This window comes from Acipenser ruthenus, chromosome 9 (genome assembly GCF_902713425.1).
Source record: "Acipenser ruthenus chromosome 9, fAciRut3.2 maternal haplotype, whole genome shotgun sequence".
NCBI classification, from domain to species: Eukaryota; Metazoa; Chordata; class Actinopteri; order Acipenseriformes; family Acipenseridae; genus Acipenser; species Acipenser ruthenus.
The window spans coordinates 50,154,605-50,226,693 of NC_081197.1; the positions used below are offsets into that span (position 1 = coordinate 50,154,605).

Below are 72,089 nucleotides of genomic sequence, written 5' to 3' on the forward strand. Positions count from 1 at the left end.
GGATCCTTCAAGAAGCTGCTTGATGAGAATCTTGGCTCAATAAGCTGCTAACAATCAAACGAGCAAGATGATCCAAATGGCCTCCTCTTGTTTGTAAACTTTCTTAAGTCTCACCTATGTTTGCAAACTACAGTAAAACACCCTTCAGTGCAATCCACCCTTCGTTGTTTTTTACTGATGTTGAAACAATTCCTTCAGTCTGGACTATTGCATTGCCTGGTTACCGGTCTACCTTTACTGTCTTCTATAGCTGCCTCACAACACTGCAGACAGAACTGTGACCCACATAGAACATTTCATCCTAGAACTAAGCTTGACTCCAGAGGTCCAGAAACCAATTAACTTTCAGCTTCAAAAAAGGTCTTTTTTACTGTTGAGGCAAAAAACAAAGTTTGTATTTTCCTAAAATGTTTTTTGCACTGCTAAAACATTAATAGAATTAGGCTCATAGTATCATTGTTGTTAATGTCTCTCTTTCATCAATGCTGCATCTTATATGTGGAAGATACATTAGTATCTCAGTTTTAACAGTAAACTGAATATCTATCTTTTCTCATTACCTTTTAGCGCATAAACTTGTTCTGCACAGTTGTTATTTTTGTCGTTACCACCAGGGGGAGATGTGTTCAGGAGAACAGTGTGATCCCATTGAAACCCAGCATTTGAAGAAAGGGCTCCTGAAAGGTAAAAAGAGCGGAGATTGCAGCTGGTGTTTCACTAACTGCTGTACTATGTTCCCCCATAAGAGGGTAGCAAAGTGACAGATTCTTCTTTTTTTTAAAGGATGAAAAACATACATGTAGAAATGTATAAAGTAGTTATCCATTGAATGACTCCTGAGACATTTCAACATTCAACATATTTAACAGCAATATACAAAAAATGGTGTGGGTTTAATTGTGTACTGCTGGTAAGAAGATTTGGACAACCTTGGTATATTTTTAGTAGCATGCTGAGAAAAGTTGATTTAGAAATATAGTAGGATGTCACGGATTAAGCCACAGTGTAACAAAGCGGACACAAGCCTTTGACAAGTAAGGTCAAACAGGTTTAAAGTCATGCTTTAACATTTAGTAAAGGGGCAGGGTCACTATGTAAGTGATAATCTGGTAGCCCTGGTAGTCAACTATAATGTGGTTGAAAAGTCACATTTTGACCAGTTAACGGACATGTCAGGGGGAATGTTGTGTGTGTCATGGAGCATTGAAGCATGTCAGTAGCAGAAGTAGATTGAAGAAGATGGTAAGGATGGCACATTGCTAATGTGGGTATCCCAAGGATAAAAACAGGGGTCACCTATGAAACAAGGTGCTGACTGCAGCACTCTGTTCCCCAAGTCTACTTCTTCTGTCTGCGCCAGGCTTCTTTGCTGTGAGGCAGATACTTGATACAGAAGAACAGCAATGGTAAATGCCATACGCTGCTCTTTTTTGCTTAGTGAGTTTGATGGCAGTTGCTCGCCTTTCTTTCCAGTCCCCTCTGGCTTGTCTCTGCTGCAGTCGTCGAAGCGCTCCCACATGCACCTGTCCTCCTCAGCGCTGGGGAACACCTCTGCAGGGCTGCACTACTCCGTCCCGCCCTGTCACTATGGAAACCACTTGTCATCTACGGCATGATGACAGGTGAGCGACGGGACGGACACTGAGCGCTGACATGTTAGGAGTACAGGGTTCTAATAATACGATTTCATTATTTGTAAATGAAGCTTAAAAAATAATTGTCAATCATTCATGTATCATTAATATGGATTGATTGATTGATTAGTTAACCGGCTTCACCCTAGATTGTGTTGTGTATTTATATTTTGTTTTCTCTTGGTTAGTTTCTCACTTCTCCGGTTAGGTGTAGCTGAAGAAGGTTACCGGTGTTAGGTGCATAATAAATATCTAAACATTTTTAAAATAGCGTGTTGTCGAAAAACTGCAAACAACAAAAATCATAACAAAAAAAAAAATGCTGAAATAATTCAAAGTTTTTATATCAAACCATGACTCAACCATCACATGTTTTTTTTTTTTTAATTTTTGTGAGCTTCTTGTATAATGTATATTACGTTATCTAAACAGACATTCACCTTCAACAAATAGCAGCAGTAGCAAAATACATTTCAAAATTCTGTTATAGTTCTAGTTTATGTTGGGTTTCAACATTTTGTTTTTAAAGTGAGCACATTCATATTGTATTGATCCTCTTAATGTAAGTATGATGGGTAATTGTGCCTTCTGATAACCCAGGTATTAAATCCACAGCGCAAGATGTGTTATCTGCCAGCATTTCTCAGACAAGAATCCTGCAGACCTGCAGCATGCCTCACCCCAGCGTAGTCAATGGAGCAAATACTCTGCAAGGTATGTGTTTAAATACATCTTTCATTCAGCAGGTGTCACATAATAGGACTAAACCTGGACATGACTCGGAAACCTATGGAAACCCAAACAAGCTACAAGCTTGACCAAAGGACCAGGAAGTAATCGTTCTCGTTTCTATGACTATGTGAAAGCAAGGCCTATAAAACAGAGATTTCTTAGCCTAGTGTGTTACCAGGTATCATGTTTTAAAAAAAAACTGGGTGATATCTAAAACACATGAACCAATGTACTGAATGGATGTACAGCTATGGCCAAAGGTTTTGCAGAACCCTATAGAATAACTAATTTTGCTTTATAAAGTCAAATTATGTTACGATAACATATTGAATTACATACCGCGTTGTAGTTTTCCATAAAACTGACAAAAATTGAATAATGTGACATTTCGAAATGTAACATGCAATACTGTACTACTATTATGGCTTCCGATAGTCTTTTGCAATATCATTTTGTAGTTTCTTTGATCACGTGATTTTAAATAAAATTATGTTAATTTAGTTGTTTTCTTTTAAAATGATGTCTCAATCCTAAAAATGTAGGTGATGCAAAATATTTGGCCATAACTGTACATGGTATGAAAAATGTGTGGAGTCACTTTAATTCTGTGCTCTTTTTTAGGCATTATAGGCTTCTAGATTTATACATCGAAAAGCCCAAAGGCATTCAAGGCATTGTGAAAACAACAATATACTGTAGCTAGTTGACTAGTAATAATGGATAGAAACTAATTTATTCTCAAACAAAAGCACCTTGTCCACTAGAGGGAGCTGTCATCACTAATGAGGAGTTCCAAGGAGATTTATAACTTTGTATTCAACACATGTTAATGGTGTTAAATGGTAGGGTCTATCAATGAAACAAAAATACAGAATGTGGCCTTTAAGTCAACATTCTAGGTTGTGCATTGATGCAATTAAACTAATTATAGGTCAATTACAGATCTAAGTGAAGACCGCACTTGACGCAATCACAGAACGCCATGCTTCTCTGATGAAGTGGAAGTTCTTTTTCTTATGGAATGACTCAAAAGTACTGTATTTGAGACAGTAATATTCTGTAGATGTCTGAAAGTTGCTTGAGTGACGCACAAATCCACTTTTCCCTGTCTGACTCTACAAGAAGTCTGAGCTAAAGAGCTATAATGTGTCCTACTGTTTAAATGCAAAGAAATAACCCTCAGTCTGCCTTTCACAGTTAGACACGAGGAGGAATCCTGTGGCACTAATGTTATCTAATGTCCACATACTCCTGGATAAAAAAGTATGGCATATTACTATTCAGTAGAAAACACATCTTGTTATGAGTAACTTCTCATTATGAAACGAATTATCATGTATTATCATGCTCTTCTAAACTTTTTTGCTTGTGAACCTTTTCAGTACAGTAAACAGGTTTATGGGACTACAAAACAGTCCCATAAGACCATGGCCTCAGCACTGCCTCAGTTTGTTTTATTGAAACAAACCGAAAACTAAGAAGAACAAACTAAAAGGACTCCATATCCAATCCAAAAACTCAGATTGCAACCGTTACGTAGCGCTTTGGAATTGACATTGAGACATTGTGATTGAACAAGGTTTTTACAATATAAAATAACCAGGTCACTGACAACAGTAACTCCATATACATGACTTTTTCTCTAAGTGTGTACTCTGGTTAATCAGATTCAAATTCAGATTGTAAAGTATCTTTCCAATTATCAGACCCTCTAGTTTACACCGGAGTAACGAGGCACAAAAGTCACATATTGCAATCAGGCCTTATATTTACTGGCACAAAAGTGCTAGCTAGTGGATTTCAACAAGTAGGGCATGTTTGAATTACATGCGAAATGGGTTTGCATACCTTTCCCCTGAATGTGTACAAGCACCATATATATATATATATATATATATATATATATATATATATATATATACACATACAGTACTGTGCAAAAGTTTTAGGCAGGTGTGAAAAAATGCTGTAAAGTAAGAATGCTTTCAAAAATAGACATGTTAATAGATTATATTTATCAATCAACTAAATGCAAAGTGAGTGAACAGAAGAAAAATCTAAATCAAATCAATATTTGGTGTGACCACCCTTTGCCTTCAAAACATCTATTTTTGAAAGCATTCTTACTTTACAGCATTTTTTCACACCTGCCTAAAACTTTTGCACAGTACTGTATATAGATAGATAGATAGATATTTACATGCCAGAATATTGTGCTGAGAGGGGTCAAGCAATTTTCTTTTATTAACTAATATAAATATACTGTAGAGTCCTTAGGAGATTGCCTGCACAGATCTGCATACATTTTAAAGCAGAAAATCGAAAATGACAGTATAATTCATAAAGACTTTGCTGTCTGCAGTCACTAGCTGACATAAAGCAGTGATCTGGTGTAGCCTCACTAAGATATTGTTATTATAGCAGCCTGACCGATTCCAGCAGGTCACCCTCTTTACAGTGTGTACAGTAGGAATACTAAAATACATTTCTAGTTGAAACATTTGTCAAAGCTTTTTGAATCCTTGGGCCTTGTTTTGTAAAGTTTCATCTCATATTTTTTTAATATCATAAAGTCTGTTTAGAAAAAAAAAAAGAAAAACTGGGTAAACTTTGTGTTAAACTCAAACCAATTCATAGTGAGCTTTCCCCACTGGTACATGCCATTACAGTGCTTACCATGGTTTCCTGTGCTTCACAGTGTTTTCACTGTTCTTTTCCTGTACTTTACTACCTTTTTTTTTTTGTTTTTACCATATTTTACTATATACACTTTTATAAGGGTTTGCTCAAATGCTTAATAACCCTGCAAATAAGTTATCAGTTAACGTGGTGAAAGAGTCCTTTTTTAAATATTTTTATTTCTTGAATCATGAAAGTAATGCATAACGCCCTGCTGCTGCAAGTTCTTTATTTGTGGCAGAGCATGTCGATTCAGTTTCAGTGGACTGAACCAAGTGCTGGGAAGAATATAGTAAACAGATCAAATCTCCCACAGTCAATAAAAATGACTTCAAAAAAGTTGAAGGAGCACACACGTGTAAGGTTGGGAAAAGTGAAACAACAGTTACAGTATTTGCCCACCAGATGGCATGGTGGGCAAAAAATTGATCATTCTGGTAAAAAGAAAAACTACAGTTGCACCTTTTGGCTGCCAGGTGGCAATGTGTACTCAATTTTAAAAAATCCCAAATTTAGAATTGTAAAGCATGTGGAGTAGCAGGAGGATGAGGGCTTATACAATATCCTTTATTTGTGCTGTTGGATCTTCATCATTAATCATTTCCACTCCATTATTTGAACGAGAGGAGGGCATTCAGCCCATCAGTGCTTGTCCGGTTTCTAGTAACTCATTGATCTTAAAACTTTGTTAAGTCAGGTCTTAAAGGATGCCAATCATTCAGCACCTGTTCCACTGCATTCAGCATTCCACACCCTGTGTAAAGATGTGTATCTTTGTGTATCCTCCTAGTAGTAGTAGTAATAGTAGTCGTAGTAGTAGTATTGGGGATGCTGTCTGTTTCGCTCCACTGCTGTCCTTGTATCTCACAGGTGGTCTGACCCCATGCCTCTACAAGTTTCCTGAGCACACCCTGAGCACCAGCTCCTGTGCACTGGGTCACAGCTCCACCCCGCTGCACCAGTCCCTGCTGGCAGAGGACTCCTGCCTCAGTGACTTTAAGCAGGAGCTCCAGAAGAAGAGTCGATCTACGGACGAGCCTGTTGATATGGATTCACCTGAAATCAGGGAGCTGGAAAAATGTGCCAACGATTTAAAGATGAGATGAATCAAACTGGGTATGTTGCATTAATTATAAATGCAGATCATTTATACAGAGTAAATGTGCTTGAAACTAAGGGGCTGATTTGATCATTCTGTTCTCTGCTAGGATAAACCACAGTTGGGTTTTTAGAGCATTTTACAGCACTAGGGAATAACCTTGGATTACACCTATGCTTGGTTATTCCAAAATTATCCCTAAAAAAAGAATTCAGGGGATTCCTTGGTACTGTAAAATGCTCAGAACATTCCAGCAGTGGCTTATCTCAATGGAGTATAGCATGATCAAAATCAGCTCCTAAATCAAAAAGCATTTTGGACAAAACATTTGTCTACTTGGGTTTCTTAAAGTTTGAACAAAGTTTATATATGGGAATATCATCCAGAACTTCACAACATGTATTCAAACCTAAACAGTTTATAAGAGTCCTCTGGAGAACCGGTTCAGTATACCAGTAATATTTAGTTTGGAAAATGCAAAACTCTAGGTAAGAAATCTGTTTCCTTTTAACATTTTATAAGAACCAGAGCATGAAATGTATTTTCATGAAGGTAATTCTGTTAAGAAGGAGAAGGTGTCTCAAATTACACCACAGTAAGTACCCCATCACTACCTTAAGATAAGAACCTTTTGGTTTCCTGGCAATTGATTAAAACTGAACACAGGAAATTAAACTAACTGAATAATGTGCCCCATAGCAAGGGTGCCACTATGTGCTGTGTTAAAATACCATTAAAGGTGAAAAAAAATAAAAAATCATGATGTTTATACTGTATGTGTATGTATGTATGTGTATATATATATATATATATATATGTGTGTGTGTTTTGCCCAGACTCAGTAAATGCCACCTCCTGCCAGAGAACCTTTAGTATTTAACCCTTTCCTCCCTCCTCAGGCTACACTCAAACCAACGTTGGAGAGGCCCTGGCGGCACTGCACGGTTCAGAGTTCAGCCAAACCACAATCTGCCACTTCGAGAACCTCCAGCTGAGTTTCAAAAACGCCTGCAAGCTGAAGTCAATCCTTGCAAAGTGGCTGGGGGAGGCAGAACAAGCCGGAGGTGGGAATCTCAGGGAAACTGGAGGGTACTGAATAGCCACAGTCTGGTTGTTAACTTACCCCACAGTTTAAGCTGCATTAAATACATGCATTGATATGAGATTAAATACAGTGTAATGCAGTTAGGCTTTAGCTGAAGTGCATCATAACAAAAAATTCAGTTAAGGTGAGCTGCACTTTTAATGTCTCTGGAACTGCCACTATAAAATGACAGTTTACCATTGCCTGCTAGATAATTTACCTTGTCAAGTAGAAATTAAAAGACATGGGGGTCTATTCAATTAACCTAAGCAGTGGTGGTACCACCACCATTTAAACATTACTTACTTTTAAAGACTGAAGAGACTCACACACACAGATGTCAGCTGTCACAAATTCCCTTTCTTTTACTGATATAAACATTGTCTGCCGTTTACATCAGTTAACTAGACTCCTTGATCTCTTACCTAGCAGATACAATTGTAAGAAGAGATTTTTTAAATCATTTTTTGGCATTTCGTTTTTTATTTGTACTACATCGCATTTGGCAGCTTGTAACGAAACCACTGTAACAGTGAGAATTATGCCACTGAATAATATCCGTTAAGTCTGAACCTGACTTTCTGGGACTGTGCAAGAGATTTACAGTGTCTGTTAAATAATTGTGTTACAGCTATCTGTTCCACTGCAATTCAGGTAAGCCGGTTATGTCTCCTGTGTAGATTAGTTGCAGTAAAGTTATTTCCTAAAATCTGTCTTTGTCCTACAAATGGACCTCATATAATTCAGTATTAAATCTCAGTTAGACTCTCCTGAGGAAACAGCTTCCATATTCTTAAACTATATACAGTATACTGTGTGTGTATATATATATATATATATATATATATATATATATATATATATATATATTGTTGAGCTGTACTGTATTTCTTAATGTCACACCTTATCTGTAGTCCCTAGGCAGTACATTTGATAGCACCAGCAATCTTCATATCCCTCCGGGCTTAAAGCTTAGATTCACTGTTCCCCAGCACTGTGAGCTGTTCTTTGAGATGCCCTCCAAATTTCCCGGCTCAGGGTTTCTAAGTGTTCACTCTACACACCGATCTACACACCGATGTACCCCTCTCATCTCATTCTACACACCGATGTACCCCTCTCATCTCACTCTGCACACCAATCAACCCCTGTCATCTCACTCTGCACACCAATCAACCCCTCTCATCTCACTCTGCACACCAATCAACCCCTCTCATCTCACTCTACACACCAATCTACCTGTCTCATCTCACTCTCCACACCGATCTACCCCTCTCATCTCACTCTACACACCGATCTACCCCTCTGATCTCACTCTACACACCGATCTACCCCTCTGATCTCACTACACACCGATCTATCCCTCTCATCTCACTCTACACACCAATCTACCCCTCTCATCTCACTCTACACACCGATCTACCCCTCTGATCTCACTCTACACACTGATCTATCCCTCTCATCTCACTCTACACACCAATCTACCCCTCTCATCTCACTCTACACACTGATTTACAGCAGCATGGATCCAGCACTGCATCACCAGCTATATCCTCCCACTGGACTGATGCATTCTGCAAATCTATTATTATTATACTGCTTTTTTATTCATTTATTGTAATTCTACCATAGTTGCTTTATTTATTGTATTTGTCACTTACTGCATAGTAACACTGTAAGTCACCTTGGATAAAGACTTCTGCTGTAGGAATACATAATAATAATAATAATAATAATAATAATAATAATAATAATAATAATAATAATAATAATTTGGAAATCCATCGAGAATTTTCCACAGATGTTATCACAAGATAGATTCTGTGTTTTTTCATCTGTGATTCTGGGCTGAGATGATTGAAAAGCCTTTTCTAGTAAGCTGCAAGGTTATTTTCTGAAGCAGTTTTGCCTGAGACTGGATTCTCATTGCCTGCAATTTTAGTACGCTGCAAATGGCTAGAAATATTTAGGCCTTTGTGGCACAGTGTGAGATTGACAGTTGGCAAGTCACCTTCCAATTCATTAATTCACAGGTCAATCGTGGAGCAATCGATTTACCCGAAGCCTGTCCAGCCTTTCATATGGATGAATTGACAAATTAATTTATGAACTGCTGCACAAATTGATGAATTAATTGATGAATTGCCTAATTCATTTCTGAATTAATGGACAAATGAATTTATGAATTCCCGAATTAATTTATGAATTTATGGATGAATTGACAAATTAATTTATGAATTGATGGATGAATTGATTAATTAATTGATGAATAGTTTTGGCAAAAATGGTGCTCCATAGGTGTGCAAAGTTTTTGGAGGGTCAGCAATTGCACCCGCTTAGTATTCCAGATCCCCGCCCAATTCTATGCCCTTTTCTTTATTTGAATACATTTCAATACCATTTAAATTGATTAATGATGGCAAAGTGCTAATTTGATAGCGGGTGCAGAACGCCAGGTAAAAATCATTCTTTACATACGCCATGTTTTTAATGACCACTAAAGTCCCACTTTCAGCCAGCTAAACATGGTGTTTGGCAGCAATATCTGTGTTTTGCAGCGGCAAATCACTGCACGTATCCTTACATTGGCCCCTTAGACTTCTGAACGCACATCTGATTTAAAACAGTTAATAAGTTGTACTTATGCTTTATTTAATTGAATGTGATGAATAATCACAAACCTGTGCTCTGTGGTACCCTTGTATTTGGTTTCTCTGCTGTGAGCTGGGTGAGGGTCCTCTGGATCATACAGATCTGATGGGAAAGGTTACTCTGTCGGGTCATTCCTTTACCTCCCAACTCGACAGGACGTCTCCTTTTCTAATCCCTTATCAAGCTCTAGTCCTGCGTCCTGGCACTTGATATTACTGAAAAACTGAGGTGCTCTGATAGAATATCGATTGATCTGTCAAAATCATTCAGATGTGTGTTATCAATAACAGGACGGGATATTACATAGTGAACTAATTTAGATAGGAGCACTCTCACTAGGGAGGTTAAAAATGCAGTTAGTTTCAATTACAACTCAACCATACTCTATTTACAAATTACATGTGCTACAGTACATACAATGAATGTAATACAATAGACTCTAATGGCTCAACTGATCAATTTCATATTTTAATCCTGGTTGGGGGCCTCTCTTAACCCTTTTTGTGTGTTTAACTTCCTAATCCTGAAGATGCTTATTTATAGCATGCCTATTTGGCTCACAAGATGGTTTAGCCCAAAAGACTAAACCATAAAATAACCAACAAACAAACACCACCGATTGCATTTTAAAATTAAATATGATCACTGAATACTGCAGTTTTAAGACATATTTGCTTTTCAAGTGTAACTCAACAGTTAACATTTCCTTCTGTCAACAGCCCTGTTTAATGAAAAGGTTGGAATGAATGAAATGAAAAGGAAGCACAGAACCACCATAAGGTAATTAACTACAATTTAGCAACCAGTATTACAGCACCTCATAATAACCTTACCGCAGAGCATGTACATTGTACCTGAAAAAACAAAGAAACTTTTTATGTGTAACAGCAGTTCCTATGTACAGTCTTAGTTTTTGAGATTTACATTAAGTTAGGGTGTCTCTTACCATAACAGAAATCCTTTTGCACAGTTTGAGCAGACAGACCTCTCACCTAAACTGCATAAGATGACATCTCTTGTAACAATATGACCCACCTTACACAGGACATGTTAACACAGTAGAAATCTTGCAGGATGCACAGTATCCAACGTCCTGTGCGTGTTGCTCTTCCAGTCTTATTGCCAAGGATGCTCTGGAGAGGCACTTCAGAGAGAAGAGCAAGCCCTCCTCTCAGGAGATCGTACGCATGGCCGAGGGGCTGCACCTGGAGAAGGAGGTGGTCAGGGTGTGGTTCTGCAACCACCGGCAGCGCGAGAAGCGGGTCAAGACCAGCTTGCACCAGAACACTTTCCTGTCCCTCAGCAAGGACCAAGCCTGCTGCCTATAAGGAGGCCAGCCCTTCATGATCTGAACACCAGCAACAAGAGGTGGTAGAAGCCATTTTTACATTGCTTCATATTGCCGTGACAAGCTGCAATCTAGGCTAATTGGGATATTAAAGATAGTAAAGGCATATGGGCATTAGTGGAGTGGGCTGAAGGAGGTTCAGTTCTAGTGCCCCACCCGTTCAAAGATTTAAAAAAATCAATGACAAATCATTAATAAAAGTAAGTTAACTATAATATATGTTATTTCTGGAAACATTGTAAGGTGATATATCTTTACAAATTAGTACCAGTAATATCACCCATTAACGCCCTTTGTAAGGTCTCCTTTTCTCACAATATGCAACGTCTTCTAGACCGGATTCGTATTGCTGCACGAATTGTTTATTGTCATTTGTGTATTTATTTATTTATTTATTTATTTATTTATTTATTTTGCAAGTAAATTCAACTCGTTATTTGCAGCTGATTTGGTAACTAATAGAAAAAAATACGTGTTAAAGGGAATCTGACTTATTTATTAACATGCTGCCTTAATGTGTGTATTTTGCCAAAGAGATACTGTAAATAAAAGTCTGTTTGAGCTCCAACCAGTTTCTTTGGAGTTGAGTTATTAACATGTTTCATTTGAAGTCTTACTGAACAGGCTGTAGGGTTTAAAACATAATGCATTACTCTTCCTAGTTTTCTGCTTTATTGTACATTTTCCTGCAATATCTTTTTCAGCATAGCCACGATTGTTTTTCTATTTTTATTAACATATCCCTGGTCATAAATCACTTTTGACCAATTATATTGTTTCACTTCTGTTCTGCTTTGGGTCTTCCTGTCAAAATGTCTTCTGAATTCATAACATCGGTGGCTGCAGTCCAACCTGTTCAATCAGAAACATTTCATTTGGTTCCCCGACCGACTTTTCCAAAGTTCAGTATTTTGATTGGTTCATGTGTCCTACCTGCTTGTTCCAGTGTAATGTCAGAAAATGCATCCCTTAGAAAAATGCATCCCTTAGAAAAATGCATCCCTTGGTCATATGAGCATGCGCAATAGGTCTGTCGGTCATTTAGTAATCCTCGCCTCACTCTTTTGTCCCTCCTACTTATTTTTTGCATCCTGTCAGATTATTTAAACTAGCGAGATTCAGTTGAAATAGTTGTACTGCCACAAATAATTATACAGGATTTTTCTTTTTTTAATTGCCCAGATAATTGTACATTATTTATATTCCTGCTGTGTTAAGAAAGCCAGGTTTTTTGATCTCGGGGAAATACAATTACATTTTGAACAGGTAAAAAAAAATAATTCTTCCCCAAATAAAACGAGAAATTATTAAAAAATAAATAAATAACGTCATTTTCTGATGTAATTTTTCTGATGTTATGACCGGCACAGGCTCAGAGGGATGGGAAAGGAGCAGGTTTATGAATATGTATGACAAGCCCTGTGTAATCACACCACTCTACAGACCCCTGTTCAGTTAGATTGAAGATGTGATGTACAGTGGGTGTACCTCCACCCATGGCAATATTTATGTTTGTACTCAAAATGTGTATAAGACACACATAACACTTTATAACCTAGGCGAAATCTGATGGCATTGTTGTGTTGCTTAGCGTGTAGAGTTCTCGCTTAAGGTTACTGGGTCTTATTCCACCCAAATCCACCAAAATATTTGATCTTTTTATTTGTTGCCATTATATGTGGTTTATATAATGCAAATTCATAAATCTGTTCCCACCCCTCTGAAGCTTTGCCGGAGTCAGCAGTTAGGATGGATGAAGTTTGGGAGAGGAGTCGGGAACCAGTGGAATGTTTCTGAAGGAGTCGGGAACCAATGGAATGTTTCTGATTAAACAGGTTGTATTTTATGTTGTGAATTCGGAAGATATTTTGATGGGAAGGCCCGATGCGTAACCAATGTAAAACAAAAATAACTGGTCAAAATTGATTTATGGCCAGGAATATGTTAATAAAAATATCAAAACAATCCTGATTGTGTTGAAAAAGATATTGCAGGAATATGTACACAGCAGAAAGATATGGAAAGTAATGCTTTGTGTTTCAATCCCTACAGCCCGTTCAGTTTTATGGATTTATTATTAAAAAAACTCAAAAAGTAACATGCATTTCCAGTTATTGTTACTTATTTATTCACAATTATATTTACAGTCGAATAGCCAAGAATGTATAATCTAATCACAGTATATATATTGTATTTTTAATGGTCATTCTATTTTTTGTTTTGATTGGATTTATTTTAAAGGAAAAGTTTTTTCAGAATTCCTGGTCAAATCTTGTTGTTTAACTAACTCTAGCATTTAACTCACATCAACAGTATGAAACACAACACAATACATAGATGTACGCACCAATCTGCGTAATGCATTAAAACATTACATTCAGGCATTGATAATGAGATTGTCAGTCGGCTGACACTAGTTGATGGGGGAACTTCACTGTTTCATCTTGTGAAGTGCTTTGACTAATGCCTTCTAAAGTGATATCAATGATCAGAAAAAAAACATTTACTGTTACTGTTGTATGTACAGTGTCATAAAAATGCGGACGTTTTAGTTTTATTGGACAGAAAAAAAAACATTGACAGAAAAAAAAGATTTGGTAACATAAATAGACTTGTTAATGCTTTATGGGTGCAATTCCTGAGGGAAGTAGAGCTACTGTATACTGTACATTTGTTTGTGTCAACAACACATTTGTACAGTAAACCCTGATCGTCAATTGAGGGAATATTTCACTGATGAATATTTCACTGATGAATATTTCACTGATGAATATTTCACTGATGAATATTTGCTCAATGTTACTGTGCATTTATTTAATACTATTTGATATGCCTTACATGTCTGCCTTAATCTTTTCGTTTTTTGTAAAGGAAAATCATTCCACAAATATTCTGACAATCGGGCTTATAACTGCTCTTACCTGTATTATGATATTCTGTAATGTGATATTTTAGAATGTGATAACTTTTAATGTGATATTTTATAATGCAATACTTTGTACTGTGATACTTTGTAACAATTGTAAGTCGCCCTGGATAAGGGCGCCTGCTAAGAAATAAATAAATAAATAAATAAAAATATTATTATTATTAATAATAATAATAATAATAATAATAATAATAATAATAATAAAACCATTATTAATTTGTTCTTGTATCTCTAATATTCATCCTCCTTACGTTGAAGTATGCAGATTTCAGCTGACAACATATCTTGTTTTATAAGGCAAGACTTAGGCATCCAGTTTCAATCAAATCAGCTATAGTTGTCAGAGGATCAAATTGAACTTGACAGCATGTTATTTGAAGCAGCACTGAAATCTATAGACAGTCTGACTCATTTATAACGGGGAGCTCAGTGGAAGACATAACAGAACATATCATGTGCATGTGTTTAGACAAAAAAAAGATCCATATACAGTATATCTTTATATTTTCCAGGGCACATTCCCAGTCAAGCTGTAAAACATCTTTTAGCATCACGGGGATGGTATTATCTGTCTTCAATGACAACACAATGACACAAGGTTGTGATTTCTCACTCTGCAGCTCACATAAATGTGCTGCATTTGTGTTTATTTCCTAGCTGTTTATTATACATATGGATACCCAAGAGTCAGACCCATGGCAGAGACTCAGTCATGGGGGCTTCTTTCTTCCAATTTATGACACCAGCCAGAACCTTTGGTTTGTGAAATACAGGATTGCATCTCACTCTACATAAAGATTTTATTATGATGATATATTCTCTCTGATTCTATTTGACAGTGTTCCCCTACCATACTATATTTATGCCTGGGATTGTCCGTGCACCTTGTCTTGTTTGTTCACTTCACATGTTTCATTTGAACTGATTGGTAGGATTTCATGTAGTGCAATAAGAAGAAACATTTATTTACAATACAATATTCCAATTTGAGATCTTATTACATTTATATAATGAAAAAACTCCATGTAAAGGCATTCCAGTTTATTTTAAATTAATGAAATTATTTAACATCTTCATTTTGTGTTTAATCCTGTAAGATAAAATAAATAAAAGTTTAAATTGTAAAATGTATGTCTGCACCTGTTTATTTAAATAATTTATATGTTTTAACTGTAGTATGCTAATAAATTACAAAAAAATAAATTAAAAAAACACTCCTTCACATGCGTCTCATCTGGAAAAAGTAATGCCTATAGCCTCCTTTGCCTACCATCACAAAACAGCAGAACTGTGAAACATTTACATTTTCCCCAATACATTTGGCTGAGATAATTAATCTTACTCAAGATATGCAATGGGTATTGTATGACAATTATTGTTTTGGAAAAAATTCCTTTAGTTGTTTTTATTTCTATACTGTAGCAGATTTTAAATATAAACAGCACACATCAGCAGTTTCTACAAAATAAATACCATTCCCATTAAAAGTGCACAAAAATATCTGCAGTTATTTAAACAAGTCTTTTAATTAAAATAACCTACCTAATAAAATAGTGTAGTATACTAAAATATAAGCATGCAATGCAATATGCATTCCCCTTAACAGCTAGTTTCATAGTGTTGTCCGTGCATCCTTTTTTAAATTATGAACAGTGTTTCATGCTGTGTTTTGGAGTTATCTTGCTTTTCCATGTTGGACAGACCCACATCTTGTAGGGTAGCCTGAGAAATACCTTCATGCATTTTAGATTTAAAAGCCAGAAATCCAATTTATAAACTCAGAGTACTACTAATGCAGACTTGTTTTGAAAAGTAATTGAGAGCAGATGTGCTGACCGCAGTAGAAGTAACTTGTCATTCAAATACTGCCATTGTGGAGAACACCACTTGGGTTAGCAAACTCCTAAACAAATAGCGACAATCTCATTTTGAATCTCATCTGAATTATGTTTGTTATAAACAATAATTATAATTCATTAATGTTTATTAAATGATGTATTATCTCTGGTGCATTTTCGTGACCAGTGGTTATTTTCTAAAGTTTAGAAAACACGTTCTTTTGGCTAGATCAAAGTTTCCTGGAGCCAAAAGAGTACTGCAAGTTATCCGGGATGATAGGAAGCAACACAGGTCAAATACATCTTACAGGTGTTGTTATACTTTAGATAGACAGGATACTGACTCTAATGTGATATAGATGACACTGCACATGTCATTATTGACTTGTTTTGATGCCAAGCTCGGGCGCACAGTTAAACTAAATAATGCAGCCATTTGTTTTGTCTTCTGTAACTTGTTTTTATCATGAATAAAACTTGAAGGCTAAATTGTTGGTAAAAGCATTGGTATGTATACTGTACCTTCTAACTTTAAGCAGTTTAAAAAAAAAATAATAATACAAAATTCACACATGAAAAAAAGTTTTATTATGGGCAAGAAATAACAAAATGTAACTTTACAGTACAAACTATTGAAAGGTTAGAATGCAACCTATATAAATCCCTAAACCTGAAATTTGCATTTAAATAAACATGTAAAGAAAACAAATCAGTCACTCATGTATGAAACAAAAAGAAACCTGATAATACAATTAATAAATATTGCCTATTATTTATACCCATTAGATACAGTGAAAAAAAACCAAAAACTATATATACAAGTAAGGGAATTAATTAGCAGTGTAATTGACTCTAAAGAGTGGCTAATCTTATTAGCAAATGGAAAGTATCTGTTCCTTTAAAAACCAATCAATGTACAGATGGTATGTAAATGTTGTATTTGTGTAAAGTAATGCTCCAGATTTGTGTTAACAGTAAAATCAATACATTACTTTTAATCAGAAGCAATGGTTTTTAGAAAATATCGACTAGATAAAAAAGTCTCACAATTATTCTACTTCTTATTCCTAAAATATGACTGTTCATATGTTCTAAACATTTATTTACCTTTTATTTTTTGAAGCAGTCAGAATAACTATTTTGAAATCCAGCCGTTAATGAATCCCGATGTCGATGTATGCAGGACTTAATGGAAAGAATTCAAACTGCAACTCAAAAGGCATCATGAGGTACAGCACTTCAAATTTTAGACATCTTCATAACCTGCATCTGCACACCCCTATTAAAAGTCAATTCCACAGGTACTGTCTTAGTAAGTACAGCACTTGAGCCATGGGGAGAAGCTGTACAAGGATCTCAATTAAAAAAAAAAACAATCTGTCTTTTGGAACTGCCAGCATGTGTAAGGCAAGTTTGAAGTAGATAGCCCTGTGTTCTTAAAATGGGTATAAATAATGCAAAATATTTACAGACATCTTCAAACCTTTGCCCTGCTGCATTTACACACAGCACTTCCTTTAAGGATAAAATAGCACAGGTGCCCCGCACCATTACTGCAAGCTTACCTATAGTATTCGGCCATTTTACATTTGTATTGTTATTGTTGCTTAAACTGGGAGTTGAGATTCAGTAAAAGAAACTCTTAGGGGATTAAACCAGCCTCCAATTATTGGAACGTTTGCTTGTTACATTGGGGGGAAAAAATCACTTTGTAAATTGGTTGTTTTTTATTTAAATATACTTTTGTTTGCTTATTACTTTTTAATATTAATTGAATAATAAGGCTTATATCCCAAAAGGCACATACTTATAACAGTTCTACAAAAATGATTGTGTTAGATTAATGAAAGAAAGATCACAGTTTAGTTTTCTGTAGTGTACCTGAGCCCAAAGCGCAAACAACAAATGATATTTCATACCTTTAAATGCTCAAAATACTGAATGCATATCAAACAGGAAATTCAAAGGTCAGATTTAGTTTTCTAATCCTTTGCTTGGTACATGAAATTGACTGAACTGAAAGTAAATAGCTTAGGACCTTTATCAAACTTATTGAATTGTATAATTAAAAAAAAAAAAAAAAGTCTGTCCTAAAGGAATAATGAGATTACAACAGCAACAATTTGTCATTACATTACTGGAACTTCCCTGTACCTGCAAGATCAATTCTCTTTCCAATCTGTCTGTATGAAAAGGCCTCCAGCATGGCTTGATCTGCATTATATTTACATCCTGTAATGCACTAAACACAGAAGACATCGGGGCAAAATAAAAGATCATCACCAAACTGTACAGCCTTCTGTGTCCATGTTAGTTCACTTCAATGTCCATGCCAAGAAGCTTTTTCTAATATTACACACCATCTGAAGTTTCACCCTAACATTTAGGAAGTATTAAGGGACATGTATACAATGTTGAAATCAATAATTTTAAGAACCAGGTAAGATAATGGAGAGTATATAAAGTATTATTATATTCAAATCGAGAAAAAAAGTTAAACATGATAGGCAATTCCTGTAAAATAACTTATTTTTCTGGCAACAGAACCTTTTTCCTGCTTTGTATCAAATTGCACAAGGAACAGATTAACAGTGTTACAAGCAATTGGCGTAGTTGTGTGTATAATGGTTCATTTACCAAAATGTAAAAAGGTTCCATTTTGTAAGGTTTTGCATTATTCAGTTTTTATCAGCACAGTTTATTACCGGTACTCTGCTAAACAATCAGCAATCTATCCACGGATTGAGCAGGTCTTGTATTTCTGAATGCATATGATTAGAGTACACAAGCCATTCTTTCAACAGGAAGTACAGTGTGGTATTAATCAACAAGTTAAGAATGAATTTACATTGCTTGCCTTGGTAATTACTAACATTTTACAAACCCCTTGCAGCCAAAAAATACAAGCCATAAAAGAAATATATAAACGCATCTGCATGTTCAAGTAGTGCCGCATTTAGAATGCTCGCAGATCCATTTGTAGAGAATAGACAAGCAGATTAATCTACTCCAAGAGCCTTCAGCTGTCTCTCAATCTCTTCATCTGAAATCGTGGTAGCTTTGGAGGTGGAAGCTGAAGGCAAGTTTTTGCTTGCTGAAGGGGCATTCACCATCTGTTGGGAAAACAATGGCAATTATTAGCAGCAAGCAAGTGCATGCACAATAATAAAATGCATCCCAGGCTGTAAATATGGACCAGATATTCTGTGCAATTGCGGTCCGTTCAAGTCATTATCAGCTTGATTGGCAAATTTAATGGCAAGAACTCAAACTAATTTATCCCTGACTTCATTTATGGGATTATCATCTGTTCCTTGCAGATGATTTGAAAAGTTTGCATGTTTCAAATAAAATTATTTGCAATATGGGATTAGCAGTAATTTTATTTGAAAAAGCCACAACAATACAGTACCTGCACAAAACATTTAGAAAATCCTACAATATAACAAACATCATTATTGTCAAGTTATATCAACAGAAAAATACCTTGGATAAACTAGAAAACAAAAATTATACTGGATTTGCCCCCAGTTACACAAACTATATTATTGTCAAAATTAGCAAGACAGATATTATAAAAAATGCTTTTATTAAAAGTTAAAGCTTTTTTTTAAAAAAAATGTATCTGTACGCCATTGTACAAGCATAAGTATTTAATTAATCCGACATACATTGAAATATATATTTTGTCCACTTACTTTTCCAGAGATTTCAATGCCGATTTCATCCAGCACCTGGTTCACAATGTCCTGGGATTCTTCTTCATCTCCAGATTCATTAAAAATTTCATCTAGTGTGTCGTTAACTATGGGAAGAAGAAAAGGAAGTCAAGATTGTGGCAATGTGCCGACGAGAGGAGTCTATATATAAACACATTCGGGTCTTTGTTGATCTACAGGGAGGCATACTGCTAAATCATGTTGCTATTCTAATCATGTTCCTATTCAGTTGACAGGCAATGCCTTCAGTCCATACTGTGGTTGAATCTCAAACACTGCTCATTTTCTATTCTAGTTTCAGTGTAAATTCCCTGATTCTGTAATATAATTCCAGTTGTGCAATCCATTAGCACTGCTCTGGGTAGTTATGTAAGGTGTGTTGTGTGCCAGGTAGCTTTCTGCTAATCAGGGGGTTCTTGAAAACAGGGACACATGTACAGTTTATTACATTTTAAAGACTACCACCAACCAGAAGGATTCAGCAAATAGGCAAAACTGCTCCCAGTTATAACTGTTTGACCTACTAAATACTATGATGGGAGTGGCAATAACAATGTATGCCTTGATGGTATATTACATTCAATCAGTCCTTTATTAACCCAGGTAAGTCATTTGAGAGCAAATTCTCATTTTCAATAGTGGCCTAGGCTAAGCGTCATGCAAAATATGAATTTTGTCTGGAGAGCAATCACGAAATAGACTCCTGTTAAGGTGCCAATCCTCCAACAGCTTGGAAACTGACAGCATAGTGTTATCATACCTAATGCAGATGCTGTACAGATTGAGTGTGTGACAGAGTGAGAGTGACAGAAATTGACATATAAAGAGAGGAGGCAGGTTGTTTTCAGCCTTCACCTCAGGACTGTAATTACATGTTGTCTCGCAGACAGCAGGTGATGGGGCTGGTTTCAGTTCCAAGCTAAATCCCATACAAGGTGTGAAAAGTCCAATCTGAGCCAACTTGCATGAAGAACAGGCTCATATTTCCATGGGAAAGTACAGACTCTACTGTACCTGCACCAAACATGCTAATTTGTATATTAAAATAATACTCTAGTGTAAATTAACCATCTAGCAGGTTTATTATGCCATTGACTGAGTGTTCCTCTCATATCTGTATATGGCTGTAATGAGCACCTGTCTGTTGGTCTGTCTCTATTGGATTAAGGGCCAAAGCTTTTTCCTCTACATTTTTATAGAGAGCAATCTTCTGCTGCAAGGAAAAAAAAGCACCCATTAGACCCAAGTCTAAAACAAGTTATTTCTTCTGGTTTGGTAGCTTCATTGAGTGAATATATGCGGGAAGTAGTTTTGAGAGTTTATGGTCAACTGTAAGATTAGAGGGTTCATCTTCCTTTGTACTGAACCCCAAGCGCCACAAGAATTCTGTTTTTCTTACATTATCCGAAAATACAGTGTCATCTGAATGTGATTTTAATAAGCATTTACAAGTTCTGAGGTATGATAGTGTATCCTTGGGAGATGTAAACGTAGGCGGGTAGTAGGATAATAATTCAATTTCAGATATAACTAGGAATATGTGTTTTTGTGGACAAAAATAAGGTATCCCCAGGAGTATAATGTAAGGGGAAGGGCACGTTTGGTGGCTGGTAAACATTAAGTTAAAAGGATATGTGAACAAAGACATTACCTTTGTGAACAAAGTAAGTATCTCAGATAGATAGTTAAGGAATTGGGGGAGTAAAACTAAAATCGTACAAACGTTCCCTTTTATTAGTTAAACTGCAATACTGTTTTCATTGTCTGAAGCACCCTACTGATTTAAAAAAAAAAAAAGAAGGAATAGTTGTCTTACGCATTTCTTCCGTCATTTCCATCTTCATATTTTCCTTCTGGAAGTTTTGCATGGTTTGTAGGGTCTTCTGTGGGTCCATCTTTTTGTTGACTGTCTGCATTGTCTGAATATTTAAATAGAAACATGAAAATCAGGGGAGAACATAGTAGAGTCAAAGGACAGTAGTAACAGTGATCTCCCAATGACTCAAACACTGAACGTGTGGCTGGATTTGCCAAAGAGTAGGCAAATCCAGCCTAGACGCTATTATAATTAAAGCTCTACTGTTATAGTCAATACAAATACTGGTACTGTACAGTGCAGGTCACTTCATACCAGTATGCAAGGATTACTGTTCCAAGCACTCAATTTCTTATCGTGTACTACATTGGTGTTTAATAGAGTCTATTAATAGAACCCCTGTGTATTATGTAAAATATACAAGTAGGACCCATAATCATAACCCAGAGTGTAATGACAGCCAATGACAAGGGATGGATACTTTGATTAACTTAACTGTATGCATATTATACATCAAATTACATCAGAATACATATTATTTTGCTATTTTCTCAAATAATTCAAATAACTTGTTGTGTTTTTTAAGTTTAAAGTGGTGTTACTGCTAAGGCAGGGATTGTATTATTGAAAATATAACACTGCAATGTCTTCCATGTGTGACTCAAGTGGAGGAGACAGTGCTGCTTTTTAACACTATTAATCCAAACAAAATCCCTTTTATATTTATTATTACTTAACCTTTCAGTAATGTTTTCCCAAACACACCCCACTTGATCAAACAATACTGTGGTAGCACAAGGGCTCAGCGATTATATGTTGCATGATGGCCCAACACATCCCTGGTTCTTAGATTCAGCACATTATGAAATCTTACAGACAGATTATGAACTCTCTGCCTAAAGACATGTATGAGTGACAACAGCGCTTCTTGATTGTTTGATCTGTGTTTAGTTAAATATTGTAATACAACAAATCTGTAACAATAAATCTTACCTTTGCAGTGGTTGACATTGCACCGGCCATCTTCATCTGAGAGCTCATGACCTTGGTCTGTGTGGACATGGAGGTGACCTTTGAACTAACTGCATATGTTCGGTTCTTCTGTTTCCGCAGCTGGACTAGTTGTTTGGCTAAAATTATACAGGCCCCCTTGTTTCCACTCTTGGCCATTTTTTTTATTTCCAGTTCCTGAGAAAAGATAAAACAGATGCTGGTTAGTAGGTGGTAATGTACTTTAACACCCAGTCTGGAAGAATAAAGATTAGGAGACACTTAATATTTCTAGGCTTGATTGACTTGCAACCTTGAAAGCTTGAAAAAATGTCACCGTCATTCACCCAATCAAAAATGTTATTGACTGGCCGAATTGAAAAATAATGCAACTGTACTGCCACAAGGATGGTGTATATTTTGCTATTTGGACTGGATTCCTGCCCGTAACTTGATAGATTATATATATATATATATATATATATATATATATATATATATATATATATATATATATATATATAAATTGTCATTACAACCACATTTGTCTACAGTGTAGAATCAAAGATGTTTAGCACACATAGCACGATTAAACCTGATTAAGTGTTACCACATGTCCTTATTAACCCCAAAACCTGACAGATTCCACTAGAAAGCCTCATTGAATTTACAGATCAGCTGAGAAATCAAATTATCCACAAAGGAGTTAATCATGTAACACTTAAAGCAGGTGCCACTTGAACACCTGGTATATCTGCATACCAAGCAGAACAGTAAATAAAAAAGAAATCCATCTCCACAGAACAAACTCATTTTACTACAACTGAAGGTTAAAGTTGAAGGTGCACTAAAGAGATGATATGATTGTAAGAAGGATTAAAGTCCCTTAAATTTCTCAACAAACAATAATTATCTGAAGAAACAGTAGCCTATGTGTTCCTGCCACCACTATAATGTAGGTTTGCAAAAATTTGAGCTCCTGCATTATATTTTGTTAGCACTTTAACACTAGAACCGACATGCGGGTCAGTTTGACCCATTTTGCATTTAAAATGTAAATTACTCTTCCGTTGTAAATCGTATGTGTATGTCCGTTTTTGACTTTTCCTAAATATATTAATTAAATATCCTGACGGTGTTTGGTAGCCAGAATTTACAAAAATTATAAAGTTATAAACAGTTCTGCCTAGAACCGCCATTGGGGCAATGTGACCCATGCATTACAATACTTTTTTGAATATAATGTAAAATATTCTATTTTTTTTTGTAAATGCAACAAACAAGACATGCCTCCTCCTTCTAGCACACGTGTTTTTTTTTATTTATTTCAAGCCTTTCTTTGTTTGCAGACTGACTACGAGACAGATATTGCTATGATTGTGGATTTGTCAAGATGTCAACTCAGTGAAAGCCTATTGCTTATTTTTCAATGTACCTGGGAGACATCTATCCTTTGTTTTGTTCCACAAATGCAACTGGGAATATATCAGAAGGAAATATTTAATCGTAAAAGTAGTCATTTTGATTGGAATACGGCCAGCTGCACTCAGATCCATACCGCAAACTGAAATGGCAGGTAGGATAACAACTTATGTGCCGAATATGAAACGTATGTTATATATTCTGTTTTCATATTACTTTTAGACATTTTAAAAATAAAACCTTTTAGTTTAATTTTCCATTTAAATATGGTGTTTCTGCGATCCAAACGTTAGATATGATGTTCATGAATAAAACTTTTCAGTTGTATCCGATAGTATGTCTTTCATTTTCATAACAAAGCAGTTTAAAAATGTATGGGTCAAAGTGACCCACGTGGCGGTTCAAGGTAGTTCGAAAATCCAGCAGTTTTATCCAGTGATATTGGATAACAAAAATAAGGACCAGAATTACAAAGCTATTTACAAAAAGTGGTCACTACCGCTCTTTTTCTGAAAGGAAAAAAAACACAGTAATCCTTCTTAAAGGAATAATAAACACTTGAATGTCATTACAAGCCTCCAAATTCAATTTCTGAGTTGTTTATTTATTTTTTGGGATGTTTATTTCGTGCATTGTTCTTAACAAAAATGTGCATATGACGATGTGGAGTAAACAGCTTTAAGAATCTAGCCGAATCACCCCCTGCAGGATTAATATAAAGTATAAGGGTGGCACCATTTAGTGTCTGTTACCATAATCAGCATTCAGTGTTAAGTTAACAAAAATACAAGGAATACATTAAGGGACAGATGTGACAACAGGCACACTGCAAACAATAGTGCCTGCAAAATCCAAATTGCCAAGCGGCCAGACAATTATTTTGCACTGTGGCCTATGTAAGCTTAAGAGCAATGCAAATTACTCAACACGCACAAATAATGAGCTGCAATCATGATAATGAGGGTCGCAATGAGCGCCGCCTGTGCATCGGGGTATTTAGCGGCTGCACTTACAGCCCGGAGGTGAGGTGAGTTAGGAGTACAGAGAGCAGTAGGCACTGTATGAGATTTGTGGAGCATGAAAATTAAACCAAACTAAAAAATATTTCAGAGGAAGGGCAGCAAAGTCCCCTTGGCGCACAGAAAAGAAAGGCTTTCTGAGGAGCTGAGAGTCCTTATGGCTGAGGTCACTCAGCATGAAATTTAGCTATTTGTAAAAGCCACAGCCAACATCAGTTATGCTACCAAAGAGGTCACATCCTCTGGCACCCCAAACAAAGTGACCATTGGGTTTGAATATGCAGGATCTTCTCAATCGTGCCCTTCTCCTCCGAAGGTTTTCCTGCCTGTCGTAAAGAGCCAAGTGTCTCCACATCAGGAAGTGTACCACAGCAGCCATCCTGAGGCCAATGACAGGTCTCTGCAGGTGTGTGCTTTTATATAGCTCTGCTATATAATACTCAAACAAAAATCATCAAATACACCACATCCCCCAATATGTAGAGAAACACATTTCAAAGTGTGCAGTAAACATGCCACAGATTTCATGTTGTTCCAATATAGGTCATTTATGTTCTTTAAACCCTCAACACTGGCTAGAACTAGATAGAAGGGGACCGACCCTCTGCTGCTATGGGATCTGTCCTCAAAACAACCAGAGAATGTGGGGAGTGCTTTTTAACCCTCTTTTTGCACTGCACAAAACAGACTTCAGCTGCTTACAAACTGTACTGTAGAAAAGCTATCAGGTTGGGTCTTTTATCAATTTTCCATACTGTATATACAAGCTTGGAGCAGTCAAAGCTCTTTGTGAATTTTGGTCTACATGAAATGACAGTGGTAATAGTTTAGAGTTTAAAGTTTTACAGCTGGTTTCATAGACTCCAAATAGCACTAATCCTAGACTACCTTACCTAGGGTAACATTTAAGCTTTTGCATAAACAGTTAATCATTGTTAATTGTGCACGTTAAATATGTTTACAGTAGTAGCCTTTTTATTTATTTTTTCAATACCTATTTGTCAATAAGTCCACGTACACATCTGGTATACACATATGTTTAATAATTCAGCTACCAAAGGCTATATCTTGGGAAGCACTAGTCTGATTTTGAAGAGATGCTGTTCTGCAGGCTACTAACAGCTGGGGGCTGGGGGAATTCTCAAGATATAGGTGTACATACAGTCTTCTAGAACTGAAGCAAGCTAGCCAGGTACAGTGCAAATGTGCTGTAGAAGACTAGCTGACTAACTGAGGATAGAGCAGATCTCCCAGCACTGCTACATGATTAGAATAAAGAATCCAGTGCAAGGCTGGGTCTCAATTTTCCGCTCCACTTACCATTTGCTTTTCTTGTTTCTCTAATGCGGCTCGATCTCTGGCTATTTGTCTCTGAGTTCCTCTTAATTCCCGGTTTTGTTCTTTTATTACATCTGAGAAAAGAAGCACAAAGATAACGCAATCACAAATACTAACTCTGGAAGCCTCAGTATCGTCATACTTTAACACAGAGCCATGGAATTCAGAATGAAGAGTCCCAGTAAGAGCTATAAAATTGAGATGCGTTAGTATTGTGACAAACACGGTTGGGATTTTTTTTTATTTCGATTTAATGGTGCTTACTGTACTATAGATGCTTAAAAAGAAGTTCCTTCCCATTAAATTAAAATTATATTTTGTTTTAATTAAGCTGATCTTTTACTAATTACGCTTTAGTTTATGTGTAAAAAAAAAAAAGTCATTCATTTTTGTTTTTCAATTAAGATCATGTTGTCAGATTTATCTTATTAACACAATAGCTGTATCACAGTCCACAGATACAATGTGTTATAGTGGACGTTCACTACTAATGCCCAATCACAACAGAGTTACCTCTTGCAATTTACCTAGGACAAATCTATATTGATCATTTTTGGAAGACAGTAAAGTCTGAAACAGAAATCTGCAAGTCTGAATTAGTACTATTTTTGGTATAGTCTAATTTCCTAAGAGCACTGGAAGGCTGATGAGACAGGCCAATAATTGTGTTTAATTTAATTAGAAGAAGATTAAATAATTGTCAATCTTCACAGATGTCTGTAGAAAAGAAAATATCAATATCCTCTGTACTGCTGGGGAATGCAAGATATTTTAACACAATTTTTAATAGTAGTAGCCAGTGGCACTGCAGCAGACAAGACACAGGCAGGGACTGTGATTCCCACCAAGGTCACTGGAACACAGTCCCCTCTGCAAAGGGCTCCATTTATTTACAGTATTGGTATCAGGAACCACAGAGATGCAATTTCTCATTTCCAGGAACGTCCTTGCCCTGTTTACAGTTCAGTAGTTCAGTACAAACACCCATGACATAGACTTTATAATGAATGGTACTTATTTAATTACTGGGGAGTATGGTACAGTACATACTGAAATATTTGGCCCCAACACCACTTTGTTTGAGGGTCCATCACCTACAGTAGCCATCAGGACGAGATGATAGACCCCCTTGGTTGACCATTGGGGAAGGAGGAGGGGTGTGAATAGATTAACAAGAGGGGTAAGGTCAATTTATGTTTTTTATGAATGTTAAGTCAGAATTGCATACTGTAGATCTGCATAGGAATGTATCTGTGACACCGGGGTTAACACCATTGCTCTCCTTGGAAAAATGTCAATGAGATCTTTAATGTTCACAAAGTAGACAGTTCTTCATCTGAAGGAATGTGTTCCGTTTGGCTGCCTTCAGTATATGAATGGTGTTGGTTTTACATCACAAAGCATGATGATATAGTGGTTTATAATGGCACCAGGTGTCCCTCAAATGAATGAGCAGCAAATTAATACTGTGCGCCAATGCATGTAAAGACAAATATTTAATGGCCAGCCAGCAAATTCCCTCCCACCTGTCTGATACTGCAGTGGAGTTACTTCCGCATTCTTTTGACTGCAGTGCGAGACAGGCCATACACCCACAGCAGGTGCTTCACTGCCGCTCACACACCAAGCAGCAGGATTGTTAAACTGATTTATGTACAAGACTCAAAAGTAATCTTTTAAAAAAAAAAAAAAAGGATTTCAATGTTTTTAAAAAATATCATTAAAAAGTCTGCTCTTGTAGATTACAGTTTTTATTAAATATTCAAAGCAAGATACTTCACCTATCCTCTCAAAATTATTAGTCAAATCATTTGAGAACATCCACTCTCTATTGCAATTTTTTCTGAGTCGTTCCATGTGAAATCAACAGTGAAATCAACTTTTTACATGACCTCCTCTGATTTTGCTGCAAGCTCTGCCCTGTTACATGAGGCACACAATCAGTTACTATAAGAGCATGCAAAATATCCCTGTCACACAGTAGCACTAACCACTCTCTATGCCCACTGTGAGTTTAATGGTTTTGGTTTTACAGCTAGCAGCCCCAGTAGTGGCTCTTTGTACAGTCTAGCTGCCCACTGCCACGGGATAATCAGTAAGTGACTGTCTCTAAAACATGTGAATTCTGCATTCAGAAAGAGTTCTCAAGTATCGAATAATATTAGATCTTCATCAGTTCTTGATTGTCCAGCTTAAAAGTTTTCAGGGAATGACTCTCAAGCATGTGGTATTCATTTAACTAGTCTACAGATCACGTGACATGCTCAATCAAATAAAAGCCCGCCAAGATGTTGTTTGTGTGTTAATGAAGCTTCATGCTCATCCTACTGTATGTTTCCATTGCAGAGTGATTATTATGTGTTTATTTAGCAGACGCCTTTATCCAAGGCGACTTACAGAGACTAGGGTGTGTGAACTATGCATCAGCTGCAGAGTCACTTACAACAACGTCTCACCCGAAAGACGGAGCACAAGGAGGTGAAGTGACTTGCTCAGGATCACACAATGAGTCAGTGGCTGAGGTGGGATTTGAACCGGGGACCCGCTGGTTACAAGCCCTTTTCTTTAACCACTGGACCACACAGCCTCCTATAAATCTAGCCGACACTTACTGTAGGTGTGCAAGAACAGCAGCAGAAACCTGCAGGAGTGGATCTTTTTGAACCACGTAAAAAATGTAATAATGTCTGGCATACTGGAAATGCTGAGACCATAACTGTGAAAGGTGGGCAACATTGCCTTTCATTTCAATTCTGTTGTGCTAAATTGTGATTGGAATTGAACCTAAAAGATTTCTGGGTGGTAATGCATCATATATCCTTTTGAGGAAAATAAATAGCAACAGCTAGAGAATCATATTGTATCTTGGCAGTGGTGCTCTGCAATTACTGTACCCATTCCTAAACCAACCTGGGACTAAACCATTACCCATTCCTAAACCAACCTGGGACTAAACCATTACCCATTCCTAAACCAACCTGGGACTAAACCACTACCCATTCCTAAACCAACCTGGGACTAAACCATTACCCATTCCTAAACCAACCTGGGACTAAACCCCAGTGGAAGATTTGCAATTCTAATCATCACACAATAAATGAACAGACAAATCTAGTTTTCTAACCACACTGACACACTCCCTAACTGCAACACCAAGCTTGTCACATAGTCATGACAGCAAGGCCACTTCTGTCAAGCCAGACTAAAAAATCAATTCATGTTAAAACCCATAGAACACCCTCCCCACCAATCACAAGAGCTCAAGGTAGGCAAGTGTGTAATATACCATACTCTGAAATCATTCAACTTCCCTGTCATCTTATGAATTAAAAAAAAGACTATGCATACCCATAGGGTCCTCTCTGAATACAATCTTACAACACATTGTACAACTTACTGTAATGCTGCTGGACCCTTTTCAATGAGTCCCATTCAAACAGCTGGCATGCATTCTAGTACTGTGCACATTGTTAAAGTCAATATGCAAATTTAAATTCTACAGCACAACTCGGATTACAATTAGACTGATATTTAGTGTATGGGGTTGTTTCGTTTTGTTTTTTGATAAACTATTAATCAACATGTTTATTACTCAATCAATATCTATCAATCAAGTGATCCCTATATGATTTATCCTATCAAATTCTCCAGTACGTTTAAGCGAGTATGTCATATTTACAATATTTCTTACTGTACTGTTGTTGTTCCCATTTAACCTGTGCCTGATGAGAAGGACTCATCGACGCCAGAACAACTATTATCATCACTAAAGCAAGATGTTTTAATGTCAGTGTGTAAATAGTTCATACATTCGGTTACAGTGTAAATCCACATAACAGAATTACTCCGTCAGTTGACTTGCACCCAAACTGAAGATGCCCGGTACAATATGGTAACACGTTGTTAACTATGTCTGAATCGATGTTTCACAGCTGGTCTAGTCGGTATCGTCCCCCTCACCAGAAATACAAAAACAAACCAGTTCGTGTGTTAGCAGCACCAGTTAGGCGATTTGCCTAAGCAATAAACTACTGTATTTTACATTTTCAGAAATGTTCCGTAACAAACGAGAAACAGTCTCTTGCACATAATACAATTTATCCCAGTCTTCAGTTTAAAATAGTACAGCTGTTGTTTTCAATGAAGTTTAATTTCCTAACATCAAGCAGCAGACTACTGACTGTACTCTGACTGTTCAGTTCCATAGACAACAAGTAAATCAGGCCCTGAAAACAACTTAAAAAGCAGACAAGAAACTCACCATCTACAGTCTTCTTCTTAAACAACGAAGCCATGGTTAGGAACACTAATGTGGATTTCAACTTGGCTTTATTTGTTTTATAATAAAACTCTATCCTGTATTCTGTTAAAAAAAAAATAATGCCGTTCTGTCCACCGATTATTTACAAGTTAATTTCCCGGTTTGTTATGTTACCAGGCAGGAACTGACTCCCCTTTTTTCACATGACAACCGTGAGTCATTTTGGCTGTGACGTCAGTTCAACCGGGGTTGGCGTTTTCTCAAGCTCCGGCAGGTGGCGCCGCTGGTCCAATCAAATACAGTTGTAAATCAATGCGGTAATACAGTGCATTTCCACAGTGTTGCGTTCCTTGGACAGCTGACAGCAGTAGACCAGACCAGAGGGGTCTTGTATGAAATGAATGAGGATATTATTTGGCACGTTTCTGGCTTGGGAGCTATCTCTAATCAGACAGCCTGTCATCTCCACTGCTTCAGTATTATTTAAACATCCAGATTAAAGGGTACTAACGGGAGCAATGGAACCGACAGTAGCAATATTCATGAGTTATTTTGAGTTATTGTTTATTATGTGTATATGAAATCACGACCAGTAGCATGTTTATTGGCACTGAAGGTGCAGATTCTGTTGCTCCCAGCATTTGCACAAAACTAGTTTCCCTTTCTATAAAGGCCAATAAAATATTTGTCTCTTTCTTCAAGTCTGATGTTAAATTATGGCAGTAACATTTGTACTGATAACAACCCAAAGAGGCTGCTGTCAGTATATTTACTATCTGATCTAGTCACTCCGTTATGTAAAACAATATATCAAAACGTATGAATATGAATGATAGTTGTACAAATATACATTTTAATACATAATAGGCAGACTGATGAAATATTACAATTATTACCCATACTGTATTTCTGTGGTTCTTAAAACAATGCAAAATAATATACATACAAAACTGGAATTACAGTACATAAGTGATACATGCAGAGGGTACAAAGTTTTCAGTATTTGCAGCTTCTTTGACCCCGTGGGCCAGCCCAGGGCCGCCCCATATTTAGATCTGCAACCCCATTCACATTTGCGTTTTTAGGGCGACTTTAAGCGCTTAAATTCTAAACAAGTTAGAAGCTTACCAGTGCCATTAATCAATAAAACAACTTTTTTACTTCAGATATTACAAATAGTTTTCTCTGTTGTAAAATAAAAAATAAAAAAAAATATTCATGTTAGTTCAACTCAGAGTCTTTGTCATCCAGATGGCTATTGTAAAATAGAGCTACAGCATTCTCCAGCCAGATTGTCGTGAGACGCTGGCATTGAGCATAGAACAGAATCCCAAGTTTGCTGCTGTTTACGTTTCGTTTCAATCAGTTTATGTTTAGCGCTTTCTGCCTACAAGTGTAATCTACAGTCTTGCTGCATGAAGTACATAACAGCACATTACCATCGACGTGAAATTTGTCGTTGCCAAACTCGTTGATCTGATCTTTAGGGTGATTGTTATTGTTTTCGGCGTTTTTGAACATCTCTGGATACTGACTAAAGTAAACTGAAGCCTCATTCAACAAAGTAGTTTTATTAGACAGGTATGTTTATGTAAATTTAAACCAAAGTTGCCTGTGTTAATGTTTATATATGGTACATGTATTGATTTGGTTATTATCAAACAAACAAAAAAGTAAAATAAAAAAAATCTCCAACATCATAGAAAATCCTAATTTTTCTGTGTTGTCATAGAAAATCAAATTGGTAATGTGACACAAAAAAGGCGGCCTAAGTCTGCTTTGCGTTCATAAATCAACTGGACAGTACATTCCTCAGCATTTACTCAAGAGCTTTCGCCAGAAGAAGAAAAACAATCTTCTAGAATCACAGTGTATACATATGCTCCCTCCTGCAACAATGAACTGCATACACTACAATGTTTAGAAGATAAAATATCTGTACAAAAGAAATATATGTTTGTTTGCCTTCTTAATGGTGCAGCTAAAGATTACCAGTAGTTGTTGGTGGGGCTAAAGATTAAAGTTGTCGTGTGCACATTGCAAAAATTGTCCAGATGCAATGGATGCCAAAAAGAGGAAGGTTGATTTAGAAAATCATGTTTTTTAAGGACGTGGACATTTATTTTTTCATTCATCCCGATTGTCATAACATCAAACCAAAGTGCCAAATATGTAAGGAGACGGTGGCATTCATCAAATTTTCAAATTTAACAAGGCACATTGAAACTAAACACAGCGTGACCTCACTGTGTGACCTTGAGCACGTCACTTAACCTTCTTTTGGGTGAGACGTTGTTGTAAGTGACTTTGCAGCTGATGCACAGCACACACCCTACTCTCTGTAAGTCACCTTAGATAAAGACATCTGCTAAATAAACAAATAATAAAGTGTGTGTGACAAAAAATATCCCACAGGTTCAGAAGAAGTGATACAGAACAGAACAAGATAGCATCACTGCAGACAAGTTACTGGCTAAGCATGGCTCTAATTAAACAGTCTATCCACGAGTCTGTCTTCTGTGCTAAACTAAGTGATGATTGTGGCACGCTTATGTCCACAGATTTAACACTGGTGTAGTCGAGCCGGAACGCGGTACACAGTTCCCGTACTTTTTTCTATAGGCAGAACCTTGACTTAAGAATTAACTTAAGAATCTTTACTGATTTGTTATTACAATGCTTTATATGGTGCCCCACCCGAGAAAAAACAATTCTAATTGTACTGTGGCGAATAAAAAAATAACTGAGCGTTTATGTGATTCGTCATTTTATTGGATGCAGAACTACAGAAAAAAGACGAAGGGAGGATGTGATATACTAATACAATAAAGAGCATCGTGGTGATTAAAGTAATGACCTCATAAATCGAAAGGAGTAGATAAAAAATAGCCAAAAAAATAACCAGACCACAAAAGACAACATTTATCAGCTAGATGCTTTCAAAACAAGACAACTTTGGCTGGAAAAACACCAATCTGGGAGCACTGGGGGAATAGCCTACGTTAGATGCATTACCTATTAAATGTTACCTCAAGTTCAATGTACAAATATAAAGTGAATTCATGTAATTTGTTTGAGAAAAATCTATAATTTAGCTGATGTCCCGGTACTTTAAGATTTAGGACTACACACTGGTTATTAAGTTGGTAAACTTCATAGTAGTAAATCAATTTTTGAATTTTAGGCGGGATGAGCAGCAGATGAAAATTGTTGCTTTTCTTGTGCGTTTGTTTGGATATTTCAGTACATTGAATTTAGCACTGCAAGGCAAACTAATGTTAATTAGGAATCTTTGGGAAAGTGTGAAAGCATTCAAGAAGTTGGCCTTGTTTCAGGAAGACATTCAGTCGGCAGAGCTCTTTCATTTTCCTACTGAAGATGATTATCATGCACTTTCGGGGAAGAACACTACCTTTATGGTATGTTTTTCAGATTTTTTGTAAGCTTACCACCAAATTCAGTGAGTGGTTTCATGAATTTAGTGCAACAGAAGATCTTTTCTTGTTTTCAAAAAAAAAAAAAAACATTTATTGTTGAACCAAGGGGACCAAAGACTGCCAGTGATATTATCCCTAAAGACAGAGTACTAGTTCAGATGGAGCTATGCAACCTGTGTGGCAGTGACACACTGAAAGAGAAGCTTCATGAATGTTAGTGCTTGCCCTGACATGTTTTGGGTTGAATGCATTGATACTGAGACATTTTCAACCTTGAGACGACTGGTTTTGGCAACGTGTCCTATGTTTGGATCGACATACTCCTGTGAAGCATGCTTTCCCAAAATGAACATCAATAATAAACACTGCAGCTGGGTATGAGCACCTGCAGCAGTCTCTTTACATCCCTGCCACAGCCTACACCCCTGACTTCAAGAGGTTGGCACTTGAAAAGAAGTTTAATTTTTCACACTAGACTAAAATGTTTTTTAGTTATGACTTCTTTTTGTGAGGTAAGTGGACCTTCATTGAATAATAAACTATTAAACCAATCAAGACAATTTATCAATGTGTCTGTCTGCTTGACTTGACTTTTGGCTTCATCATTGAGGGGATTACATTCCTGAATGAAGTGCAGTACAAATTAAAAATCAGTACAGTCACCGTGAACAAAGAAGCGCTGCAGCCTACAGCCAGTCCGTTTCTACTAACAATCCATTTATCGCCTTGCCCCCTGTTAGACCAAATTATTACCTAATTATCCCTCCCCTCTCCCCACATCCCTATCCAAAGACAGAAAAGAACAAGCTGATTAATACCCAGCTGGCTGCCCGTTGTTATTAATGTTCATCCAAAAGAACAACCTGACAAAGACAATTTCTGCTGATGAATTGGCACGTGGAAATTTGTGATTGCTTCAACTCCTAATAGTCTCCATTAAGATACTTTAAGTGAGTGCAGTTTAAACTAGGAACATATGGGGCCTTCAAGTAAAGGTCAGAAATAAATGTACAGCTGCCCTGATATTCTTATTGTACTGGCCGAGTTGACAGATCAGCTGTGGACATCATTTTGAAATGGTTAGGGAGTGCCATGCTTTTATTTTCACTTGACTGAAGACCAAGTTACAGCACAGTGAACTCACAGCTGTACAATGTGAGGCTAATATTGTACAAGACAAGGGCATTCTTTGGTTCTAGTGAGCTGGAGACAACTTTAAAATGATCTTTTTTTATATTGATTTGAATCGTCTATTGAAGTTTGAACATAGTCTACCCTACTGTAGCTGATACAGTACACTGAGCAGCATTACTTACTATTTATTTTAGCATTAATTTATACAGGGGGTGCATTGAGACATCTCATTCACAAGAACATTGCAGATGGACAGCAGCATTTTAACAAAACATATATAAAAATAACTAAATACAGTAAGTGTTACCTGAATGGTGTGTGAAGCTCAAGTAACTGGGCTGGGATCCCATTGTGAAGTAGTCCAAATCTTCCCTTGCACCTCCACAGGTCAATGCTAGTCCATACTGTGCTTCCAAGAAGTCACCATGTGCATCATGCTTGGTTTAGAAGTCTATTGAGTGGAGCAAAGGACAAGGGATCCAGGTTTGAAATTTAAGTTCAGTCTTTGAATACACATCTCAACATAAGAATCTTTTTTTATTCATTTTGTATTTGTTTTTTTTAATGAACAATTTAGTATGCTCAATTATTTTACTACCGATTTTCTCCCCAATTTGGAATGTCCAGTCATATTTTTGTCCTCACTGCAGAAATTCTCCACACAGCTCAGGAGACCTGAAGGTTCAGTGGGTGTCCTCCGATCCCACAACCGAGCCAGATTCCTCTTTTACACCTAGCAAGCTACCGACCTCTGGAGGACAAAGGCCAGCCCTGGAGGTGTTTGCTTTTGAGCTCTCTGGGCACCTGGCGAGCATGGTTAGCTGTAGGAGAAACAATCCCTACTAGTTTTGCCTCCCTAACCCATGGCAGCGCCAGAGCCAATGCGACGCTACCTTTGGGAATCCCTAGCGAAGATCAACGACTTCACACAGCCAGGATGCGAACCTGCTCTGTATGACTCACCCTGCACACCATGAGGTAGAGTCCTGCATCGGATCGGGTACCCACGGTGCCCGCGGGTGAGCCGCAAAAGCGGGTCGGGTTCGGATTGGAATGTGAACCTTTTCGCGGTTTGCGGTTCGGGTGCGGGTAAAAAAAAAACACATTTTCGGGTCTGAATTTGAATAACCTAAAACGTTTTCTGGACTTTCAACGTACTCGTCTGTAACCCTTTCCTAAATAATGTATTAGAAGGTAAATGTACCAGTATTTCCTGCACTGAAGCAGGAGGGAGGAATCAGCTGACTAAGCAGTGTTGTTCTCGCTTGTTTGATACGTCGCAAGATCTTTTTATCACGTCTGCTTGGTGATATTAAAAATGTTTGTGACCGAGGTGAAACAAAATATAGCACAGTGTTTATATCATGTAGTGGATACTAGCTCGAGAGCTAAATCACAAGTCTGTTATTATTTTTGAATCTTAGCGAATGAAACCCCCAATAACCTTTTTTGTTTGATGCACTGCTTTGTTATTATATCCCTTGAAACCATACTGACAGTGTATGCTACAGTATTGTATTGTAGCTTTCCCTGGGAATCCTGGGACCTTAGTTCCCCAGTCTCAGGGAGTATTTATCCCAGTTAATAACTCTGAAAGAAATAAACAAGATATGTCAGTGCATCCCCTAACAAAGCATGCACACACAAAACAGATTTAAATGCCAAACTACACGTGTCAGTACTTTATACAATTAGGTTAACATGACTTAAATCTACACCATGTCAAATAGAAGACTATGCAAAGGTAAGCATGTAAAGTGTAATAAAATTTAAGATGAGGCATAAAGTTTGGCATAACTGTATCCAAGGTGTTAGAATGGTGTAGCACTAGTGTTTGGTATAACAATATCCTTGGGTTAGGATGGCGTGATATCAAAGTGTGGCATTCGTATGTATAGCTGACTCCACTGCATCCCCTCGCTGGGAATTTAATACCCAGCAGAGGATAGTAAATACGCTTCAGTACTGCAGCTTTAAGAAGAAGCAGGAACTTATAGTAGCCAGTTCGACATTAATATGGAAATGTAGAAATATCCTATCATTGGACACAGATCTTTATTTGTTGGACCTGGTTTGAATCTGGCCACAGGGTCAGGGGACCAGGTGCGTTGCAATCTGGTGGTGTCAGTGTGGCTCCAACTTTTAACTTTCTAAGATTTTACTGCTCATTATTGAAAGGGGACTGAAAGGAATCCTTGTGTTAGATTTATAAAAAAAAAAAACATTTACCATCTGGAAAGCATCAGGAAAGTCAGATGTAATACTTTAACAGTCACAGAGAACGCAGAGTTAGCACACATTAGAACAATATTGCCCACTTGTATATAATAATTCTAATAATAATGAAAGTTAAGTAGGAAATTAAGAAGTGGTGACATTGTGGAGAATGTGTCACTGTAGTACCATCAGAGGCACATTGGGGCCTCGTTCTGATGAAGACAGGACATCCTTAGGCATTACTCTTGTTAAGGTTACAAGGGGGATGTTTTCTTATTATACGCAACATATGCAACAGGGACCTCTGCTAAATGTTCTTATAATGATAATAACCCCAATGGTAATAAATGTTGCCTGAAGCATATGGATTTTTTTTTTCTGACTGAAATAATGAGACAAAACGATATTTTATTTCCAATGGAGGACTCGCCTATCTCAATATTAAAAAAAAAAAAAATTACATCTCATAGCAGTACAAATCTGTTCAGGCGCTTAGAGAATTCCCTGTGTAGCATTTTAAAACATTTACCTCGTGTTTCCATATTGCCTACAGACATCAAACCCTTCACAGTCAATTAACATGTCTCTTTTTATATATGAATTCAGGGCTTCACATAGACCTTCACATTTTGTGAGTTGCTGTCTGTACTGTCTGTACTGACAATGGTTGTCAAGTTACTGTTAAATGTATTATCTTTAATACGAGTTTTACAACACTTTAAAATGTAAATTTAAATATAATTTTCTATTCACATTGTATTCCCAACATTATTTCACAGGTACTTCTTTTGGAGTGTGGCCACCATGTACAACAATGCATGCACAGTGCTATTTAAACTGCCCAGGCCACTTACATGTAATGAATAACGTCATATACCGTTGAAATAGTAGCAGGAGCATGATGATGTGGCTCACAGTGATTTAGTGGCAAGCAGATAATGTATGCTTTGTTTCTGAAAGCTATAGGTCAATACAGTAAACAGACAGCAAGGCATTTTATTTAAGTGTACAATTGTGGGAAACTGCAAATGTTTTAACACCAGTGCAGTGCATTAGTTACTTTTGTGAATGATATACTGAGATGCCATGGACTAAACCATTATTTAACATTGAGAACCAGAAGACATGAACACTGAGTGCAGTGTGAAGTTTAGACTGTTGTGACTCAAACTTAATTGTAATTACAGTATAGCCCATTGAAAGGTGGCCCAGGTCATTCTTCAAGAGGGATGTAGCACACTGCTTTGTTTATGTACCTGTACAACATTATACATTATTAAGAAACTATAGCAGAATGTCTATGAGAACTCTTGTGTGTATCTTTTCATTACTTACTGATATATATTATAACTACCCCCTTCTTGAAATACACGTTGATTTGTTTTTCCTGGTTTAGACATGAAAAATGATGTTCCCTGAAGGACCGCCCACATTGAAGACAGCCATCAGAGATGGGGTGCGATTGATCAGAGTTTGTGCTGTGCTTGCAAAAAATTGCTCCTGGTTTGCTCCTGGTTTGCTCTAAATGTGAATAGCATTGATTTGTAATTAAATTATTATTATTATTATTATTTGTTTATTTAGCAGACGCCTTTATCCAAGGCGACTTACAGAGACTAGGGTGTGTGAACTATGCATCAGCTGCAGAGTCACTTACAACTATGTCTCACCCAAAAAACGGAGCACAAGGAGGTTAAGTGACTTGCTCAGGGACAGGCAGAGGTGGGATTTGAACCGGGGACCTCCTAGTTACAAGCTCTTTTCTTTAAGCAGTATTGGACAGGAAAAACAACCCAATACAAATCATTTTTAATAGAATACCGCAAGGCTAGCAGTTTTATTACACAGAAATTCAGCACATATGCAAACAAGGATGCATAATGTCCTGTGAAATAAATACATAATTGAGTAGGGGTATGCGGATAATTGCTTTGAGGTACTGGATAGAAGATGTCTCCTTGAAGATAATGATTTACTGTAACACTTACTAAGAAAGCATCATCAGTACATGTAAATACATTGCCCAAGGTGTATATCGCACATGGCCAGCATTTTATTAGCCTAGGGGATGAATTACATTTTGTAAGCATGAAGGCAATATGTTACAGCAGCACCCTGGGATTTAGGGTAATGAGAGATTATCATCTTTTTTTTCTATTTCCTCTTTGCTTCACTGCTTCTTTTACGGCATAGTTGCAGTTAGACCTTTCCTTAAAGGGGGTGTATATTTATTATCAGAGGCAGAAAGGTTCCGCTGGTTTTGCAGCTGTGGTACAGACTGCATGTTGGTGCCCATTGCAGCCTGAATTGTTAACTCAACCATAGCAAGATTTATACTGGGTCTGTCACACTTGCCAGTCAGCCCAACACCATAAAATATTATGTTTTTTATTTTATTTTTATTTTTATATATATATATATATATATATATATATATATATATATATATATATATATATAGACACACACACGCAGACGCGCACACACACACATACACACACACACACACACACACACCACACACACACACACTCAGAGTTAGCAGCTTTTGAGTTGGCAGTTGCCAGATTCTGTTACACCATACACATATATGGATCAACAAAGTGTCTATTTAAGTGTAAAAGCCAGTGCCATCTAGTGAATCAAGTTTCCATTCGTATTAATGTCAATACTGTACTTATCTGTACATAATACATATTCACTTGCTGGTACTGGCTCTTACATCGTTACTCTCTGCTGATCTGGACTACATTACATTTGACTGTGGTGAAAGACAATCTGGCAACTACTGCTGGAATGCTGCTCCCGAATGCAGATCAAAAGACCTTAACACAGTATATCAATAAACAATGTATTGATTTATTGCAATCAGTGATTGCAAACATCATAAAAGAAAATGAATGCATAGCTGCTGTGAATTTATGGAAGCATCACATTTGCAGCCTCCCTTTTATACTGAGGCCACAGAGACAAGCACCTCCAGAACTGTTTGTCCCACATGCAGCCAGGCTCAGAGGTCTTTGGGATAAGTGTTTAGGGTTACAGCTGGCCCTCCCTGATGTACTCCCAGGGTTAAACATGCCCTCAAATTCCTCCGACTGGAACAGATATCTAATATGCATACCGACCTAAAAAGACTTGGCGCTGGGCTACTCCAGTAAATGTATGGTAACTGCAGCAGCCCCCAGGGTTAAGCAGTAGGTAGCATTATTCAACTGTGTCAAATGAATACTATTTGCATGGGGGATTTGAATTATTAAAGTAGGAAGGGCTTTGGGAGAACACGTCCTTCAGCAGGGCATAGGGGATCTGGAAATATTTAATTTCTGCACATACTGCATTAGTGTCTTAGTTTAGTGTGCTGATGAGGTAAGCATGACCACACTAGGTCATTAGTTATGCCAAATACCTCGGTGCTGTTGTGCAAACTATTAAATCAAAGCGTTGCTGTAGCAGAGGTGTGATATGGCTTCAGAGGAAAATATTATTACTTCTCTTACATTTTTAAGGTGCTTGCAGTGCGAAAAGAAATGCAAGGTTCACAGTTTTTTCTTCAACACAAGCGTTAATTAATTTGCAACATGTAAAGTGCCAGTTGCTGATGTTCAATTATCCAGTCTACCTCCTAATTTCTTCATTTTGAGAAACTGCCATAAAAGGCAATTAGAATAAACAGAAATTCAGCTTCTACTGCTAAGTCTGGTAAGCCTGAGGCTTTAAACCACGCAAAAAGGCTCAAACAAAATGTCATATTCATGCTTCTTAAGAAGCCCAGACCACTTAACAAGTTCAAACCTAACTGTGTATTTGTACAATATGTTTTTCCAAATCAGATCATTGATTCTACTTCTTGGGCAAAAACAGAGGATTCAGCTATGTTCAGCAAAGAGCAAAGCCAAAATAAAGTGTTCAGAGAAGTTATATAATTCAAGTGTCTCCAATACTGGTCCTGGAAGGCCAGTGTCCCTCCTGGTTTTTGTTCCAACTGTACCCTAAATTACTTAATTGGACCAACAGGTTTTTAACAGGTTCCTACGATGTCATGTACAGTGTACTCACCTATTTCAAACTTTGCATATTATTCGTATAAAATTAGCTTTATGCTGGGCGTATCTTACTGTCTCATAGGGAGCTCAAAGCAACCCACAAACACATATGTGAGTCTCAGCAGGGCTAACGGACCACCCTGTAGTGCAGTGGTACTCGACTCTGGCCTTCGTCATTGACGCCAGTCCTTGTCTTTATTCCAACCAGGTCCTAAATTAGTTAATTGCCTCTTAGCAACCTCAATTAACTACATTAGAACCTGCTTGGAGTAAAAACCTGGACTGGATTGGATCTCGAGGACCATAGTTGAGTACCACTGCTGTAGTTTATGAACTATCTTTAAGAGTGCAGAAAATATAAATCGTGTTCACAGCGCTGTATTGGGCGATAACCGTAGAACTGTATAACAACAATATAGGCTATGTAATAACCGCATACAGATGGACAAACTGATTATAAAGTGCAATGCCAATCACATTGAATATAAAAGAAAAAAAAAGCTTTTTTAAAAAATGTCTCAAGTCTGCAAAATATAGAAGCTCACAGTCTCTGATGAGATGAGATGAGTTTAAAGGCTCTATAACCAAGAATGCAGATAAGCCCAGCTCTTTTACATAGTGGTTAAGACATGCGCCTGCAGTATCCATGGTCACAAGTTCACACCCCAGCCTCCACCCTTGATGCTGTGGCCCGTGTCTTATAGATTGTCAGGGTTAAATGGGGGGGGAATGTAACGGGCATGGTTGTGTGATACACTGCTGTTAAGGATTCTGTCCCTTGTAGGTGAGATGTTAAAGGCTATAACTATAAATGCGAGCCTTTCTCTTTGCACAGTGGTTAAGACACTGGCTTTTACACCCTTACCTATATTTATTAGAAACATAAAAGTATGTTTTGGATGATCAAGATAAAGATTGTAATGTGTGGCACTACATTGCAAATGTATCATACAGTAATGTAATGTAAAAAAAGTATAATTGTCAGTCACAGGGTAGTAAATGTCATAATATTATACATAATAATGACATTTATGCTTCAAACTGTAGTCTGTAGTTAATTTAGCAAAGATATCTCTTCTAATTTTAAAGTCCTTTTATTATTCTCAAATTTAAAGATAAGGATGTGTTCAGAACTTTATGGTTTAATTTGCATGTAATCGAACCATGTCCAATTACCCAATCTTCACAGAATCAGGGAGACTGGAAGGAAACTTCAAAGATGTCTGTGATAAATATGGTTTGCAATAAAACAGAATGATTAAAATGAGTAAATGGTGACAGTAAAGTGAAGCCCTGCTTTTGATGTTAAGCATTCATTCCCTTTTGAATATGTTGTAATCAAGTTATGGAAATATGTAGTTTCTGGCTAAATCTACAACCTGGTCTGGACTGGTCCATTGCTTCCTGGTCTGGCTGCCCCTACAGTAGCAAACTGTGGAAAAATTTTATACTGCATGCTTTGTGCTTTCTCTTGAAGGCTGCATCCTCAAACTGTCTTCTGTGGCCAGAAACGGAGAGGTTTTGGTTTCATGTTTGACTCGCCTTTGATATTTGTGCCATTGTAAAAACTTCCATTACCATCTTCACTGGCAGAAATTAAAGCAGCAACCCAGTAGTTGGTTAGCCTGATAAATAATAATATAAGCAGAAAAAAACTTTAGAGAGATATACAAAACACACATCATTGGATATTAAACAGGTAAGAAGTCACTAAAAAAACAACTCTCCTATATGTCAAGTAAGCACACTTGTGGGCTAATGCCTTAATCAGTCTAGATTCATTAGAATCTACAAATCAGTGTTTCCATTAAATACTCACTGCACTAAAGTCTTGCATTTACTCAGTGCCATTCATAATGTAAAGAAGGATTTGAAAATAAATGTCCTCATAATGGAAGGGGACCATCTTGGTATCATTTCCTAATTTCACGGTGTCTTCCTCATATACAGTCATTAAGGTCGCCATGACGTTCTATCTCTGCTCTTGAACAGTTTTTATTCTCAAGCACTTTAAATTAGCGATCCATTTGGTCTGAGGTTGTGGAGCATCTCATTAATGTTTGTCTAATAGAAGTTTAAGAAATGTATCCTGGTGTCAAATGTTTCCTGTTTTGTGTTTTTATATATACATCTGAAACGTACAGGATAGGTTCCATACCCATGTGTTCTCTTCTGCAGTGAATTTACTTAGTTAGCTGCCCCAGTTATGTGCACACATCTCAGGTTTTGATTGTGTGTATGTGCATGTATTAGTGTTATTAATAGCAACGTTACAGAAATATAGTATTTAGTGACAATCGTCAGCTGAATCAGGCTTCATGTTGGAAATTAGATGCGTGCATGACTGAAGGCTCTCTCTCTCAACATTTCCTCACCCATGCACCCCCTCCATCTACCCCTGTTCTGACTGTGTTGAGGTGGTGCTACTATGTTTCATTGTAGTAAAAACATTAATGAACAATATGGAAATGTAATTATACACTTACACTATGTTTTCTGTGCTTGTGCTCATTGTATTGTCCACTATGGTACTGAAAAAGATTGGTCTATTAAGTAGTGAATTAAGCAAACTATGTCGATGTCATCATATTTGTTACGAATCTGAATACAAACGAGGGTTCAGGCTTAGCCCAAGTTCCTTCCTTTGTTTACTGCAGTATTCCATGGTGAAAGCATAGCAAGGTATTAGCATTGAAGGTAAAAGTATAGCTTACACTCAGCACTGTACAAAATGACCATATATTTCATGTAGTGTGCATTGCTTTACTTACGCTGCAGGGGTCTGTCTTGGACTGACTCCTGTCATCATGTGCTGCACTGGTAATCTTATTAAAGATTAAAGAAAAAATGATAATATTGTTAATGTTAATGAGAGGTAAGAAAATTGATATTGAAAATCATGGGTGTAATATATTACCTTTGGTCATAATTGGATTTTAAATTAACAACCAAGGGTATCTGTTATCTGTAAAGAATGATCAATCTGTAAGAGAACGCATTAAATATGTTAAATTGCAAACATTAATGGCAGTGATGAGATACAAAGCATACAGAGTGGCTGTAATGGAATTCTGTCATGTATAATTCTGCATCCACCTAACTCTGAAAGCCTTTTAATATCTACCCTCTCACATATCCTATTATTACACACTGAGTTCTGTTGCTGACAAATTGTGAAATGAGTTGAAAGGGTTAAAGATGTTACTTTACTTCCATTTTTCAAGTGTGATCAGGTTGTATGTTGTGGCATTCGTCACACAATGTGGTGCTAAATATGTAACACTCGCAACTAAATGAAATGCAGTAAACCTGGCCAGGTACAAACCTAAAAAAATCTATAAAAGTTAAGCTCTTTACATTTGTAATTGTAAGCTCTATGTATTTAATTACATTTTGTGTTATTTCCCCTTTAATTGCAGCCTTTCAAAAGTTTCCATGTCTCTCCAGCAGAGAGCTTCCTGTTTCTTGCAACAATTTTCCAACGTAAGCTGACTAAGTTGGAAAAAGGTCACATGAAAGTGTTTTATGTTTGATTATACCTCAGGGGTGTGCAATTCGTATCGCCCCGATGCCCGGGACAACAAGATTTGTGTGAGGGACAACACATTTTGCTCTTATACTTTGCCCGTCCGACATAGTTTTTATTTATTTATTTTTCCTATGTTCGTTCTTTTTCTAGAAAGACACTCCGGTATATTTCTAGAGCCAGGCAAGTTTCTGAAAACTGAATTGTGGAAGTCTAGCACCTACACAAACATTTTAAAAAGTGTTTACATCTCACCCCTATCACTTCTGATTGGCTAGCTGTGGAAGAAGCTGATCTTCTGTTGTTACAAAGAAACACAGAAATGCCTGAGAGCCTCTTGCAAGGCACAGACTCAGTTTTTTGTAAATTAGCAAATAATTGATACTGCTTTCTTAATACATAAACCCGACATTTAAATGAAGCAATCTAGTTAAGGTATTAACGGATTAGAAAAAAATGTGTGTGTACTGTTGGGATGTTTACTGTTTAGAAGCATTTCAAAGACAAACTTTCCCTGGCAAAAAAAAGTAATGATTTTTTTTTTTCTTTCGATTTTTAGTGTTTCTAACCTAGGGCCGGACCAAATCAAACCCCGATTGCTCTTGCGAAAGAGTGTTTATGCAATCATATCACTAGTTTCCATATCCTGAAACCAAAACTATCCATTTCCAATCCGCGAAAGGGGTGGAGAGAAGTTCCGTAGGAGTAGGAGGGACCGACGAAAGCAACATGAAAACAGCTGTTGACCAATCCCCAGCCGGTATTTGTGACCTTTTGAAGGGACGGAAACAAGGCGGTAACATGCGAAAAGGCAGACGAAGACAGCCAGTGCAGATTAAAATATGTGTTGTACTAATGTTTGGTTTGAATATCAGTGAATGGTATTACATACAACTACGACTACTAGTAATAATAATAAAAATATGTTTATTAATAATAATAATAATAATAATAATAATAATAATAATAATAATAATAATAATAATAATCTGCTTTTATTTTTATTGTGTAAAATACGGACACGAGTTTGAAAGAAAAAAACACACACACACACACACTTGGCAATTGTTTCCAATTGTTATATATATATATATATATATATATATATATATATATATATATATATATATATATATATATATATATTGTACAGTTAATATCATATATATATATATATATATATATATATATATATATATATATATATATATATATATATTGTACAGTTCATATCATATATATATATATATATATATATATATATATATATATATATATACATACAATATTATCTGTACAATATTTTATTTTTATTTTTAAATAAAATACAGGCTGCAAATCTCATGGAAATGTGTTTATGTATTAATTAATGTACCGTATGTATTTACTTTTCAGTGAGACTAGTGCAGGGAAAGGATGTTGCCCTCCAAATAAAAGAAAAAGAAAAGCCATCAGGGTATGAAACCAGGATCACTGCTGCTGCAGTGCATCAGGGTATGAAGCCAGGATCACCGTGCTGCTGCAGTGCATCAGGGTATGAAGCCAGGATCACTCTGCTGCTGCAGTGCATCAGGGTATGAAGCCAGGATCACCGTGCTGCTGCAGTGCATCAGGGTATGAAACCAGGATCACCGTGCTGCTGCAGTGCATCAGGGTATGAAACCAGGATCACCGTGCTGCTGCAGTGCATCAGGGTATGAAGCCAGGATCACCGTGCTGCTGCAGTGCATCAGGGTATGAAGCCAGGATCACTCTGCTGCTGCAGTGCATCAGGGTATGAAGCCAGGATCACCGTGCTGCTGCAGTGCATCAGGGTATGAAACCAGGATCACCGTGCTGCTGCAGTGCATCAGGGTATGAAACCAGGATCACCGTGCTGCTGCAGTGCATCAGGGTATGAAGCCAGGATCACCGTGCTGCTGCAGTGCATCAGGGTATGAAGCCAGGATCACTCTGCTGCTGCAGTGCATCAGGGTATGAAGCCAGGATCACCGTGCTGCTGCAGTGCATCAGGGTATGAAACCAGGATCACCGTGCTGCTGCAGTGCATCAGGGTATGAAGCCAGGATCACTGTGCTGCTGCAGTGCATCAGGGTATGAAGCCAGGATCACCGTGCTGCTGCAGTGCATCAGGGTATGAAACCAGGATCACCGTGCTGCTGCAGTGCATCAGGGTATGAAACCAGGATCACCGTGCTGCTGCAGTGCATCAGGGTATGAAACCAGGATCACCGTGCTGCTGCAGTGCATCAGGGTATGAAGCCAGGATCACCGTGCTGCTGCAGTGCATCAGGGTATGAAGCCAGGATCACTCTGCTGCTGCAGTGCATCAGGGTATGAAACCAGGATCAGTCTGCTGCTGCAGTGCATCAGGGTATGAAGCCAGGATCACCATGCTGCTGCAGTGCATTAGGGTATGAAGCCAGGATCACCGTGCTGCTACAGTGCATCAGGGTATGAAGCCAGGATCACTCTGCTGCTGCAGTGCATCAGGGTATGAAGCCAGGATCACTCTGCTGCTGCAGTGTTCCAGTCAGCCATCATGGGACAGGATGTTAAATGAGGAAAAATAGCTATAAAATGTTGTACTCTGTTTAAAAAAAAGTAAGTATATAATAGAAATAAATTTAAAAAAAACATTTTGACGTTGCAGAATTTGATGGAGCCTTCTGTAAATATTGCATGCATTTTGGTAGAAAAAGTGCAAAATGCAGAGAAACTTGACAGGTTATACACAAGTCCTTTAAAAATCTGCAGTTCAGCACTTACAAAACTGAAAGAGCAACAAACTAAAACATAGGAGGCTGTGTGGTCCAGTGGTTAAAGAAAAAGGGCTTGTAACCAGGAGGTCCCCCGGTTCAAATCCCACCTCAGCCACTGACTCATTGTGTGACCCTGAGCAAGTCACTTAACCTCCTTGTGCTCCGTCTTTCGGGTGAGACGTAACTGTAAGTGACTCTGCAGCTGATGCATAGTTCACACACCCTAGTCTCTGTAAGTCGCCTTGGATAAAGGCGTATGCTAAATAAATAAAATAAATATGTACATCAGGAGTTGGATTCAGCTTATAGAGAAAGTGGAATATAACAAGCAGAAGCTATTTTTACGTTTGAATCACTCCCAATTATTGCTTATTATAGTTGTACTCTTAGTATGTTACTTAAATTTACAAGCAAATGTGTTCCAAATTGTACTGAAAGGGTCACAGGGAACCTTTTGTGTATCTTGAAGAATTCAGTTAACCCGTCAAGCTACAAGGCTAGATCCGCCCCTGTTAATCACTAATTGATTGATTGTGTTCGCTGTTAAATAAAACCAAAATCCTACAAGTTATATTCTACTTGTTTGTGTGTGTTTTGTGTGACGGGGAGGGGGCAAGTAGATTTTTAAGAATGACAAGTAGATTTTTCTAGCATTTTGTCCCTTGGACAACAAGTTTTTTTCAACAATTGCACATCCCCGTACCTTATTTTGTTAGTTTTTAAGTAAAATTAGTGTAACTCTTATATAAGTAGGTTGCTATAAACACTAAATAAAAAAATAAAAAAACATTAACTAAAGGAACCAATTAATACTGTATTGCAAAAGCGCCATACACAAAGCAGCAGGGACTGAATGTCCCAGTGTAATTGGAGACTGCAAACACCTGCTGCGATTTCCTCAACTACTCACCGCAAACTTTTTCATTTTTCTGATTTTCTGAGGACTTCATTCATTGATTGCCATTGTGGATCGGGTGAGATAAAACGATTTACTTTTTGGGGAGCCCCCGCTTATTTTTTCCTGGCTAGGACTGTATAATGTGGGACTTTGAGGTTTTTTTTTCCTTTCTGGATTTTTCAAACTTAATGGCACATTGAAGTTTATGCTTCAGCAGCCATCTCTTTTTTTGTGTGGCCAGTTTCTTACTTGGAGGATGGTGTTCTTTGTTCTTTATGAGCAAAATAAAAATATGTTGCTTATCTGTTTTGATTTATTTATATATTACAATTCTAACTGAATTGGTGGTGTATGTATGTTTCTTTGTTGTTGTTAGCCTAAATCTATCAGTTTATATTAGTCTAACTGCTGGGCTGCATACTATTTATGAACATTAACAATACTGAAAGATTTGAATATATGTTACATTTGTGCATCATTTTGCCATGTGCAGTAAATTCCTTATTTAGCTGGGAACCCCTCGATCTTATACAGTCTTGCTAACGGTAGAAATAAAAATGTCTTTATGTAGATGTAGACTGTTTGTTACAGAATTGGTGTCTGTACACAGTTTTTTTTTTAAAGGAATACTTGCTTTACACTGATATTTGGAATTCAGGGTCAGTTAATAGGTATTGTTTATTAATGCCATTATGTCAGTGGGTAATTTGGCTCCAGGTGCTATGTATAATAACAATGAGGATGTGTCACAAAGACGGCCGGAGTGGGTGGCGTCAGACCAGATGCAGGAAATAAATAAACAGAGAGATGGGGTTTTGGTAAAGCTGAGCGCGTGATTGCGCTCAGCATTTAATAACGGAACAGAAAATAAAAAGGTTGTAACAAAAACACAGGACACGGCACTTGTAGCCAAAATAAACAGACAGACAAAACGGACTCACACTAAACAAACGGTGCACGGAGAGACAAACAAACACGGTGAGAACAAACACTTTACGTTTACGATTTTACTTTGCTTTTCTTTCTCCTTCTCCTTCTCTCTCTCCCGTTCTCCTCTTCCGAACACCCAACCCCGAGTGACAGAAACGTGCATCTATATATACTGTTGTGCTGGGATTCAATTACTAATTAATTACTCACTTGAATCCCAGCACGTGAATTCATTACGTGAAACCCCGTGTTCACATATTATATTTTAAATGCACGTGCGTGATGTGCAATCCCGTGCCTAAATACAAATATACAATTTAAACACACGTGAAACACAGACCCGTTTATATCCCATGTACCAATCTATACACCAACATTAACATACGCATCATACATACATACACAGAACACACAAATGCACACAGGGGCGGGGCACTTTGCCACAGGATGATACTGATTTTACACTGAGCCCATTTGTGAATAGAAGGGAACTGAAGTAGTCACTTGGTTAAGTGATCTTTATATTGGTGGACCAGAGGCAGGAGAGGAAATTACAGGATTAATAGTGTTGAGGAGTTAGGATCACACATGAAAGCCAAATGAATAGAGAGGAATCTTTAAGGCTCTACAGTGATCAGTGTTCAAGGGGCTCATGCATTTTTGTTAACACTGCCATAGCTCATTTTGAGAAAGCTGTGGTAGAATGCGTACAGAGGCAAGACAACATTTGGACAGGAGAGTTGGAAAAATCGGGGAAGGCAAGCTCCACATTGACTTTGATGCTCCAGTGCTTTCAGCAGTCATCCTAAGAAAAGATCAGAATAAAACTGACCATGACTAAACTCCCCATTAGGATACATTTTCCAGAATTCGAAGGAAGAAAATTCAGATCCTATGAGTTATCTTTCAAATTCTGGGATCCTAATGGGGAGTTTAGTCATAGTCAGCTGACATGGCTGCACCTTTAAATCACTCTGGTAATCATAGAGGTAAATCCGGGGGAGGAAGATGAAAGTCAGGAGGCTAAGGTTTATATTTCCTTGACTCTAGCTGGAAATCAATGCAGAGAAATGATAAACAGAAATAGTGATGTCTTTACTACGATGCCATGGAAAACCCATGCCATTTTCCATGACAAAGTCACACCACCAGAAGTAAGAGTAAAAGTTAAGCATTATTGAGTGCCAGAGGCAAAAAGGAGATAAAGACTGAAGTAGAGAAAATGTTAAAATAAGTGTGATTGAGGAATCAAGCAGTTAATGGACCAGCCCCATTGTATTAATTCCAAAAACAAACGGAACTCAGAGATTCTGTAATGACTTTAGAAGACTTAATGAGGTTTCCAAGTTAAATGCTTACCACATACGACAGATAGATGAACTGATAGAGAAGTTGGGGAAAACATTTTTTGATCTGACTAAAGGCTACTGGCGGATTCCGTTAACAAAGGCTACTAAGAGAAAACAGCTTTTGTTACCCCCTGAAGGGCATTACCAGTACACAGTGTTGCCATTCGGATTGCATGGGGCTCCAGCAACTTTTCAGAGAATGGCCACATGTCTATGGCCACATGCACAGTATGCTTCAGCCTATTTGAATTATATTGTGATCCAGAGTGAAGACTGAGAAACTCATTTAGATAAGGTTGAGGCAGTGATTGTCAATCACCCCTGGCCACAAGGTATAAAACAGAACAAAAGAGTGTTTGTGAGTGGTTGGTTAGTTGAGGGAGAGGTTGAGTGTAGCAGGGTGTGCTCTCAGTCCGAGCACAGTGATAGCTTGGGTGCTGTTTTGAAGTGTCTTTGTTTAAAACCCTTTTATTTTGAGTTCCTGAATTATTAATAAAAGTGTGCATCAGCGCTAAAACTGCTGCTTTCTGACTGGGTCTGCTTCGTGCCATTCATCAGCCTTGGCTGTGACACTATCCTTTCACAGTGAAATAATCTGACCTTTTCCTTTGAGCTGTACTGGCAATTTGCGTTTCCTTTGGCCAAATGCCATATATAAAAGAAAAAGAATAAAAATACATCACAAATATACTACTGTAAATTACCAGTTGCACTACAACCTAGAATACTGTATTTAACAGATCTGTTTTTGGTGTACTGTAGCTGATGTAGCTGTTCATTTTCTGATACCGTTTGAAAGAATTACATTGAATAAAAAGAAAAATCAGCTGACTTGTATAACCACACTTTTTTGCTCAGTTATGGTTACTATTTTTATTTCAAACAATCACATTGCATACAAAACCGACAGCCAGGTCTTCCTTCTATGTATGCTAAATTCATTAATCAGGGCTCCTGCTTATTTTAGTATTCTCTGTAGTATTGTATTCACTGACAGTGTGATCACGTGACCCCTCTACAATAGCCTTGTGACCCCTATTTGGGTCAGGACCCCTAGTTTGAGAAACACTGCCCTAGGACAGCAGTGTGGAGTAGTGGTTAGGGCTTTAGACTCTTGACTGGAGGGTTGTGGGTTCAATCCCAGGTGGAAGACACTGCTGCTGTACCCTTGAGCAAGGTACTTTGCCTAGATTGCTCCAGTAAAAACCCAACTGTATAAATGGGTAATTGTATGTAAAAATAATGTGGTATCTTGTGACAATTGTAAAATAAACTTAATACCTTCTGATTTTTCCGAATCCCTGTTTTCACCTTATTCTGACAGTTGGAACATTTAAAAAAAAAAAAAAAGTTAACATTTTTTGGGTCGGTATTTCAAAAACAAAACCAAATTCCTAACTCTCAAAAATTACATAATCGGTTAATGCTTTGGGGTGGGATTAAGTGACGCGCATTCAGGTTTTTCGAAGATTAACTCATTCTCTGTTCTCTGAGACAATGGCAACAGCACAGTTTTGCTGTAACAGCTTCTGCCCATAGTGAGATGTGCAGTTTTCAAGAGACTGGCTTGTACACATAGAACATCGACCCTCCAATGTAAAGCGGTCATTTAGCTTAGAGTAACAGTCTTTCTTAAAATGTGTTATTCATTTAGTACAAATATATTGCCATAAAGAAACCACATTAATCACCTCTGCCAAGCGGGTCAGCGAGCTACAGGATCTGTCGGACCGTCTCCCTGGACTTTGTTACATAGGAAGGACTCATACTGAAACCCCCAATTAAAAGAACTTGTGTACTATATATTATCCTAACCTAAATTACTTTATTAATATTTCTGGGGTGTAATTCCCTGGTTGTGTGTTCAGGCTATATTTAATCTCCAATTCTGTAACTGCTTGTTACATCTGTAACCTAACGTTTTAACTTGACTTGTAGCTGATAACATTCAGTGATTTAATGAGGTATGTGCCGTATTTAACATGATATGTTACTTAATGTAAACATTTATTTATATTTGATAGTTGTCCAATGAAGACATCATGTTATTGATTCATTATAATTAGGGCTTCTAATTTCAGAAAACAACCGATACAAAAAAAATGAAGTGGTATCATTGAGTTGTTCTGAATACTTTAAACCCACCCCAACTACTGAGTGACAGCACATTCCTACATTTCTATTGGAGACTCTGCTTGCAAGATTTAAAACGAGATTACAGTTAGGAAAGGAGGCTTGTTCGCACGATTTAAAACAGAATTGCAAATTGTGGCGAAATATAAAAAAATGCCTACACACAAAAACCCCAAAAGAATGTGCCGTGACCATAGGGATTTCATTGTGGAAGACAGCAAAGGAAAGAAGGTACAACTTAAGTGTGCAAGTACTGCCAAGTTACTATACATATTTTGACAGGAAATAAAAAACACCCAAGAATTTTGGAAAGTAACCGAAAACAATAATATTGTAGCGTTTTCGCGCAGAAGCCAGAAGGCAAGGAAGGAGACAACACGCTTTCTTTCTCCGTTATAGGCTTTATTGAAGCTCTTCCGAAAGAATGCCTTCAGCAACCAAAACCACAACAACTAGTTGGCGACGCAGCGCCTCCTTTTATAGCGTAGCTCCGCCCCTTTATGGTAATCGGGTACCAGAGCTCGCACACACATCCCATTGGTCCCCAGCCACACACCAGGACCAATGGGAACGGACAAACAACAACCAATCACAGACAGACACACCAACACGCACAGGCTGCATTTCCACACACAGACAAGAGTAACACAGAGCGGGAAGGGAACATAATACAGCGGGAATTACTCACAATAAACAAATACACAGATCGCTACATTGCCCCCTTCTTATTCTCTTTTGGTCCCCAAAAGGTTCGCCGAGCGCAATGCAGCATGTGGCTGTGATCGGCCACCCCCACCTCTGAAACACAGACCCCCTCCCCTCATGTCCGGCTTTTCTCCTCCAGGCTTTGGTGGGTGGGCCAGCGGGTCGTGTCGCGCGGCAGGCCATCTGCTCTCCTGCAGCGGCGGGAGTGGCTCTCTCTCCAGCAGCAGCGGCGGCGGCCCTCTCTCCAGCAGCGGCGGCGGCGGTGGCTCTCTCTCCAGCAGCAGCGGCGGCGGTGGCTCTCTCTCCAGCAGCGGCGGCGGCGGTGGCTCTCTCTCCAGCAGCGGCGGTGGCGGCGGCTCTCTCTCCAGCAGCGGCGGCGGCGGTGGCTCTCTCTCCAGCAGCGGCGGCGGCGGTGGCTCTCTCTCCAGCAGCGGCGGTGGCGGCGGCTCTCTCTCCAGCAGCGGCGGCGGCGGTGGCTCTCTCTCCAGCAGCGGCGGCGGCGGTGGCTCTCTCTCCAGCAGCGGCGGCGGCGGTGGCTCTCTCTCCAGCAGCGGCGGTGGCGGCGGCTCTCTCTCCAGCAGCGGCGGCGGCGGCGGCTCTAACTCCAGCAGCGGCGGCGGCGGCGGCTCTCTCTCCAGCAGCGGCGGCGGCGGTGGCTCTCTCTCCAGCAGCGGCGGCGGCGGTGGCTCTCTCTCCAGCAGCGGCGGCGGCGGTGGCTCTCTCTCCAGCAGCGGCGGCGGCGGTGGCTCTCTCTCCAGCAGCGGCGGTGGAGGCGGCTCTAACTCCAGCAGCGGCGGCGGCGGCGGCTCTCTCTCCAGCAGCAGTGGTTCTGGGCTCTCCTGCTGTTTGCTCCCGCCTTTTGCAGGAGCCCTTAAAAGGACTGGCGCTTCCTGCAGCAGCTCTCTCTCAGGCAGCAGCAGCGGCTCTAGGCTCTCGGTCAGCAGCGGCGGCTCTCCCTCCCTCAGCAGCAGCAGTGGCACAGGGCTCTCCTGCTGTTCGCTAACGCCCTTTGCACGAGTCCTTAAAAGGACTGGCGCTTCCAGCAACAGCTCTCTCTCAGGCAACAGCAGCGGCGTCTCTCTCTCAGGCTGTGGGGCTCTCTCAGGCGGTGGCGGCGCTCTCTCAGGCTGCGGCAGCGCTCTCTCACTCGGCGGCGCTCTCTCAGGCTGCGGGGCTCTCTCAGGCGGCGGCAGCGCTCCCTCTCTCGGCGGCGGCGGCGCTCTCTCAGGCTGTGGGGCTCTCTCAGGCGGTGGCGGCGCTCTCTCAGGCTGCGGCAGCGCTCTCTCACTCGGCGGCGCTCTCTCAGGCTGCGGGGCTCTCTCAGGCGGCGGCAGCGCTCCCTCTCTCAGGCGGCGGCAGCACTCTCTCAGGCGGCGGCAGCGCTCTCTCAGGCGGCGGCAGCGCTCTCTCTCTCGGCGGCGGCGGCGCTCTCACAGGCTGCGGGGCTCTCTCAGGCGGCGGCAGCACTCTCTCAGGCTGCGGGGCTCTCTCAGGCGGCGGCAGCGCTCTCTCTCTCGGTGGCGGCGGCGCTCTCACAGGCTGCGGGGCTCTCTCAGGCGGCGGCAGCGCTCTCTCAGACTGCGGGGCTCTCTCAGGCGGCGGCAGCACTCTCTCAGGCGGCGGCAGCGCTCTCTCTCTCGGCGGCGGCGGCGCTCTCACAGGCGGCGGCGCTCTCTCAGGCTGCGGGGCTCTCTCAGGCGGCGGCAGCACTCTCTCAGGCTGCGGGGCTCTCTCAGGCGGCGGCAGCGCTCTCTCTCTCGGCGGCGGCGGCGCTCTCACAGGCTGCAGGGCTCTCTCAGGCGGCGGCAGCACTCTCTCAGGCTGCGGGGCTCTCTCAGGTGGCGGCAGCACTCTCTCAGGTGGCGGCAGCGCTCTCTCTCTCGGCGGCGGCGGCGCTCTCTCTCTCGGCGGCGCTCTCTCAGGCTGCGGGGCTCTCTCAGGCGGCGGCAGCGCTCTCTCTCTCGGAGGCGGCAGCGCTCTCACAGGCTGCGGGGCTCTCTCAGGCGGCGGCAGCGCTCTCTCAGGCTGCGGGGCTCTCTCAGGTGGTGGCAGCGCTCTCTCAGGCTGCGGGGCTCTCTCAGGTGGTGGCAGCGCTCTCTCAGGCTGTGGGGCTCTCTGAGGCGGCGGCACTTCCTCCAGTAGCAGCAGCTCTTCCTCCAGCAGCAGCTCTTCCTCCAGCAGCAGCTCTTCCTCCAGCCGCAGCTCTTCCTCCAGCCGCAGCAGCTCTCTCTTCAGCTGCAGCAGCTCTCCCCCCAACAGCGGCAGCTCTCCCTCCAACCGCAGCGGCTCTTCCCTCAGCAGCTGCAGCTCTCTCTTCAGCACCATCAGCTCTCCCTCCAACCGCAGCAGCTCTTCCCTCAGCAGCTGCAGCTCTCTCTTCAGCACCAGCAGGTCTCTCTCCAACAGCGGCAGCTTTCCTTCCAACAGTGGCAGCGGCTCTCTCTCACTCGGCGGCGGCGCTCTCTCAGGCTGCGGGGCTCTCTCAGGCGGCGGCAGTGCTCTCTCAGGCGGCGGCACTCTCTCTCTCAGCGCTACGGTGGGCACGACCTCCATCTTCCGCACTGGAGATGGCCCAAGCTCCCTCGTTCGCCTCCGGGAACGGCCGCCCCTCCTCCGCTTCTGTTTTTGGGCAGGCAGTAGGTCCTCTTCCTCCTGGAAGGGGCAGCACGCCACTAGATGCCCATACTCCCCGCAGGCAAGACACAAACCCTCTTCCTCCAAGCCATCGAGGAAACCCTGCAGCCCGCCGTCCCACCGGTTCCGTGACGGCTCAAGGTTGTACCACAGCCACTGGTCCATCTGTCTTCTGCTTAACGCTTGGATTATTTTTCAATCCCGCTTCTGACACCAGTGTAGCGTTTTCGCGCAGAAGCCAGAAGGCAAGGAAGGAGACAACACGCTTTCTTTCTCCGTTATAGGCTTTATTGAAGCTCTTCCGAAAGAATGCCTTCAGCAACCAAAACCACAACAACTAGTTGGCGACGCAGCGCCTCCTTTTATAGCGTAGCTCCGCCCCTTTATGGTAATCGGGTACCAGAGCTCGCACACACATCCCATTGGTCCCCAGCCACACACCAGGACCAATGGGAACGGACAAACAACAACCAATCACAGACAGACACACCAACACGCACAGGCTGCATTTCCACACACAGACAAGAGTAACACAGAGCGGGAAGGGAACATAATACAGCGGGAATTACTCACAATAAACAAATACACAGATCGCTACAATATCATACAAGATATAAAAAGTGAAAACCCTGGTAAAAAACAAAACAAATTACATAAAACTCGAAAATATCTAAAAATAAGCACTGAAAATGTAATTAATAAAAACCGAAAAACAGAAGCCCTAATTATAATTTGTACGTTATTATGTTGTCTTGCTGTTTGGAAATGATCAGTTGGGCTTTATGCATACCGTACTTATATTACACTTCCTGTTAATAAAAATAGCTACTTGTTGAAGCATTGTCGAATAATACCACCATTTATTAGGTAATACTTCAAATTTGGTATTATGTAGACATTATTTTTAGCCAGTGGCACATTGATGTAAAGTATAATGCTGTAATACTTTAATAAATAACATGTATTTGATTATTAAAATATGGAGTCAGATGATCCCTAGTGTGTATGCTGTCCCGATACAATACTTTGTCCTGCTAGTTTCTGAGTGGCTGGACCAAAGACTCCCAGATCAATGGTTGGTTGCTGTTGGACAGTTCATAAAAGATGTGCAGTAAAAGTCTGACTGAAGCAGTGCTTTGGACAACAATAGCACATTGGTCTATATTAAACCATGTTTATAAGTCTGCATGGCTGTGAAAATAGTCTAAGCCGGTATTTCCAGTACTATGCTAATGCATTATATAATGAGTAGGTCTAATTCTGGTTTTTGAAGTGGAGCAAAACATGTATGCTGTGTCAGCTGTTAAATAGCAAAATGGATTCTGTGCATTTCATGTTACTATTTATTTATCTACACTAGAATCAGCTTAACCTTTAAAAGATTTTAAGCCAGCATCAAAACAAAAACACATTAATCGATATACAGAATAAAAATGTTTTTTTTTAGTAAGAGGATGCTCAATAATAAAGGGGTGAATATATTAATGTGCACTTAAATTTCTGGCACAGATGGTCTTCAGTTTTACTGGATATTTTTGTTGTTTACGGATCCATTTATAAAATATCATGTGTTATTAAAGATTAGATTATAAAGGTTTAGTACAATAGCATTTTAATGGCACATTACTAGTGTAAAGCTTCATGTTGCGTTATAAAGTGTTGCCATAGTTATGTGTTCTTATAACACTGTGTTGCTATAGCAATGCATTACAAATGGTCTTATATTTTTATATCATGTTTTGGATAGTACCTGTAAATTGCATCTTGCCCCCCCCCCCCCCCCCCCTTCATATCAGAAGAATTCTGGGGGGTCAAAGTTGTGTCAGCATTGAACATTCTCTGTCCCAAATGGCATCATGAATGAGAAAAGAAACATGCAGTAATTGGGCCTGTTTACAACGAGATAGTGTGCTGCACTTTGTCAACATCAGTCTTATTCTTAAAATAAATTATACTTATATTTTTTTCAAGGAAAACTGGAATTTAAAGAAATTACAAGAATATAAAATCAAAATAGGGTCAAATTGAAATTTGACAACGCACAGCACAGCCCTACACATGAGCCTAAATCTCATTTTCAAGTCTACGGTACCTTTAGAGCATAGATGTATAAATAATCTTACATGGGCATAAGCAATATTATTAGTCTCTTCCGCAAGTGAATCCCACCTTGCTGTCTCGCTGTCATTTCATTTCTTCCGGTTTCCACCTGCTGTGGCAAGCGCCTGAAAATTTCCTTTGACTCATTATGATATCAATAATATTCTATAGAAATAATAAGTGCAATATAATCCTGTGATGTCGATATAATCAATATATTATACTCTGCAGTGTCTGGGGGGAGGGTCAGAAGTGGTAGACATAATGAAAAGTCTGTGCAGGAGTGGGGGGAAACCAAGGTGCGGGGCAGGGCGGTGTGGGGCAGGGCGGTGTGGGGCAGGGCGATGTGGGGCAGGGCAGGGCAGTGGGGGGGGGGGGGAAACTACCCCATAACAAATGACACCCCTGCCTGTCTATATATTATATAGTGTGACATTGTAAAGTCCATGCAATAACAAAATAAACACAAATTAATTAAATAATAATAATAATAATAATAATAATAATATGCAATATAGATCATTACTACATCTTAATTCTTAGGTGACCACTTGATACAATAACTAATATACAAAATACAAAATGTCAAATAATGACATGAGTGGGGATTTTGGATGGCTTTCCCTTGGTACAAATTTACAGGACAACCTCTGACAGCGAGAACTACTGCCAATATTTTATGTCTTGCTTGAAACCTTATTGCTAACAACTGTTTATTGGTACTTGATAAATGGTTAAACAAATAAAGGCAAACTTTCTTTTTAGGGTGAGTAAAAAAAAAAACATAATAAATCAGGCTTTCAGTCAAACTCTGTCACTGTTATACTGCCCAAACTGACAAAGTCCCAACTGGGAGTGTCATTCATCAAGACTTTATGTTTGAAAAAAAAACCATGAAGCACATGTGGATGGAATTCTGCACCCAGGGGTATTCTTTGAGCTTTTTGTAAAATAATGACTTTCTCTAATTAACATCACTTCCAAGTCTGAGGAATCAATCTCCTAGAAAATTAGTCCATATCTATAAGAAAACCTAATGGGCTACTTTGGTTTGCTTTAGAAGCCTAAGAATTGCTGTTGAAATGGACCCGATAAATGATGAATTATCTGATAAGCTACAAACTATGTATTAATTTAAGGAAAAAGTGCTTCGAAGTGGAGAGTGTCCAAGGTTATTGCGAGAAATTCGAGAGAGTGGATGGGACCTATGGTTTTCTCCACTGAGAATCTGAGAATCTTTTGCTGAGGGTTCAAGGGAGGAGAAATGAGGTGAAACTAATCTAGTAAGTGCAGCAGGAAGGGGACGCGATAAGTGTTGAGCAGAATCCAGCAAAGGGCTTCAGAGAGCGAATCGAAGATCTTGGGGCTGCAGCCACAGCCGAAAGTTTGTTGGGTAGCGAAACAGAATTGCCCCTTCCAACAGGTACCAAAGAGATGGCGGAGGGAAGGGTGTATAGGCATGACTTTGAATGCATCTAAAATGTCTGCTTTGGCTAACCAGGATCCCCGGCCAGGTGATTTAATAGAACAGATAGCATCCGGAATGGTGATATAGTAGAGAGAGCTGGTCCGAAGGGAACAGATGAGCTGAGGGAACGATGCGAATTGCTACTTTGAAATGGTTGAGAAAGGAGAGTAGTTCCCGTAAGGAGAAATGGATGGACTGGCTCATAGAGCTGAGCCGTAATAAAAGCAATGCTAACAATGAAGATCGCACACAAGTCAAGGTTTATTTAAAAATGAGTATTTTTCTGATAGCCCCTATAACGTCACTCTGCAAAGCACATCTGACAGCCGTACTGAAGCGTTATTTACAAGTATAATAAAAGTAAAACTGAGTCAAATAAGTGAAGCACTGCTGTTTTATTTGTATGTCCATGAATATCAATTCATTGCTTTCACGTTTTTTTTTAAACGTTAAAAAAAGGAAAAACTATAAAGTGAATTCAGTACTGAAAACACTTTTCAATGCTATTCTCAAAACAGCAGGCTGTATTCCAGAGTGCTGTTCATCCTAGTTTTGCGCTTACATTTGTGTGGATATTTACCCCAAAACAACAACAAAGCTTGACAGTTTGACATTTGAAATTAAATCAGCGATAATACAGAATCACGTCTTTCTGAACAGCTTCTGTACAAGTTTAAATTCCAAATGAAGGTAACTCGGGTTCCACCTGTAATTTGTAACTTGCGTTTCTTCTCAATAAATTCATTTACTATTTTAACTGTCTAATCTCTTCATACAAAGTAAAACGCTTTTAGTGAATAAAAAACAAAATGGTATTGTTCAAACTGAAGATTATATAACATGCCTAGGCGAAGATCTGCATGCAGCTCCCAACAATTAGGCACAAAGCCCTGGACCAGACACATGCCTGTTTAAAACAAGTTTATATATATATATATATATATATATATATATATATATATATATATATATATATATATATATATACAGTGCCTTGCGAAAGTATTCGGCCCCCTTGAACTTTGCGACCTTTTGCCACATTTCAGGCTTCAAACATAAAGATATGAAACTGTAATTTTTTGTGAAGAATCAACAACAAGTGGGACACAATCATGAAGTGGAACGAAATTTATTGGATATTTCAAACTTTTTTAACAAATAAAAAACTGAAAAATTGGGCGTGCAAAATTATTCAGCCCCTTTACTTTCAGTGCAGCAAACTCTCTCCAGAAGTTCAGTGAGGATCTCTGAATGATCCAATGTTGACCTAAATGACTAATGATGATAAATAGAATCCACCTGTGTGTAATCAAGTCTCCGTATAAATGCACCTGCACTGTGATAGTCTCAGAGGTCCGTTTAAAGCGCAGAGAGCATCATGAAGAACAAGGAACACACCAGGCAGGTCCGAGATACTGTTGTGGAGAAGTTTAAAGCCGGATTTGGATACAAAAAGATTTCCCAAGCTTTAAACATCCCAAGGAGCACTGTGCAAGCGATAATATTGAAATGGAAGGAGTATCAGACCACTGCAAATCTACCAAGACCTGGCCGTCCCTCTAAACTTTCAGCTCATACAAGGAGAAGACTGATCAGAGATGCAGCCAAGAGGCCCATGATCACTTTGGATGAACTGCAGAGATCTACAGCTGAGGTGGGAGACTCTGTCCATAGGACAACAATCAGTCGTATACTGCACAAATCTGGCCTTTATGGAAGAGTGGCAAGAAGAAAGCCATTTCTTAAAGATATCCATAAAAAGTGTCGTTTACAGTTTGCCACAAGCCACCTGGGAGACACACCAAACATGTGGAAGAAGGTGCTCTGGTCAGATGAAACCAAAATCGAACTTTTTGGCAACAATGCAAAACGTTATGTTTGGCGTAAAAGCAACACAGCTCATCACCCTGAACACACCATCCCCACTGTCAAACATGGTGGTGGCAGCATCATGGTTTGGGCCTGCTTTTCTTCAGCAGGGACAGGGAAGATGGTTAAAATTGATGGGAAGATGGATGGAGCCAAATACAGGACCATTCTGGAAGAAAACCTGATGGAGTCTGCAAAAGACCTGAGACTGGGACGGAGATTTGTCTTCCAACAAGACAATGATCCAAAACATAAAGCAAAATCTACAATGGAATGGTTCACAAATAAACATATCCAGGTGTTAGAATGGCCAAGTCAAAGTCCAGACCTGAATCCAATCGAGAATCTGTGGAAAGAACTGAAAACTGCTGTTCACAAATGCTCTCCATCCAACCTCACTGAGCTCGAGCTGTTTTGCAAGGAGGAATGGGCAAAAATTTCAGTCTCTCGATGTGCAAAACTGATAGAGACATACCCCAAGCGACTTACAGCTGTAATCGCAGCAAAAGGTGGCGCTACAAAGTATTAACTTAAGGGGGCTGAATAATTTTGCACGCCCAATTTTTCAGTTTTTTATTTGTTAAAAAAGTTTGAAATATCCAATAAATTTCGTTCCACTTCATGATTGTGTCCCACTTGTTGTTGATTCTTCACAAAAAATTACAGTTTCATATCTTTATGTTTGAAGCCTGAAATGTGGCAAAAGGTCGCAAAGTTCAAGGGGGCCGAATACTTTCGCAAGGCACTGTATATATATATATATATATATATATATATATATATATATATATATATATAAATTTAAACTAACTCATTCACAATGCTACTATGACGGACATCTTGATTGTATCAGTTGATTGTAAAAAGAAAAATAAGGATACAGAGAGAAATGGCAGATGAAAAGACATAGCAGACATATAAAAGCAAATGAAGAATTATAAACATTTAAAATACACAACTAACTAACTAATAAAATAACACCACACATAACAACACAGAAACACCCCAGAACAGCCCCAAAACAGCCAGTGTCCTTTCCCCATGTTCTTATGTGATTGCCACACACGCTGTCACTCACGCGGCAGGGAAGATGAATCATAGCATGAAGAAAATAAATTCATTGTTGAAAAATGATAAATATAAATGAATAAGGAAGGAAAGAAAGAAAGAAAGAAAGAAAGAAAGAAAGAAAGAAAGAAATGATTTATTCTGTAATTAACTGGTTCTCTTGTGGATATGAGAGTTATTGTAAATGTACTATTCCACGCTAATGTGGTTTTAATTAGGGGTCAAGGCCACAGTTAAGACTTCTCTTCATAGAGCACTATTCCCAATCCCATTAAGTGATGATATGCAGAGTTAAAAAAAAAAAAGAAATCTATTCATTTTACCTATTTAAGTAGTAGGACAAAAAACAAAACAGAAATAATGTAAGCAAAGTGAATCACAACAAAAGGGGAAAACATTTACTGTCCTATACATTCCCAAACACGATTTGTGCCATTATTTAAATCTTGCTACTTGTATACTATTCTGGACAGGCGTGTTCTAACAGATTTCCCTATTAATGCATCTCCCTTATTAGAATTATTTAGAGTAATAACAAATATAAGCTACAGCAGTCCTCACAGTAAACTGTTATTGACAGCTCTTTTGATTGCATTTATTGTTTTGTTGGAAAGATACAGACCATCCATCTGTGGCATTATGGAGACGCTATACATTATACATTCATTATACAGTGCATTCATTTTGGAAATACAATTAAACCAGCAATCCAATACTTTAGCGATAAAGATGTCCTATGAACGCATAAAACTATTCTATAAGACAAATTAGTTCTAAAACAGTCAAACTGATAATAGTTCATTAAAACGTGTGTTATATTATTTAACAATAATACAGCTTTAACAACATTTTAAGACATTTAACTATTTTTACATTAATTAATGTAGGAAACATTCATTTGTTATTCATGAAAATTAATTAAAGTTAAATTCTAAAATAAATCCTGCTATTATTATGAAAGAGTGTATTTGTGCGGTCTGTCGCAGCTTTTTCTACACCAAGAAAAAACAAAATAACTATCAGGAAACATTTATAAATGTTTGGTTTAGCTGATTCCTGATAATCATTAATATCGGAGGCAAACTAAAAAAAAAAAACTAAAAAAAAAACTTGGGTTTAATTGCCTAAACAATCAACTTTTTGACAAGTAAGATTCAATTTGCTTCAGGCTTGTTGGATTGCTGGCACAGTACCACCTGGATCACCCCAGATTAGCAGAATAAACAGAATCGCCTCCCTGTAGGCCGCTGAGAGACAGGCACAGGTGAGGTTAGTCTCTCTCCAAGCCTAACGACACAAAGTAAAGAGATATTATGGCTACTGTGAGCTTGCTAATTGCCATTGCACTCCAGCTCCTTGCATTACCCTGCCAGATGCTGTGTAAACAGATCTCCCACCCAGCTACATCTGCAGAATAGAATTTTTCAGAGTTTATTTTACATGTATTAAAATAGGTAAAAAAAAAAAAAAAGTTTTTTATTGAAACATCGGTTAAAATCGGGGGGAAATATCTCAGTATACACACTTTACATGTGGAGTATGATGGGTAGCAGTTCTGGTTTCTGATTAATAATGTCCCTGACATGTCTGATAAAGCACAATCTGTGCAAGTCGAAGCCACATATTCCCAAGTTAACTGGTACTTTGTGAACGTTTGGGCAATCGCTGTGCTGACGGAAACAGTACAGAAGGTATGACCATGACATCAGCACAAAACAAGCCAAGTTTATTCGCCTTGAAATCATAAAAATAAAATAAAATTGACAGAACTGGGTGGTGCAAGCCATCGGAAGACGCGTCAAAAATCACTCCGGACATTTCCATTAATGCGTTCCATGTAAGTTTACCAACTAAAGCAGCACCATTTTCTGTCAAATATTTACAATTTAAGATTGTCGGCGTTGGGCAGTGTTTTAGCTGATGGACAGACAGTACTGTCACACAAAGTCACCAATACATACCTCTGCAATAAACAGTGGCTGTCCAGCAAAGCACAGCGCTCTGACAAACTCATTAACACAGTCATTCTGCGCTCTCTTTTTATTAAAGTACATGTAAAAACCGCATAAATGGATTGCTTGTCTCTCAGTTCACTTTCTTGTTTTAGTTTAATGTGTCGCTTATTTTTCAGTATGTTCTTTTATTGTCGAACATGTACCTCAATGCAGCAGTATTTGCAGCGCTATGCATCCTCTGCCTCATCTGACCCACTACACCAAAAATCGGGTATGAATCAGTAAAAATTGATGTCCCGTTAAAAAAAATCCTGTAATTTTTCTGTAAAATTTAGAATAAAGGAAACACGGAACATTATGAATAATGTACTGGCAATGCTAGATAGAGGGTGGATCATAAATAATTCACCATAGGAAAAAAAAATCTTGCAGTGCAAACCTGTTATTAAAGAAAAGCGCTTGTAACCAGGAGGTCCCCCGGTTCAAATCCCACCTCAGCCACTGACTCATTGTGTGACCCTGAGCAAGTCACTTAACCTCCTTGTGCTCCGTCTTTCAGGTGAGACGTAATTGTAAGTGACTCTGCAGCTGATGCATAGTTCACACACCCTAGTCTCTGTAAGTCGCCTTGGATAAAGGCGTCTGCTAAATAAACTAATAATAATAATAATAATAATAATAATAATAATAATAATAATGTCATCATGTTTGTGAACCTTAATTATAATCACTTAAAGTAATTGATTTAAAAAAGGTGGGTTTCATATTGTGTACATTTTTTATTCAATTATCCAGTGATTCTATTGAGAGTTGTTCACTGTAATACAAAACAACATGTCATGTATTTTTCAAATTGTTTCAATTGATTGAGTGTTTTCAGGTTTATGAGTAGACAGGCAATGGTGAATGGGAACATATACAACGTCCCATGTAGTATCCAAGTTTAGTACAGATGCCCATGTGCCAGATCATGCCTGTTCTATAGAATTTAGAATTCTTAATACATGTCTCTCCTCTCTTATGCGTTTTTTTCGTAATCAGTGTTCTATGACCTTAGATACAAAATTAGGACTTAATTAAAAAATGTACTGTGTATGTGGGAATTCTATGGCTCCACATCTGGTGGAAAAAAATGCAAATTCCTTTCACATCTTGCTATGCAGCTGCCTGGACTGTGCCTTCCCTTGCAGTTTATGTTCTTTAATGAACAGGGGACTTTTGCCACAATGGTGCAGAATACACACATCTGTCTGAAGAATTTACTATATAAATGTGATATGCAGGAATCAACCTAAACCCACATTTCTATTCAAAACAATTACTGCCTGATATTCAGGTTACTTACATATCATTTTTAACCAATTGCCTAAAACATTACATTCTTAGCACTCATTGGGTGGACGGTAGGCCAAGAGTGGCCTGTGAATAATAGTAGCACACTCACTCATATGGAAATTAATAAATATATTTCAACAGACTGTTTAAATACTATCAACATGTAGTTAGTGTATTGTTAAGCTTTTTGTTTAAATGTATTGTTACATTTTGCAATAGACTGCCAATCCCTGACTCCATATAATAATATGTCTGGCCCATGTCTTTCTCTGGTCTATTAAATTAAATCGAATTAATACCCTGGTAGCAGACAATAGCACTAGGGCTGTGAGCACCAGAAAACCTGTCCCTCCTGGTTAACAAACTACTCAACAAACATATGCTGGAAGTCAAGAGGATGAGTACTCAGTGGTTGCAGCCAGTACTGTATGGAATTAAACTTGATGATGAAAATGATAGTTATGTCCATGATCCCTACTCTGTGAAACTGTACTGTGTGTACTGTGTATTACTTGTTCTGTATCAGTCTACACCCCTGTTACTGGGCAGCTATGACATAGATCTTATAGATCTCATGACTGCAGCCAATTGCTGAGGTTAAAGGGAAAACAGTGTAACAGGCAGTGTTTTGTGATGCACTGCTGTTACGGATTCTGTCTCCTGTCTGTGAGATGAGAGGAGGTTAAAAGCTCTATAACCACGTATGCAGATGAGCTCGGCTCTTTTGCATAGTGGTTAGCCACTCGCTTGCTGTGTGCAAGGTTTACAGTTTGAACTCAGCATCCACCCATTACATATAAAACACATAAAAGTAATTCCTCATGCATACAACTACAAACTTGTATTTTAATGTAAGTACTGTTTTACAATGGATTAGTATTCCCAATTTTTACCATTAAAACTGCCAGTAATTCTATTCCTCTGAATACTGAATTGGCATATTTTACTAGCCTCTTTGTTTGTGTCTATTTCCTCAAGCTGAATGTATATGTGTGAAGAAGTGCCCGCCCCTGTGTGTATTTTGTGTGTTATGTGTTGAGTGTTGCGTGTGTTAATGTTGGTGTATAGATTGGTACACGGGATATAAACGGGTCTGTGTTTCACGTGTATTTAAATTGTATATTTGTATTTAGGCACGGGATTGCACTATCACTTCACGTGCATTTAAAGTATAGTATGTGAGCACGGGGTTGCACAGAATTAATTCACGTGCTGGGATTCAAGTGAATAATTAATTAGTAATTGAATCTCAGCACAACAGTATATATAGATGCACATTTCTTTCACTCGGGGTTGTGTGTTCGGTGAGTGGAGAACGGGATTGGAGACGGAGGTAATTGTAACAATAAATAAAAAATATAGAAGCTCACCGTGTTTGTCTGTGTAGTACGTTTTGTTTGTTTGTTTATTTTGGCTCAAGTGCCGTGTCCTGTTTTGTGTTCAACCCTTTTATTTTTCTGTTCTGTGTAATTATTAAATGCTGAGCGAAAGCACTCGCTCAGCTTCACCAAACTCTACATCTCTCTCTGTTTATCTTCCTGTTTCTGGTCTGACGCCACCCACTCCGGCCGTCTTTATGACAATATGAGAGTTTCATTAAAGGAATGGCCCACTATTTTAACAAATAGGCAACCCACCTCATGCACACAGAGTTCTAAAAACATCCATATTTAGAACTGATCCTTTTTTAATATGGTTTGTTTTTGCAACACCGTAAGAGTAGTTAATAGGTTAACCATCTATTTATTTGCACAAACACATCTAGATTTAAACAAGAAGGTGATTAAGGGAGCAGACTGAAGAAAGGAAAAGTTAATAATTGCTGAATTAATTATGGACTGAGTGTTGTCACGAGTGACCCTAAAACCCATCTTCCCTTGTACAAAGTGCAAGCACCTTTTTTGAGTGAAAGGTGTATGCAGCAGAGATAGATGTCTCTTTGATAGAAACAGCTTAATTTATTTGAAGTCTTCCCACTGATGATGGGAATGAGAATCTAGAGATGGGAGCCCAGCTAACAAGATTGAAGTTTTTTGCAGGTATCAGGCTTTTAAAGACTGTCACCCAAACCTGTGGTGGCTTTGACAGACTCACTGAGAGCAGAAACTGACCCAAGACTGTCACAGCTACTGAAAGCAGGCTGATCTTTGGGATACAAATTGAACATTTGTGAAACTGCAACAAATATTGTAATGACTGTAATGTATTTGAAAGAATATAAAGTCAGCAGAAATATTAAACATATTGTTAAAACACACTATTCCGATTTTTTTATATAATGTACTTTGTATTAGTCTATGAGAACATTGTAGGATTCTATATTCCTGTTTATTCTAGTATAACAGTAGAAAAATATTATGAGTGAATGTGTAAGGTCAGGCCAACCTGCTGAAAGTTCCAAACCTCCCTCATCAGACAAAAGCATCTTTTTTAATTAGACTCCTCAAACATTCCTATCCAGAGAGAACAGAATGGCAAACTCTATGGAGCGAAGTTAATATGCCAGAAACAAATTAACTAAAATAGGTTTGTGGTTCTACTATAGTAAGAAAAAAAAGTATTGAAATAGAAAAGAAAACTGTGAAATTTTAAAAATAAGAAACCTCTTGCCTTCTGTGTAAACCAACAGTGTAAAATAAAATTACAATTTATAAGAGACTGCTATATTGAAGTATCTGAATTAGAAATACATGTTATACAATAATTTAAAGTTAAACTGTTATACAAATACAATTATTATTGTTGAAAGAACATATTACAGTTAAAAATAAGAGAGTTAAGTACTAACTGACAATGTAAAATATTGTAATAACTGTGCTATGTTTTAAAGAATATACAACCAGTAGAAATACTATTGTAGCAAATTATGAGCAGAATAACAATTTGAATTAAGAAAACTGAACACATGTTAATGTTAGAAAAAAAAGCTTGTCTATGTGCCGTTGTTATTAGAGTGCATATAAACTCTTTGAAGCTGGTCAGACTTAAAAATAGGGCTTCCCCTATCTTTAAATTAATGAAGACTATTGTGTGCAGAAGCCTGTAACCTTGGTTGAAGCAGGCATCTCATTTAATTAACTTGAAGATGAAGTCATTGTTTTTAAAGAACTAAACACAGAGCATAGGTATTGCCATATAGCAAAATAAAAAAGTAACCCTTTCTAGACAGAATGATATTTGAATCTAAAAAACCAACATTGTTGCACCTATTTGAGTTTTATTGTAATAAGAAAAACTATACAGAAACCTGAGAGTATTCATAGTCATGTCTCTTATTTAAAGTACTACTAAAGAAATATAATTACCTACTAAAGAAATATAATTAATTTGGTGACCTTGCCTTTACCTGCTTGTAGCAGAGCGGTGCTGGGCAGGGAAAGTGCTTTTTAGCAGTCGAAGGGAGACTCGCTGGTTGTCAACAGTTTTGAATCCAACGCCTTTCTATAATGAGCGATCTTTTTAAAAATTAACTAATGAAATACCTTTTGCTAACAGAATAAAGGAGTATATGGTATAATGCCTGTTCTCTTCATTATATTATAGAAATTAATGAAAACTTGGCAGCCAAAGCGAGCATTAAAAATAAACAGAGGTATTTATTTACAGGGAAACTGTAGAGTTTAAAAGTTAAAGAATTAAAAGTCTGTCTCAGACATATAGTAGAATTCTGCAAGGCCATTAGACCCTCCAAAGATAAGGCTTAGTCTTTTTGCACCTCAAAGCAGAGTTTTGCTGTTGGATCCTAAAAGCAGGATTTGTATTTGCTGTGTATCAACCTTGAATGATAACCAACAGAAGGTGCTTTAAGAAAGACAGGAGTATGTACAGGTAGTGGACAAAAAATGGAAACACCAATGTAAAGTCACTTAGTAGCCACTATGGTATCCCACTCTGTGGAGTTCTCGGCGGACCGTTTTTGATGAAACTGGCTGCTCGCGCCCCAGGTTGAAATTTGCAGTCAATTGATCTGCAGTTGCTTGCCTGTTTTGCCTTGCACTTCGAATTAATGCACGGATATCACGATCCTGGACTATGCGCTTCCGCCCACTGTTGCCCTTTGCTGATGATGTCTTTCCCTTGGACTTCCATGCCGACATTACCTTAGACACCGTTGCTCGTGAAACATCAGCAAGTTGAGCTGTCTTGGTCACTGAAGCTCCTGCCAAACACGCCCCAACAATCACCCCTCTTTCAAAGTCACTGAGATCTCCTCTTGTAGCCATGTTAGCCATAATTATAGGCAACCAGGCCTGTCCAGCACTTTTATACATGACCCTAAGCATGCTGGGATGTTATTTGCTTAATTAACACATGACCCACATTTGTGTGGAAGCCCTTGCTTTCAATATACTTGGTGTCCCTCATTTACCCAGGTGTTTGCATTTTTTTGTCCACTACCTGTACCTCATTATATTAAGAAAATAATGAGAGCTTAGTATAAAAATTATGATGTAAGGTTTTTGCTTATCTGAAAAGATACCGGTCCAAGATGTCTCTTGAATCCGGCCAAAAAATGACTTCATGTGGTGAATTTGGAAAAGCACTTACAGTAGAGTTTCATATTAATTAAAAAACTAGCCTTGGTAGGTAAACAGGGTGTCTGGAACCTGCTTGCACAGGGGATTTTTTAGAAACAGAGAGAGGTCAGGCTTAGTCCAAGCATGGTACAGTTAATATGAGACTATTATATTTAACATGTTCATTATAGCCTGAATTTAAATGAAAATAACTGGACTGGCCACTGTATGCTTAGTGGTTTTATTCAAAGGCTCAGTGATAAACCTCTACCGTCTTTGACCAATATTTTGTTAAAACACATCTATACATGAAGCAAATCCAACCTATTGAGGGAAATATATTTTAAACCCGGGTTGGAATGATTAAACAGAGTGGATGTTGTATATTAAAAAACATCTCTGTATATGTATTCTCTCTCTCTCTCTCTCTCTCTCTCTCTCTCTCTCTCTCTCTCTCTCTCTCTCTCTCTCTCTATATATATATATATATATATATATATATATACTTGTATTGTATTTGGTAGCAAGGACCCTGTGAACTCCAGTTCACCTAATTTTTAGGGAAAGGAGGGGTGGAAGATAGTGAACTATGAACTCACATTCAATTAATTTTGAAAAGGGAGTCACCGGTACCTTCTGAAATATATTACTCACACAAAGAGCTGTCAAAACAAGCCAAATAATTAGATTTAATTAGGTCTTCTGACATATTAAATGGGGAAAAAACTTTATAAAAGATGAGGTAAAACCTAAGTCAAGTATCACTCGACTTGCGAACTACAAGTTGTGTTGTCCATGCTCTGAGGATTTCTGAAAAAGCTGGTTGCTCTTTGGTCGTATTTAGAAGTCTCTGCTTTTGAAGACAGTTCTTGTTTTTATGTTATATTCTACAACTACAATTCCATATAGTGGAAGGTAAGAACAATTTAGAATTTATATCTCATTTATATTGATGCATTGCTATGAGGTATAGGAATTATATTTTAGCTTTGGAGAGTGATATATTTTATGTTTTAGGATTTAGCGGTGGGGGCTTTAGTAGTTTGCATGTCTAGCCTAAGGGCTGGGTATGTGATAACCATACCTGTATTACTGTGTTGAAGTATTAATGCTGTTAAACATGTAAAGGCACTAGAATCGCCCAAACTGCCTATTGCTTGGGATTTGCTGTGTCCTGCAACTACCCAATCCATTTCTAAGCATTTAATAAACAGAAGGAGCACTATTACTACTCTGATTCGTTAAAACTTCAAAATAAATGAGTCTGTGTGACTTTCTTGATTATTAAACATTGTCTGGATACGTTGCAAGCCCAGTACATGAACAATCCACTTACAGGAGTTTAAAACATCTCTGTCCTCCTTAAATGTCTCCCCTGAGTTTAAGAGTGTGCTCAGAGCAATAAAAGAAGTATGTGCAAATCTGACAGTGTCTTGGCATGTTGGA

The 72,089-nt window shown here is 38.5% G+C and overlaps 1 protein-coding gene and 1 pseudogene across 1 annotated transcript; one reads left to right on the top strand and one right to left on the bottom strand.

The window, feature by feature from the left end:
- The first annotated feature begins 620 nt into the window (after positions 1–620).
- Positions 621–14,253, top strand: LOC117405774 (pituitary-specific positive transcription factor 1-like; annotated as a pseudogene).
- Positions 14,254–16,564: 2,311 nt separating this feature from the next.
- On the bottom strand, positions 16,565–30,769 carry LOC117405319 (charged multivesicular body protein 2b-like). Its single transcript, XM_034008275.3, has 6 exons — positions 30,561–30,769; positions 26,282–26,373; positions 22,524–22,718; positions 21,531–21,633; positions 19,694–19,800; positions 16,565–19,108 (listed from the first exon to the last, which is right to left on the bottom strand). The coding sequence occupies exons 1-6, from the start codon at positions 30,592–30,594 to the stop codon at positions 18,995–18,997; spliced, it is 645 nt and encodes a 214-aa protein (XP_033864166.1). The 5' UTR covers positions 30,595–30,769; the 3' UTR covers positions 16,565–18,994.
- Positions 30,770–72,089: the final 41,320 nt, after the last annotated feature.

Excerpts from the sequence above, each read along its gene's own strand:
- LOC117405319 (XM_034008275.3), bottom strand. The coding sequence starts at position 30,594 with ATGGCTTCGTTGTTTAAGAAGAAGACTGTAGATG. Across the intron at positions 26,374-30,560 it reads TAAGAAGAAGACTGTAGATG|ATGTAATAAAAGAACAAAAC; the intron begins GTGAGTTTCTTG and ends TTCTTTTCTCAG. Across the intron at positions 19,109-19,693 it reads GCATTGAAATCTCTGGAAAA|ATGGTGAATGCCCCTTCAGC; the intron begins GTAAGTGGACAA and ends TTTTCCCAACAG.